This window comes from Euphorbia lathyris, chromosome 5, assembly GCF_963576675.1.
Source record: "Euphorbia lathyris chromosome 5, ddEupLath1.1, whole genome shotgun sequence".
Classification (NCBI taxonomy): domain Eukaryota; kingdom Viridiplantae; phylum Streptophyta; class Magnoliopsida; order Malpighiales; family Euphorbiaceae; genus Euphorbia; species Euphorbia lathyris.
The window spans coordinates 28,347,891-28,408,838 of record NC_088914.1 but is presented as its reverse complement, the minus strand read 5'-3'; the positions used below and the strand labels follow the sequence as shown (position 1 = coordinate 28,408,838).

At 36.6% G+C, this 60,948-nt stretch overlaps 2 protein-coding genes across 4 annotated transcripts; one reads left to right on the top strand and one right to left on the bottom strand.

The window, feature by feature from the left end:
* Positions 1–11,208: 11,208 nt before the first annotated feature.
* Positions 11,209–17,878, top strand: LOC136230722 (uncharacterized). 2 transcript variants are annotated; one of them, XM_066019888.1, is made up of 5 exons: positions 11,209–11,593; positions 11,690–11,826; positions 12,787–12,884; positions 15,698–15,864; positions 17,612–17,878. In XM_066019888.1, exons 1-4 carry the CDS (start codon positions 11,425–11,427, stop codon positions 15,834–15,836), a joined length of 543 nt encoding a protein of 180 aa, XP_065875960.1. In that variant the 5' UTR covers positions 11,209–11,424; the 3' UTR covers positions 15,837–15,864; positions 17,612–17,878. The 2 variants fall into 2 exon arrangements, with proteins under 2 accessions (XP_065875960.1, XP_065875959.1); XM_066019887.1 differs by having other exon boundaries at positions 11,213–11,593; positions 11,684–11,826.
* A 2,498-nt stretch (positions 17,879–20,376) lies between these two features.
* On the bottom strand, positions 20,377–23,326 carry LOC136228633 (cyclin-dependent kinase inhibitor 3). Of its 2 annotated transcripts, none has more exons than XM_066017081.1 (3): positions 22,683–23,326; positions 20,849–21,055; positions 20,377–20,728 (listed from the first exon to the last, which is right to left on the bottom strand). In XM_066017081.1, the coding sequence occupies exons 1-3, from the start codon at positions 23,105–23,107 to the stop codon at positions 20,659–20,661; spliced, it is 702 nt and encodes a 233-aa protein (XP_065873153.1). In that variant the 5' UTR covers positions 23,108–23,326; the 3' UTR covers positions 20,377–20,658. The 2 variants fall into 2 exon arrangements, with proteins under 2 accessions (XP_065873153.1, XP_065873154.1); XM_066017082.1 differs by having other exon boundaries at positions 20,849–21,052; positions 22,683–23,321.
* Between the last annotated feature and the right edge of the window lie 37,622 nt (positions 23,327–60,948).

Genomic DNA, 60,948 nt, shown 5'->3' with positions numbered 1-60,948 from the left:
AAATTTCAGTGGGACATGATAGTACCCTCGCCCTAAAATTAGGACCTCTAATTGATATATTGGCTTTGGGGGTACTATCCCTATCCTCGAATATTTTGTGATCTCTGCCTTTGTCAATTCGGATCTACGTGAGGTTTGAGTATTTTTTATCCTGTTGTCACCCTTAGCCGGGGCTTCTAAAATGTTAGGCCGTAGTTGGAAATGCTAAAAATTTATCCCTAACATTTTTAAACAAGATTTAGTTTTATCCTATATAGTAGAAAATTAGAACGGTTTAAAAGAAGAAGGGAAAGTGATTGGGAGAGGTGGGAAATGTCAATTTAATTAGTAGAGAAATTACTACTTGACTAACCATATTTAAGCTTTTTTATTATCAATTTGTAGATTTTCTAATTTTGATATTATGAATAACAATAATCACCTCTATCAAATTAATTATTGAAAATGTTAGAAAGACACACCATGCATATCCTAATTAATTAATGGTTGGTACCTATAGAAGATCAATATCTTGTCATGTATTATCAGTTTTCAATTGTTGAAAGAAATATATATCCTCTCCTTTTAAATATCAATTTATAGGAAAACTTGAAAAAAATGGAGGTAAAAACTCCATATTTTCTATTGAAAATTCAGTTTATTTCCCCACACATACACCCAAATACACCATAGAGAAAAAATAAATCTAGAGTTTTAATTATTATTTTAAGAGTTTTTTTTTACAAAAATGGATAATTCAAAGACATACAAAAGGAAGGGGTATAGAAACCCAAACCCCATGGTCAGACTCAACCAGACGTCATAACTAACAAATAGGTAACCTGATTCGTAGACCGTTTAGAGAATCGACCCGAAGAAATGTCGAGCTCATTTAGAAGAGCTTTACAATCATCCACAAGAATGCCAAATGGGAGAAACCAACACACTAGTGCTATTAAGTCCCAAAATTAGGAGTTTTGAATCTGATTCCAATTGAATATTGGAGAGTCCAAATGTTTTCATCCAGCTCAACGCTTCTCGTCAGCTAAGCGCTGCTTCCATGAAGGGATCCATAATAGAGCGAATCAAGCCATTTACAGCAGATGCAAACGCACCAAAGGAGTTCCTTAACATCAGTCTAAAACCAGAACAACCTAGTTTGTCGACGGTTGTTGCGTGGATGTTTAACTTCAACATGTTGGACGATGGGGTTTCACTTAATGGATGCAGCCACATGGCTAAAGACCAAAAGCAAAGCTTGAACCTGCTGTCATTTGCTTAGATAAGTTGTCGCATTGATAAAAGAAATACCGGGGAGAGTAGACTTATTTTCCCAAACTTTGGGTTTCAGTCTTGCGAATGGCCTAACAAACTACAACAATTGTCTTAAGAGTTTTTCTGTCAGAATTTTCTTTCACATGTGCCTATAATTCATGGAAATTAGACATGGGTGCACTAATGTCTCTAGTGGGAGAATAATTCCAAATAAGTTCAGCTCTAGGATAAGCGATCACATCATGATAATCATCTTCTCAAACAACATCAGATTGAGGATAGGAGGGAGGCACATCAATATGCCTACAAATCAACGTTGCTCGTGTAAGGAGGCATTTAATAGAAGCTTCTGACTTTTGGCAGGGCTCTAATCTACCAAATGTTATTCCATACCTCTGGAGAATTAGCAACATTGGTTTGTGTAATTTGATTTACAAAATTCTGTCTAAAATAATTGCCAACAGATTGATATGTGTGTTGCCTTTTGCTTATCTTCGACGTGTATAATGCTTTTATTCGTGAAAGACTGATCTCAGATAATGTTATGCTTGCAAACCATTACTTAAATCAAAAAAACCTAAGGTAAAACTGGATATGCCTCACTGAAATTAGATATGGCTAAATCCTATGGCAGAATTGAATAGGTTTGTCTAGAGCATGTGATGTTGAAGGTGGGCTTCAGTAACTAGTGGGTTCAGTTTGTAATACAGTATGTAACCAAGGTGTGGTATCACATTATTAACGGAATCATGTTTTTGGTCCTCTTGTTCTATATACAGGCCTCAGATAGGGAGATCTAATCTCTTTTCTTATTTGTGTTGAAAGGATTTTAGCATCCCTCTCAGCCTTCGAAGCTTGTGGATCCATTCATGGTTGTAGTATAGCTCACCATGCCCCTCTAATCTTACACCTATTTTTATTTTTATTTTTGCTGATGCCAATTATTTGTTCTTCATTATTTATATGAAAAGGCTAATGGACGAAAGATTAATTTTGATAAGTCACATGTCACTTTCAGCATAAATATTTTTCCTGATACGACTGTAATCGAGCCGAGCCAAGCCAAGCCAAGCCTTGGCCTGCTTAGGCTCAGTTCGTCATATTGTTAACGAGTTTGGTTCGAACTCAAATTTGTGTTTGAGCTCAACTCATTTAGAAGCTCATTTGTTCACGAGTCATCTCATTTATCTTATTCATGAGCTTAGCTCATGAGCTGACGAGCTTGTTTACGAGTAGCTTGTATCTTTTGTTCATGAATGAAATAATATCAAATAAAATAAAACATATTTAGCAAATGAAATAATGCAAATTTTACATGCATAAACATTAAAAACCTCCTTTTATTTTTTACTAAAAAAAAAAAACCTTCTTTTAGTCATTAAATAAAAAATACTGCGTGGAGAGGGAGGCGATAATGAAAAGAGGAATGAGAAGAGGAGAATTGAATGCCGTGAAGATATGAAGTGATCAAAGAAAAAACCCTAAATCTCTTTCCTATACTTCTAATCTAATTTATATTGCACTATAATACCAAATAAACGATTTTTGGAATGGGCCATATATCAAATTATAATTATTCACGAGCTTATATCGAAGTTGTTCATGAACATCATAATCGAACTTGTTCACGGGCCTATAACTGAGCCTTCTCACGGGCTTTTGACCCGAGCTTTGTCATGCTTAAACTTGGCTTGTTTACAATTTGAGCCTCTAAATCGTATTATCGAATGGCTTGTTTATGAATTGAGTTGAGTCGAACCGAGCTTTTATCGAGCCGACCATCGAGCCGCTCATGAACGGTTCAACTCATTTACAACCTTACTCCCTGAAGTGCAATCTTCTCTGAGTTTCCATTTTAGGGTGGGCGTGGTCTCGACCCCTGGAAAATATCTAGGCCTTATGTCGCTTATTGGAAGGAAAAACTGAGGTGCTTGGCTATCTAGAATTCAATAGCAGCCCTAGGAGCCGTTGTGCATCCCAAAGAAATTTGGCGGCATGGGTTGTCATCTTCAGTGGTGGCTAGAGTCTTTAAAGTCGGATCAATATTCGATGCGACGATTAAAGTGAAAATTAGTTTCATATGACACGGTATTATGTCAAGTTCCCCTCCTTAAAACTAGAGCTTGTATTCTGATAGGCAACGAGTCGACCTAGTATTTGGAGTGATCTATAGTCGGCGGATGAGTTCAACCCGTTTATGGAGAGTCGTTCCCCTCCAGACTTTGAAGGCGCTACTATTGACATCTTATGTATCAGCTTTAACACTCCCTGAATCAGTCGTGGATAAAGCTTATCTAAACAAGATCCCGTTGAGTAACCATGATGTGTCGGACCGTTGGTGAACGAAATTAAATGCATATATTTAATAGTATTGTGAAAATTAATAACAATGGACAATTGTTTTAATTAATATGGAAAAATAAAATATAATAAAATGAAGTAGAATAGGTAGGTGTGTAAATCCAAGTAAATGGCACATGCGATAAGGACATGATAGAAGGAGAGACACAGAATCATAGTTTTGTAAACATTTAAGGAAGTTGTGTCGCATTTTTTAAGTTTCAATGATGAAAGGAACTTCAATTCAATGCTCAAACCCACTACCATATTTTTTTATATATAAAGCCTATAAATTAGGTTTTACATCCCTCTCTTCCTCATTATTTCTAATTTGACTATTATTTATCCATTGTTTTATATCAATTTTTCATTAATTAATTTCACCTTTGTAAAGGTTAATCCACAGGCAGACGGACATGGGGTTACAAAAAAGACTTATTGATCCTCCAACTTCGAAAGGGAATAAATGAAAATTAGAATTAGTATCATAATTTTCATAGGTAATTTCATTCTACTTATAAACGGATTTGACAAAACTATCGGAATTTGTGACGGAAATGTTTGTCAATATAACTTCTAATATATTTTTATTTATTGAACTTTATCTTTTAATGTATTTTCGTCCATTGATTCCTAATATTTGTTTCTAGTTTCACCAATGTTTACAAACTTTGCAAATATAATTCTTATTTAGCTGTGGATTAGAAAATATGCTTGCTTTTTTTTAATAGAATACGAGTGTGTCAAAAAGTTATATAAAAACTTCCAAATGTAAAAAAACTGACTTCAGACGATTGTTAAAGATTAAAAAGACAAAAAAGCTAAATTCATAAATAAAATCGTAAAGAAAATAAGATGACTTAGTTACGAGAAATGATGCCAATTAGAAATAAAAGTTTAAAGATTTAGAATTGAAATTTTACAAACATAGAAATTGAAAAAATGTAGTTCTTGTGATTGAAATGAAAATAGTAAATTAAAAAAGTTCTTCAAAGAAAATAAGGATACTCTAATTGAAAAAATTAAAAATTAAAATTTGAAGAGATTAAGAAGTTGACATTGTTGTTGAGTTTTGAGTTGAGTTGGTCACCTTAAAGATGTGATTCCTCTTCGTGATCCAAGAAACCAAAATTGAAAATGCCATATTCATCCATTAATAACAATAAAATCTGTCTTAAAAAATGGTTTATACAAACCCAGATCATTCGATTTCAAGTATTTGTTTTCATTAAAGTTATTTTATACACTTTTAATTCCTTTGAATCCGTTCATTTATATTGTTATAATTTCAGAGAGTTTATATACTTACATTTTACTACTTCTATATAGACCTGTTCATGAGTTGGGATGAGTCGGGTCTAACCGGGCTTGTCACATAATTATTTTGTCCAAACCCAACCAAACCCGCACTATATCTACATCGGGCTCGGGCCGGACTGTGCCAAACTAAAAGAACTAATTATCAAGCCTGACCCAACTAATATCTTTGTATTTTTTAAAAATTAAAATTAAACTAAAAAATTATACTATAAATATAAATAATAAAGTACAATAAACTAAAGGATTATTTCAATAAAAATCAATTAATGCAATCCTAAATAAAAAAATAATGTACATGTTCACCAATTCTAAGAAATATATGGTTTGGAAATTTTTATGTTGAAGAAATTTTTATTTTTATTTTTGAAATATAAAATTTATTAAACTATAAAAATTATTAAATTAAAATTATTATTAAAATTGCAGGTCGGGTTGGGCTGAGCCTGAGTTTTGAAACAAATCTCAAATCCAACATATTCTATATGCTGCTGGCCAAAGCAGGTATGTGCCGGACCTATTACGAAACATATACGTCCAAACCCGGTCTTTGAAGAGCGGGTTTGGACGGGCTGGACGGACCAATGGGCTTTTGATGTCTACTTCTATACATCTCTTTATGGTGTTTTTTAGAGTAACAAAATCTAACACTTAGTACATCCCTATAGACTAAAATTTGTTTTTGCCTTGTTCACGTTGTGTTAAACTATGTAAGAAAAGCAAATACTCCCTCTGTTCCATATTATTTGCCTTTTAAGGTTAATGCACAAGGATTAAGAAATGCAATTAATGTTAACTAAAAGTCTTTGTTGCCTTTGCATTAATTGCATGCATTAATTAATTTTTATCTACTTCTAAAATAAAAAGGTAACTTAAATAGGGGTATATTTGGTAAAACATCAATTAATTAATGTGCATTGATTGAATCAAAACGTCAAACATTATGGAACAAAAAAATTTCTCTAGAACGACAAATATTATGGAACGGATGAAGTAGAAAATGTCAAAAAGCACACAAAAATAGAACAATAAATAAAGAGAAGGGAGTGGAGATGAGATGAGATGAGGATACTTTACTTTATAATAATTTGATATGATTATCCTAGCGGGTCCATGACAAAATTATTACATTTATAAAAGAGCCCCCACTCTTTTTATTAGGATATAATGATGCCACCGCCACTAATACCACCTTCATAGATGGATACAAAATAAATTTTCTTAGTTTTCAAGTCAAAGTGTGTGTGTGTCTGGCATGGCATGGCATGCATGGTCAATTACCCATATTAGGCATCACCATTAAAGTTTTGGACCATAAAGCTTTTTGGGGGATTATTTTGTCATATATGGCCTTCATTTTCACGGGCAATCATGTGTTTTTTTAGTCCTTTTAAAGGCCCAAGAGTCAAGATTTGTACAAATTCCATCTTTTACATTTTCAACATTCTTTTGCTTTTGCTTTAACAACATTTTTTTTTTAAATCAACTCAAAAATTACTTGTTTTTAATTCCCAAACCTCTAATTTAGTTCGATAGAAACATGGTGCTCTCGTAAGCAATGGGTGGTTGCTTTGCTCGCTCTCAACTGAGGCTGAATGTCAGATGTTAGTGATTATGTCATTAGACGACGTCTTATGGTACAAGAGCTTCCCAATAAAATTGAATTTGTGGTTCCATCCCCAATTCTAAGATGTGACAATTTGAGTGCTACTATTTTATAATGAATCTCATTCTTTCGCAGTAAGCATTTGGAAATTGAGTTTCATTTTTTTCAGAATTGGCTTCACGTACACTATGTGAATTTTTCCAATCAAATTGTGGATGTCATGACAAATGACAATTTCAAGATTTGTGTTCTAAGTTGACACTGGTTCCTTCTCGTACTCAACTTACGAAGGCATAATAGAGTTGTATATGGTTTAGCATTTCTATATGGTTTGTAGTGGCTTTTGTAATACACCCATGTGATTGTTGTTTGTTTCTTCTACTAGTTAGGACTCCTCCTTCTATTTGTAAATATAACGATGGATTGTATTTGTACTCTTTATATCAATTGATCTTAGATATATATATATATATCCATTCACAGAAATGTCATGTTATCTCATATCTCTTAAATAATTCAAAATCATATTGGTTTCGGACTATTGTAGAATTTTTTATTATTGAACACGTACGTACCCTAATAATGTTTTAACTAGACCGATGGAAACTAAACTTTTGATTTGGCTAAGCCTCGTGACAAATAGAAATATTACTCCATATTTCAGAGCATCACCAATGAAGGGATAATGAATTACTCATTATATCTCTCTTCACTTTACTGCCACGTGTAAGGAAGAGTATAGTGAAGTATAATAAACATCAATCAGTTGGTGTTCATTAAAAGCTGGCAACATCTAGAATTTAATTATTTTTTAAAAAGTAAAAATTCAATGTTTGAGACGTTATGAAATACTCAAATTGTATAAATTTGATTTTTAATTTTTTTTAAATTAACTTTTTTTAACCTATAAATACTCTCTTTAGGAAAAAATCATTCATTTTTTACCCTTTAATGTTTTGTTAGAAAATTAAATAGCTAAATTAATTATTTTGTTAGAAAATATATATTGTTAAAAAATTAAATAAAAAAAATGTGATTTTGATTGTTTCTTTCAAATGATTAAGTGGTTGTAGTGTTTAACTACTGTAAAGGAAATATTCTAATGAAATGGAGTTTATTATATTGATTTTTGGGATAAGTTTATTATATTGATGATAGTATGTCTATTGAGGTAAAGGCTATGGTTACTTTGTTTTTTTACAAAGTAAGCCTTACTTTGTGTGTTTTCACCATTAGATTAATTTTATATGGTGAAAATACATCAAGTAATGGTACTTTGTCAAAAACAAAGTAACATAGAAGGTACCTGTCTATTGAATATGTTTATAACCATTAGAGATTATGGTATTTCATTCCTAAAGAAAAAGTTAATAATTGAAAAGATTCGATTAGAAACATAAAAAAATAAAAGAATGTCAACTCAAAACACAAAAGGTTGAAATACATTTGGGGTTGTGAGAACAAAAATAGGTGTCAGTGTCCCAACCCAACCCCTAAAATCTAAGGTAATACAACAAAAAGAGCACATAAATAGAAAAGACATTGAGTGTCCCAACCCTAAAATCTAATCATAATTATCGATTTTGCAGGCTTATTTACACCATACTCTTACACAAGGCAGGCATCCTATGCTATCCTATAGCAATCTCTTCTTAATACAAAACTTGCCTGCATAATTTATGCTATAATATCTTCTACATATGAATTTCACTTTGAATTAAGTCTCATTTTTTAGATGTTTACATGTATTGGAAAAAGACCTATTAATAAATTGAGCTGAGCTGGATTCTCGACGGATCTAATCGGACATAAATACCTTATTCAAGGTCAGCCCAATTTGGGCTCGAAAAAGCTAGACCACAATAAAAAAACTAATTCTCAAAATGATATATTTATATTAAAATTTGAATACGAATGATAAAAAAAATACATCAACCTTAAAATTTAGTTAATTAATTCAATAAACATATCTTAAATAAAATAAAAATATTTAACAAACTATTAAATTATATATATATAAAAGTGAGCCTGATCGGGTCAATTTGAGATTTTGAGACAAATTTCAAACTCAATGCATTTTATGTATAATCGGGGTTTGGAATAAACCATGTCAAACATCAAATAGACATGTCTAGGGGCGGAGATAGGGGAGCCTAGAGGGGCCCAGACCCCCTCCCCCCACGGGAACCAACTTACCATGGGGTTTCAGCCCCCGGCCACCATAACCACTCATACTATTGATGGTTTAGCCCTCTATTTGCAACAAATTAAGATTATGATGATTAATTAGTTCATTAAGTTTGTATTTAATTGCAAAATCTCACTTGATTAATATAAGATAGGGAATAAATTTCCTTAAATTTGTTTAAAACGACTATATTTTATTTTTATAGTCCAAATCTAGTTTAATTTTAAAAAGTTTTACAATACGAAAAAATTAGTTCAGAACAAAAAAAAATACACAAGTGTAAAATTGATCCCCTCTCAGACCAATCCTATATTCACTATTATGCATATCCAAACTCAATCCATGAAAAAGGGATTTAGACGGGTCAATAAACTCATAAACGGATTTAATTGAAAATTCATCTTAATAATATAAACTTAACCCAACCATTTCGGATTCATAATAACGATTGAGGATGTGAAACTTTTCTTTTTGAGTAAAAGTGCCCCACACCCCCCAAAATATGGACCACTAGCATCTCAGCCCAAGCCCAGTTTATATAGAATATAACTATACTTCTAATATTTACTTACAAGTGGACCTGTTCACGGGCCAGAGTATTCACCCGGCCCGTCGTCCTTTGGAGCAGATTTGGATAGTATGAATTAAGCTTAGGCCCGATCTGGTCCAAATCCGCTAAAACCCGTCTACTTTTTGGGTGGGTTTGGGATTGATTAAAGGGTGAATTAGACATAAGTCATGAATCAAGTATATATTTATAATTTCCTCATACTTAAAGAAAAAAATTTTATTTTGTCATATTTTTCAGTTTTTTTTACTACATCCGTATCCCACTTTCTTTTTTTTCAAAATTATGATTTTTGAATAATGAAAAAATAACTGAATTTTGACAAAATTAGAAATAAAAATAAGCACACAAATATAGGAATTACTTAAATATAAATTAAAATTCAAACATGATTTTTGATGTAATTTCTTCTTGATTAAAATAGCACGGGTCGGCCCAGCTTGGCCCGTCTATTAATATTAACTAATTAATTTATACATTTATATATTAAATATTTAATTTTAAATATAAATTTTGTTTTTTGTAATTAAAAATTATGTGTATATATTTAGGTGGGTTTATATGGGCTAGCTGGGCTTGAGATTTGATTTTTAAGTCCGAGCTCAGTCCGGTTCGAGTCCGCCTAAATTTATAGCGGACTGGGTTGAGCTTGGTTTGAGTACTTTTATATAAAAGCCCGATAGGCCCGGTCCGAGCCCAGTCCATGGCCAGATCTACTTACAAGTTGAGCTAATTGTACCCCAAGCTTCAAAAGTTTGGCTAATTTTCTATCATTATTAACAGAGTTTTTTTTATGTAGTCATGAATCTTATTATCTCCACTCATATGTGCATTATGCTATCACTCATTATTAACAGATTGAAGATATGTATACTTTTTTAAAAAGAAAAGGTTTAAAAAAAAATTATCTCATGTTCGGCACCGAATCAAAAACATGTTTACACAAGATATATTTTGTTGAACTTTTTTATTTTTTATTTCACGTGCATATATGTGTCTTTGACAGTAGTATTCACATATGGATTCTGATCAAATTCACTGTTAGATCTACGCTTATTAAATCTAAATTTTAGGATAGTTTGAATCTCTACCATAGAATTCTAATAAACCTAAATCTAATGGTAAATGTCCAAATTCATTTGATCATTCAGGGTTTAGGTAAGCACTACTATAAATCGGTATAAATCACTTTGTCTTATTTTTACATAAATCACTACTATTTTTCATGTATTACATATTAGTAACCGCTAACAACAACATCAAACAGCAAATAGGAATATATGAACCAAACAGACTCTAAATGTTCCTAAAAACAACTTAAAAAAACGTGATTGAAAAATATAATATGATAGTTAGATAACGAATCAATTAATTATCATGTTGTGTGATTGTATAGGTAAGGACTGTCCATCCAATCCACTAATTAGTAGGAATAACAACCGACAAAGTATCTCTAAGCAATGTCAATCTCAGATTCTTACCTATTTATTTTTTCGTTATCCGTACATATTACGTTACCTTAACGAATACTTCATGAATCTCATCACCGTCTCATTTAAATAGTAGGTACCCTTATCAATTAAGAATCATTACATAAAACAAAAAATATTACAAATTTAAGAAAGCATAAATTTAATAAATCATTCATAAATAATTCATCTACAAACTATTAATACATGGGTTATGGGTTCGATTCTCATTTCCTGCATCTAAAACTATTAATATGTTTTTTATGCAAAAGATTGGGGACGAATAACGGATAATAAGTTACTTGTTACCCATTATCCGTCAATTATATTACGGTACTAGATATCAGATAAGTTGGGAGTTATTCTCATATCCGTCATGGTTAACTTTTTAAACTCATACTTATTCCGTACACTTTTATACGAATACAACCTATAATTACATTATAGTCTGATAGTGCTGGATACCCACGCATTGAATACGGGTTGCTATCCCTACTAACTAGAGCTTGATTGGGGAAGAAGTTAATCTTCCCAGTTTCCCAATTTAAGTAGACTACTGAGATAGTAGTAACAGGCAGAAGGATTACTAATTTAACTAACGAAAAACATAAACGAGGCAAATGATAATACAACGAAAGGAAGAAAGGTGAAAAATTCAAATTTGGGGGTTGCAACAAAATTCATGGACTGGTCTTCGTGGTTTCGACGCAGTAATACAAACCCCCAAACCCCAAATCAATCTATTCAAAAACAACACCAGCACGAAGAAGAAGAACTTGGAATTACCCATCAATTAATCGATCACGTCAAGTCCTTCACACTCGAAACCTTCAAGAATTTCCCACTCAAAGGTCAGTATTTGTATTTGCATTTTACAATTGTGTCATTTTTCTTGCTCTTAACTCTTAATTTAGTTGTGCCTTCTGATTGAATCTTGGTAGCTGAAGAAGAGGGAGTTGCTGGAGATTCTTTTGGCGATGAAATTTTAAGTACCAGTAGTGCTGCAGCAAAATCCGCCAATGTTCAAAAGGATCTCTCTAAATGGCAGGAGCGACATGCTACTCTTGTCCTCTCCAAAGTCAAGGTTTTTGTTTCTACTTTCCTCATAAATTGTCTTGGTTCTGTCTTTTATATATTTGATGGATATGAATTAGCTTGTGGCTTATTTTATTGGAGGAGATCACTCAAGATGAGATGGTAGTAATGGACATAGTTGGTGATTAATCTGGGTGTTTGTGGAAAATAGGTTGGCCTTGGGAATACAGGGAATGAAAAAAAAACCGCATTTGTGAGCAATTTAATTGTTAATGGTTTATTTTATGGGTCATGGTTTTTTAGTGACAGGTAATTTTGATTATTTAAGCTCGACAAAGAGGAAAATCAGTAAAATTTATGATAGTTGGCTGGGCAGTTTGGAAAAGGATTAGTTCAAATGTTGCATTTGGTGTATGAACAGTAAGGAAAATATGATATGAAGAACTAAAGTCCATGAACTGTTGATTTGTGCTTTGCTTTTTGGGGTTTGTTTAGGATTTTTGTCTCATGTCACTGAGCTGAGCAGGGACAGATATAGGGGTTCGGGAGGGGGCTTGAGCACCCACTCGTCGCCGGAAAATTCGATTGAACCTATTTATGGAGCTTTAATTTTTTAGGATGAAGGCACCAAAAAAAATTCAATCAAACACCTATAGGCATTGGAGCACCCCTTCCACTGAATCCTGGATCAGTCACTGAGCTGTGGCCTTTATTAACCAAGGCAGCTTTCTTACCATGATTATACATTAATTTACTTATAGTGGGGTTTTCTGAGTGCATACATTCATTTATTCTCTATGAATAGGAAGGGAAAATTTGTGTATGAAAGGAAGATTAAACTATATATTCAGCAACCCTGCAGTTATGAACTGGGAGTTTGTGCAAGTTGTTTTTAAGTCTGTTGACATGTCAGTTTTTGCACTTCAACTGGCACAAACACAATGAACGATGGCTCTTGCTTTATTATGCATTTCAGTTTCTTTTTCCCATATGCTCCTTTGCTCTTCAGGAACTTTCACAACTTAGATTTAAGCTATGCCCTCGTCACTTGAAGGAACGGGATTTTTGGAGGATTTATTTTATACTTGTCAAGAGCCATGTTGCTGTGTAAGTTTTCAAGTTTCAGTGACTTAATTATACTATGTTGAAATTCTATTGTTCTTGAAGGAATTTCTCTCTATTTGTGAACTGAGTCTTTATGGGTATTTAGGTTTACAGTAATATTACTTTCACATAACTTATAAACTCTATGAATCTATTATATTGGAGAAAATTCACTCATGAAAACTGAAAAGAGTAAACGTTTCAACTTTTTAATTTAATTTTAGATGTTTATAGAGTCATGGCAATGCCTAATTCTTGAAATGAACTGATAGAGAACAAATAGAAAAACAGCTAACCAACTCGAAGATAGGAATGTGATCTTTATGATGATCTTTTGCAAGTACCACTACCGCTAATGAATCTAGAACAAGCAAATGCAAGAATGAAAAGAAAGCAATAACATATATAAGAAACTAATAACAGTTAGTATCTGCTTTGATAGAGAAAACAAAGAAGAAATCAACAGCAGATTGTATCTGTTCTTCCCAGGGAGAACTCAAGTTTCCGGGCCAAAACCAAGAGATTCTCCAAACATATTAAAGATTACCCCTCCTAACATGCTAAAGACTACCCCTCTTGCTAACCCCTTCCCTACCAGTACCTTACACTCACCAATGCAAAGCCTGAAAAAGTTCCGTATAAGAGTGACGTGTCCCCTAATTCCGGTAGGGCAAACATTCATCACCTTTGGGCCATAATATAATTGGTCCAGTAACGATGTTATATTCCTAGTATCCCATTCTCTGTCACTACCCACACCATCAAAAACAGTCTTCTCCTCAAGACTAGTTATGAAATTGACGATTGATAGAAAATTTATCTACCCGTGACATATCTTTCTGTTCCTTAATCTTCCCTTGAGTCAAGCTTTCTCGTGGAACCTCTTATGCATGCTTGAAGTTACCTTTTTACTACAATTATTTTACACAACAGAAAATCTGAAGCTTCCACATCAAAATTGTCCCAAAGGACAGTACATCCTCCTCAGTTACGTTGTAGTCATCAAATTCAATCTTGAATTCACTAGAAATCTTCTGCCGTACCTTGCTCTGGATCTCTACTACATTTCCAGAGTTCCAAATATACATTGCAGAAATGAATCACCTCTACTGATTGAATGTGGAGATACAAGGTTCATTGTATCTCCTTTTAGACCAACCTGATAATGCATCCCAATATTCAGTAATCCAATTGATACAGTAGGTTTTTCCCTAATGTTTTTGTTGGATTGATTTTATCCTCAACTTAAAAACCTAAATCAATTTTACCCTTATTTAACAGAAAAAGTGAGAATAATGTTTAATGTCTATTGCATTTTCCTTTAAATAAAGGTAAAATTTATCAAGGAAAAAAAATTAGGCTAACATATAGCCAGAAAAGAAGATTTAGAGTCACATTGCTTAGCTAAAAAAAGGTTGAAGGAAAAATTGGAGTTTAACCCGGAAAAGGAACAAAATGGTTAAGTCAGTTCTGGATGTCATTCCCATTGATGCTCTCTGGCATACATTTATCTGAATGTCTGATTTTGTTTGCTCAAGTTGTCACTGAGAAGAAGCTTAAACTTTTTTGATGAATATTGGTGGATGTGAATAAATTCTGTTTCCCAAATTAGATTTTATGGTAGGCTGCACGCCGACGTATCAGTTTCTAGCTGACACCTGAAGAAGCATTGAGATTCAGCTAGACTTAGCTACATGGATTATATTGCACCAGTTCACTCAGTGTAAAACTACATTTACAATTGTTGATTTCATATTATATGGATATGCCAAGTTTTTAAATTGCCTGTCACCTGCTGCAATCCTTCTCATAAGCTTGGGACGGACATGTACGGTTGAACCAGGGTACTAGTCAAGCTACGAGTAGACTTCGATAGCAATTTAAACAAAAGGATGAAGTTTTAATTGTAGTCCACTCTTTAATGAAGGACCAACCCTTCACATTTTTAGTGGTAACTTGATATTTTCTCAACTCTACTGGTGGTCTATGTATTAATGCATGAAAGAGAGTGTTGCAGTATGATGTGCATTGCAGACTCAACTCGGTCATTGTTAATTCAGCAGAAACCTAAGCTCTATTACTCATTCCACCGTCCACCACACAAGTAGATAGAGTCCTTTTAAGTGGGCCTCATTATTAGTACTATCTCACTGTGAGAATCTTTTTAGCAATAGTAATAAGAAATTTGGGTTACAAGAACGTGCCTGTTTGAAAAACACAACATTATAGATTTGTAAGTAATAAGTGTATGAAATATAGGATTTCAAATAACATATGATTGTTAAACCAGTTGAGCTTTGATATTTGGTTGGAGACCTGAGTGAAAAATCCTTTATTGCAAGCTAGGTGCTTTGGAAAATCTCCAATGGAAGTAATATATCTCAGGAAAAAGTTTAGGTCTACCACTTGGAATTTTTGGTTCTGAATTTTATTCAAATGTGCTAATTCTGCATTTGGACCTGAGTGAAAATTTCTTTATTGCAAGCTAGATGCTTTAGAAGATCTCCAATGGAAATAATATATCTCAGGAAAAGTCTAGGTCTACCCTTTGGAATTTTTGGTTCTGAATTTTGTTCAAATGTGCTAATTCTGTATTTTGCTTTCGTTCTTGTTACAATTGCTAGATCTGCATTATTCTCCAGACATTTTAATTGCTCACATGGCCATCAACTTAATGATTAACATAGTCAGAATTATTTCCCCTGCTCTTTTCTTGCAATAGCACATGATATAGTAATTTTCTGTCACTCTCACGAACATTTTACGGGTACTTCGATTTTCATGAACAAGAAAAAATGACTTGTATCAATTATTAGATATGAGTTACGGGCTATACAAGTGGCAAAAATTAAAAGGATGGCAATGGAGCAAGATAAATATTCAGAAAGTGGTGCATTTGAAGTTGAAATGTCAGAAACAAAGCAAGCAGCAAGTTCAGAGCCTCCAACTCCATGAGTTTTGAGTGGAAAACCGGTTCAAGCAGGTATTGCTCTTATTTTACCAGGAGAAGAAGTTGATTCTTTCTTATATTCATTTCAATTTGCTGAAATAAGTTTTGTATTAAGGCACTTGACCTGATATTAGGGTAAGGTTTAAATTTGCCCTTAACATTTTGGGAGAAATGCATATATACCTTTAATGTAAAATTGTATTCTTAATGTTTGTAACTTGGAGCAATTTTGGGTCCAGATAACAGTACATGGTACATGGATCAATTTTGGGCCCAGTTAATAGAACTCAATTTACTTTTACCAGGGTTTAGGGGCAAGGGGTGTCGGTGAACTCCCGGCCGTGGGGCCGAATCACTCCTTATAGAGAGGGGGTGGTTTAGGGGTCGTTCTCCCCCTTGTCCACTCCTCCGTCTTCATCTGTGGGGTGCTGATTGCACCCCCTGCAGGAGGGTTGTGTGTCCTTTTTCTTGCTCTAGCCCAGGCAGCGTTGTTTTGGCCTGGATAAGAGGAAATAATAATAATAATAATAAACTCAACACATATGGGTGAGTTTATTTTTTGCAATCCAAGCATTCAAAGGTTATCCTGCCAAAACCTAGGCCTGAAATTGCTTCATTCGGAAACATTGAGTTTTTGACCTGACAACACTATATACAGAGACAACCCTTCAATTTTATTGCATTTATATCATATCATGCATTATGGCTAAATTACATAAGTGGTGTACAACCTTTGTCCACTATCAGATTTTGGTGTACCTTCAATTTGTACAGCCGGTAATTGCGATCAGTCAACACGTCACGTCATCAATTTGACCACTCTAGAAGTCAAAAATTGACCCACCAAATATGAAATTACTAAAATGCCCTTATCTCCTTTCTTGCAACTCCTCTCCCTATCTTTCCCTTTCTCTCTTTTAAGTCCTCTCTCTCTCTCTCTCTGTCTATTTATTAATTCAAATATAATGGAATTAATAATTATAGTCTAGATGGGGATGGAGGATTGAAGGGACTGTTCACAGGAGTAGGTCCTCGTGTTGCTTGAGCCGGTCCTTCTGTTGGGATTGTGGTTTCATTCTACAAGGTTGTCAAATACACACTAAATAGCAGGTATCATATTACTGATTAAAAAGAGATTTATTGCTGCAATCTGATCCTGTTTAACCCAATTGAAAATGAGATTTCCATTTCCAAATTACCGTTGATACCGTTGAAAAATCAACGGTTGAGATTTAAAGTAGTAAATTGGGAATGAGGTTGTCCCATTCACTGAATTGATAAATAGAGAGAGAGGATTTAGAGAGAGAAATGAAAAGATAGAGAGAGGAGTTGCAAGGAAGGATAAGGACATTTTAGTAATTTCATATTTGGTAGGTCAATTTTTTACTTTTATATTGGTCAAATTGCTGATATGGCGTGTTGACTGTTCACGTTTACCAGCACTACACTTTAGTGGGAGGCAGGTTGTACAGTTTTATATGCAAAATTAAAGATTGTACACCAAAGTAGACGAAGGTTGTACATCACGTATGCAATTTACCCCATATATGATCATGTAGAAAATATAAATCACATAACACAATTTTGATACAACCATCCGTTTTGATATTACTATTTCTTACATTAGGGGTATGTCTATACTTCTCCAAAAACGTTAACGGCAAATATGTACAGAATATTATGCTTAATTGCTAATGGCATGCTTCATATTCTGACATTCCTTGAGATAAATCCCTAGCGAATGTACTCTTAATTTACTACACATGTGTGGGATTGACAGGAGTAACTGGAGATTATCAAATATGAAAAGAATTCAGATCTGGCTCTTGAAACTGCTGTGACTTGGCTTCTGGAGAGATGCCATCTCAATCAAACCCTGTGATTGATTAATATTCCTTGTGCTGATTACTGATCCTCCTTGTGGGATTAAATGCCTAAATTGTAGTTTTAGTAGAATATTTGGGAAATAGACAGTGACTAGAGGTAGTAAAAGTACATGTGACACGAAATTGATATGCAATTTTAGTATTTGGATTTAGCTTAATAAGTAATGTGTTATTTTTTTATCGACATAAAATTGGTACGTAAATTTTTGGGTTGGGTTAGGGTTGACAAGTTAACCCGAAAATGACATAAATATTTAAAAAAATATATTATATTCTTTCATGTTTTTATCAATAAAGATGATAAAATTACAATTATTACTTGCAAACACGATTTGAACCTCTTACATTGTTATAAACGTATGTACATAGTAAAATTACATGTCGAAAACACGATATGAAATCGACACTAACCTGATTAGGATTACACGATTATGGCACGGAAATTTGGATTGGGTTAGAATTGACTCATTTTAACACTAATCCGAAATTGACACGACACGAACCTAATAATTGTCACCGCTAATAGCGAAACAAGTCATGTTAGCAAGTGTGATGCTTCCTAGTTTGTGACATGAACACACACATGATATTGTATAGGGTTCTTAGGCATATGATATTATCTTTGAGAGGGATAGAAGTCAGAAAAAGACCCTACAAGTTTCAGACATTTAGGAAGGCGACATCTCTAATCTGCTTTCACTTTTACAATTCACATGTTACATTATCAGATGTGACATTATCTCATTTTCATATTACGCATTTGTATGCAATTTCAACAGAATCTCTATGCTCTCACTCTATTTACCCTACTATCTGCTCAAATATTTAAAATTAATTTCTTACTTATTTAAAATTGCTAATTCTGGATGAAACTGAAAATTGCTAATCTACCAAGCAAGGCAATATTTAATCTTAAGCCTCTATTGAACTTCCACCAACAAAGTGCGATAGAAAATGGATAAAAAAACAAAAAAAAAATGTAGTTGAAAATTTTCATTATTGAATTTAAGGAGGCAGTAGAATAAATTTAAGGGACTTAATATCATAAATACATTAATTAAGTTCACGGACTTAGATAAAAAAAAAATCATAATTAAAAAAACTTAATGGCTTAAAATTAAGTTCTACTATTAATGTAAAGCTTTCGATTTCTTTCTAACGTAATAATATAATTTACAGAGGTAATTTATTTAGTATGTATGTGAAATATATAGATCACATAATATTTGATACTCTACATGAAAAATGAATTAACAACTTTAAGATTTGTATCATACTATTTGATATTGTTGTTAGTTTTTTATTACCGCTTGTTTGGTTCTCATTTTGAAAGTTAAAATTTTTTTTGCTTTTTCACGGTAAACATTAGGAATAAAAAAATAATTGGTTATAACTATTTTGAAAGAAAAAACAGCTAATTTCTGGCAATAGGAAATATGCATTTTACTTGAACTCTTAATGTGGGGGAAGTTAAGAAAAATAAGTAAAAATATATTTAGCGAAGGTTAAACAAATCATCAGCATGCCATAAAAACTCAGTTCAACTGAATTAAAGGATAAAAGTAGTAGACAGACAAATTTCATTAGAGTTGTAAATGACCTGAGCCGCTCTTGAGTATCTCGACGTTCAACTCGATTCATAAACGAGCCGAATTTAAGTACGAAAAACCTCAACTCGAAAGCTCGCGAGCTGCCTCTGTTATAGATTCATAAACAAGCTCATAAGTAAACTTTTACGTAAAATTTCAATTTTGCAAGTTTTAAAACTACATATTTTATGTTAAAAAAATTCAAATAAATATTAATTAGTGAATTGTTCGCAAACAAAATTCACGAACAAAATTAATAAGTTGTTCAAGAGTAAAAGTCATGAACAAATAAATAAACAGTTCACAAAGAAGATGTTGAGTTCGAAATTGTTCGTTTTCTATCGAGTTAAGCATGAACAAACCAAAACTCGGCTGAATTACAAGCCTAACTTTTGTCCTCCAACAACCCAACTCAAATCTACCATGTAAAGAGAGATACAGTACACGCACAGATAAAGAATAGAAGAGTTTGAAAAGGACATCATCAAATCTATACTCAAAAATTTCGTACAACATCCCCATGTGAATGAATGAATACCCAAATTCACCAGTCTCACCATTAATTACTTCAAATTCAATTAATGCCCACTTGACAAATTCACTCACCCACCACCAGTTTTAGAAAAAAGTAAAAATAGCCTCAACTTCTCTAAGTTAAAGATTGATTTCGTCACAAGAATCCAAAACTGCAAAAACTGACCACCACCACCACCACCACCCCTCTACTCCACCGCCATGATAAACCAACCTAGACTTTATAATACAAAAATAAATAAAAAGACAATATTGACTGCAAGATAAGCTTATAAACAGTTCTTCAAAAACACAGTAAAGTAAAAAACTAGTTACCCAGTGTAAAACTAATTAAAGCCTGGTGCATTTGGACAGGCAGTTGAATAGTGTGGTCCTATTCCTATGTTCAACATCAATAAAAAAAAACCACTAAAAGTAGGGAAGTAAACTATCTTATCTTAGATTTACTGGTTTAGAAACATCACTATCAATACTTTAATTCAGGGCAGGTGATTGATTGTCTTGTGTCCTACAAAAATATTGCATGGTACAAAAACAGCAAGAGGAAAGGAGCATATAACAAAGAGAAAATGAGTTACATTTATTACTAAAAAGAGCATTCATGGTCCATTCCTAAGTATAGACAAATGTTAAAATCTAATAACTAACTCTAAATATACCTCCTACAAATTACATTAATCAAACATGTAAATGCTAAGCTATCATTTTCCCCCAAATCATTTTACTCATCTGTGGAGTTATCCCTCTTCCATGTCTCCATTTACCTTCAGCATTTAAAGAATCTAAGGGGTATGAATTTCCTAGAGATGAAATACTGGTTATGGAATCACTTGGGCCCATTCGTAGCGACCCGAGAGCGGCAAATCATTCGCAATATCGAAGTTATACCTGCAAGAAGTCAAGAAAAACATATGAGAAACACTTGTATAACTGCAATCTAGTTGGAATAAAGTTATATCACTTTGCACTTTTCTTGGATCAATGAAACTATGTATGCTAGAATCATACTTCTCAATGAATAGTCTCTGTTGTTCCTGTTCTGCACAGGTAAAAAATTCCTCCATTTCATGGGTTGTGGGGATATTTCTCAGTATGTTATTAGTAACTCTTCGATTAGCCATAGTTGAGCTTGTTTGTCTAGTTGTTGAGCCAGGGGTTCCAATAGTCTCTGAGTCCCTTATGAAGCTGCAAGGAGTGCTTTCCCTGGTGCTCCTGCTTTATCAATCAAGACAAAAGTCACTATATTTGTTTGTAAACTGTCAATCTCAAAGATAAGCATTTCAAAGATAATCAATAATTGAAAATTAGAAACCAAATTATTTTGGGGGAAATGGGATTTATGCTAAGAAAGTAAGTCCACTATTTAGAGGGACAGCGCCAATTTGGGAGTCAGAAGCTATACAAAGAAAGCAAGAAAACTGATATTTTCTGTCATCTAGCTATGGTCCTAAAATCAGAGTATCCCAAATAAATGTCCCACTCTGCAACTAGGTCCCATGAATATGATATATCATTATATATTATCAAGCTAACACTTATTGACTTCACTATTGCAAAGTAATAAATATACAAAGTAAGAATTACAAAGTAAATCCAAGTCCATAACTGCGGTAATTCAGAAGAGGAATCCCATGATAGCACACAGCCTAGTTCTTTATTTTGAGTTCCTCATAGACTCAAATTAAGTCCAAATTATTACTCCAAATACCAAGTAATGGTCTTCATAAAAACACACACACAAAAAGAAAATCTTGAACTCATGGAGTACTAACCAAACATACACTAAGATATGCACACAAGCTAGTGATGTTTGAGATCCAAAATCAGAAAATAATTTTACATCCTTTTCTGGTGTGCCCGTGTGAAAAACGAGGATATAAAAATGAATAAGTTGATTTTCAGAATAGAAAAGAAAAGCAAGTTGCAATATTAATAAATCTGCTTGGTGGGCACACATGTTTCAAATGGAGACCTGTATAATAAATTATAAAGAAACAACTTCCACAAGTCGCAGACATCAATAACCTTTTGTTGAAAGCAATATTATTCATTAGCAATAATATTGATGTATCACAGGAAAACGGAAACTGATCAAACCAAAAGAAACTCCAAAAAAGTTTATTTTTTCTTTTCACTTTTTCTGAGATTGCAGAACAAATACTAAACAGAAACGCCCATTGTTTTCACCAACACAAATTCTAATCCCATGTTTTTATAAAAAAAATTTAAAAAAAAGCTTATGATCTTATCCCATGATTTTATCCAAACGAAAGTGAAGTTGACTGCATAATTAGTAGGACTTTTAAGAACCGAAACAGAAACCCCATTTATTTTAAAAAGAAAGAAAGCAAAATCATCCAGGAAACTCCGGAGAACATAAAAATTACTCAAGCAAAATAGATAGAACCTTGCAAAGAAGAAAGCATTGAAACATGCATGGCTTAACTTGAGTTTGAAAATTTAAAATCTTAGAACCCTCATGTGAAATTATTCCACTGCATGGGAGTTTTCTTCTTCTAATTGAAAACAAACTTGTTAAAGCGCCTTGAAAAGTAAACACAGCAGAAAACTTGCTAAACATTTCTCAAGGATAAACAAAACAGAGGACACCAAGAAACTCAAAAATGCACATAAAAAATCACAAAACAGAATAAAAGAAGCAGCTAGTAATAGCAAGCAGAAACAAAAACCCCAAAACAAAAAAACAAAAGGAAAACTCCAAAACTAAATAATCAGAAAGAAAAACTAAGAGAGGAAGGGGAAAAGAGAGCTAGACTAGAAAAAAAGTCAAGGTAAAATAAACGAAAAGGAAACCTCATAGGAAGAAAGAAAGAAATACTACCTTTCTCTTAGTTCAAAGTCCAAATAGTTCTCTCCAAAAGAAACCTCAACGCCCAAATCCTCTGATTCACACTGCAACCCGAGCATTTCCCGCTTCTCACTGAAACACCCGCTCTCTTCAAAATCACCGCCACCCTTTTTCCTCAACCTTGAAGAGTCTTTGCAGTTCAATTTTTTTCCACAACTAGCATCTGAGTTCTCCGGCGCTTCGAAATCAACACCCCCTTTTTTAGCATCTTTAAGCAACGGAGGCTTCTCAAGGCGGCGGCTCCTGAGCTGAAGATAGGAAGAGGAGGAGGTATCGGGGTTAAGTCGTTGAAGGGCGAGGGTTTTAGCTCTTGTACGGACACCAGAGGTAGTGGATTGAGAGAGCTCCATTAAAGCTACATCTGCAGAGATTTGAGACTTTTTCATGTACTTGCCCATAGTTTCGATTGAATAAGATTGCAGGATGGATGATTTAGGTTTCAGGAGAAAAGGGACATGACAATAGAAAAGGAGGAAGAAGGAGAAGTGAAGGAGAGGAGAGAAGAGAAGAGAAGAGGAGGGAAAGGGAGGGATTTTTCTTTTTTGTATCTGAGAAAGAGAGAGAAAAGTTAGGGTTGGGATTAGGGAAACATTTCTGATTTCTGATTTCTGATTTCTTCCCCCCCTTTTTATTTCTCTCCTTTTTTTAAATTATTGAGTTTTCGTTTTCTTTTATTGCATATTTTGGCTTTTAAAAAAGTAACTCAAATAATATATCTCCAAATTTCCTTTGTTTTCTTTCAATTGGTGGCTTCGTGGCTCCAATTATTGTCATTTACATCAATGTTTTTTAATTCATTTATTTATATTTAAATATTAATTATTGTACATTGATATTATCTTTTACTAGACATATCATTATTGAATATGTAACTATTAGATATATATGTCAAGCAATTTTTATCAAACAAATCAAATATATACAAGGATACAAATTGGAAAGGGCCTTTCTTTTTTTAAAAAAACAAACTTTATTAATGAGACTCGAAAGGTCAAGAATTGTTAAATAAAACCCGAAATATGATTAAAAATACGGAAGAAGTTGTGAAACGAGAAAATTACGCAAAAATGTGAGCCAACTCCTTAATTTGGGCTTTTAATAGCTTAAGAAATAAGATATGTCTCTAAGTTTGATTTTTAATGGATAAAACATTTAGTTGAAAAGAAGTCTTGTGGTATCGCAGAAACAAATTGGTACACGAGAAGTTTTGGATTCCATACGAGGTAGTACAAAGACAGGTACTAGAGATGTTACACGAAGGCATATTTTCTGAGTCAAGGGTTCAGATTATCAAGTCAAGTACTGGAGAGTCTCGGGCACCAAACTTTGCTCTACAAAAGTATGGCGTCCTCCCCCAAACGGTGTTGTCAAAATCAACGGCGATGCCAAATTTGGGGCAAATGGCCTTGTGTGTAGGGTAGGATTGGTTGATAGGGATTGTTCGGGACTTGTTATGGCTTCAGCAGGCCTGCCAATTGAAAATTGCAGTACAATGGAAGAAGCGGAATTGCAAGTAATATTGGAGGGCATTTTTCTGGCAAGAGACTGTTGTTTCAATGACGTTATTATCGAATCTGATGCCAAATCTATTGTTGATGTTTTACAGTCTGGAAGGTTACCCAACTTGCAGTTGTTGTTCCTCTATGAAGATGTAATATCGTGGAGCTCGATTTTTAATACGTGCTCCTTTCCTTTTGTTAATAGGGAAGGAAATAGGGTTGCTCATTCACTTGCAACCTGTGCAATTTCTTTATCTGTTCCTATGGTTTTTATTGAGGATGTTCCTGCTTCTGTTTGGAACTTAGTCTGTAATAATTCAAATTTAATCTTTGATTAATAAAGTATTTTTTCATTAAAAAAAATATGTTGAATAACTTTAAATTTATTAAACGGACTTACTTCCTGATGTCTGATAATTTGAAGTGAGCTTTTTGAATTCTTCTTGAAATAAGAAAGACAAAAGATTATGGAGGGATCGAGAACCGAAGACCCTACTTTAATTCTTAAGTCGGCAAAGTTAAGGGAGAGATAATGAACATTATGTAGCTGAAATATGCAAGGAGAATGTTAACTTTTAGTGTATTGTGTACTTTTACCCCATATGTATAGACCTAATAGTTTTTTTGTAGCCCCATACAACCCTTGGCCCTAGGACGGTGCACTCCTGGCCTAGGCCTAGGACCGGTGCACCTATGGCTTAAGCCTAAGTCGGTCCTGGTGGAAACTGCTCAATGGACGAGGATGGCAATCAGCCTAACACAGTTGCATAAGCTGTAACTGTTGTTCGCAAATCAAGGCCCAAGACGTAGGTTGAATGTGCACGATCTTGAGGTCTTCATTGACTGGTCCATGTAGTGTTTGCGGTTACCATTTTGGAAGGGGTATAATATTAGGCCATGTGTAACGTGATAGTTATGTAATGATATTAGACGTCCATCCCCCCCTTCGAAGTTGATAGGCCAAAGTGCTTTAGAGTTTCGTTGTAATAGATGACCGAGAAGAGATGTGCTAGCTGAAGCTTTGGCTTATACTCGATCGAAGTGAGTCTTTAGTGTTTTTGCAAGATGAAAACATAATTTAGTTAAGTTATTTGTGTTGATGTGTTAGCACATGTTTTTTTTTATCTTTTCGGCAAAGTATATATGACAAATGATTAGGGGTGGGCACGGTTCGGTTAACCGGTCCATTAGGCAAAAAAATTAACTGAACCATTATCAACGATTTTTGAACCATCCAAACCGAAAACCGGTCCATATCAATCGGTTAACCATTAATTTCGGTTAGGTTTTTCGGTTAACGGTTTTTAACCAATTCTCACTAGTTAACCAAAAATTAACGGTTAAATTTTTACCCAAACCTAATTTTTAAAAAAATATTAAAATACACATAATGTCAAAAATTCAAAATTTTGGTAAAGAATCACCCATCTACGTTGATGCCAAGTATAAAAGAGAGAGGGGGAGAAGGAAGAATTGATTTATTTACAGTGTGTCTTATGCTTCGATTCACATGTTAACTCTCCACTAAACTCACTCCCCGAAAACGAGTTTATTTACTTGGTTCGTACCTTAATCGCCGTTGGAACGATTTAGGTACGTTTCAAAACCCCGTTTATTTATGTGGCCTCTACTCGAACCGCCGTTGGAACGACTCGAGCGTTTGAAGACGTGGAATAAAGAATTTTAACCCGAAAACGTGGTTAGGCATACAAGTCAATTTACTTTGTACAAATCATTTAAGAAAACGATTCAAAACTCTATTATTTACGATTAAAAGCTATTTTAATTACAAGGTTCGCTTAATCCGTCGTTGGAATTGATTAAGGTTTCAATACGTGATATTTTGGAAATGCTTTAAAAAATGTCAAGAAGACGTTTTATTTACATTAGAATCCTCTAAAAATCAAGCTTAAATAAACAAATTAAATTCTCATTTTTCGTGGTTTATTTTCCCCTTTTCACTCAATTGAAACAATCTTGAACGTTATCATAATCACAACAACAAATGAACCAATCCCAAATTCATCAATTGGAAACTAATTTAAAACCTATATCCCCAAATGCCCAAAAGGGTAAGAAAATGAGCATATACATATATATACCTATATTTGAAAATAGTGATATACATATAAGTTAAAAAACCAAGTAAAGGATACCACCTAATATAGCTAAATATATACATAATAATGAAAATGGAAGATACTAAATATAATACACTTTTATCATACTTAAAACATGTAAAATAATGAACCAAGTTTATTGTTAATAAGAAAATAAACCTTATATCCCAAAATAACTATCATAATAAATATATGAGAAATAACTCTCCCAAATATACATTAAACATCAAAATAACTCCTAATTATCCTCAAAACACCTTCCAATTAATTACCCAAGATGCCCAAATAAATAATCCTCTAAAAAATAATACCCAATATAGTTTAAATGAATTAAATAGAAAATATATACATATAAACAAACATATGTACTAAGTATTTAAAAATAGTTTTAAAGTATATATTTCATGAATATACATATATATATAAAGGACCAAAAGCCTAAAAGTTGAGAAAAATGGACCAAAATAGCATTTTTTACATTTCAGCAGATTTACCGACGGAAAATCCGTCGGTAAACAGCAATCACTGACAGAAAGAGAAGAATTATAGAAACAGTCCACAACTTTCCAGATTCGTTCAAAAGCTTTAAATTAAGTCTAATTCAATCGTTTTGGATCTCCGAACTACCAAAAATGGATCATAGCCTATAACGGAGTTTCCTAAAACGACGTTTTTATTTTAAAATGTTATTCGGAAATATCTTTTCAAAAAAACTTATAATTATAACGTTTTTAATATCCGAACTACCTTTTAATCGGATCACGGTTCGTATTGGGATATTAAAACAAGGTTTTTTTATTTTAAAACAAAACCGAATTTTATTTAACACGGGATAAAAATAAATAAATACGAAGAATTAAATAAAACGTGATAAATAAATGAATAACTAAATAAATAAAATTATAACATAAAACTAAATAAAGAAAATAAAATAAATAAAACGAGTCTAGTCCTCGGATAATACCTTAAGTTCGGTATTGACGGTTGAAGTCGGTTGATTCCACGAATCGTGCTTTCCCGGTGTTTTTTCTTTTTTGGTCAAATTTTAACTTTTAGGAAATTTGGAATTTTTAAGAAAAAAAATGTTTTTTCCCAAAAAAAGATTTTCTCTCTCTAAAAATGTTTAGAGTGAGAAGCTCCTCCCAAAAGTCCTCCTCTAAATGCATGGGGATCCGTGCCTTATATAGGCAAACGGATCCCCGGAACTTTGGGCGACGCCCGAGTAAAATTGGGCGTCGCCCAAAGGGGGTTGGGCGATCGCCCACCCTGGTTGGGCGAACGCCCAACCTATGTTGGGCGAACGCCCAACCTATGTTGGGCGAACGCCCAACATATGTTGGGTGTTGGGCGAACGCCCAACGTCGTTGGGCGCTCGCCCAACGGCTGTCGGGGGTGCGTGCCCGACGGCCGTCGGGCGTCCCGCGGACGCCGAGCGCACGCCCTGCGCTGCCGGACGTGCGTCCGACTGTCGTCGGACACACGTCGGCTGCCGCTAGGCGCTCGCTCTACGTCGCGGAGCGTCCACGAGCCGTTCACTCAACGATCGCGATTCTCGTTGACTCACTGTTTTATTATTATACGTTTTTCTCTTTCAAAATTTTCCCAGAACCAACCGCTTCGACCGCTTTGTTAAAGGTTTTCGTCACAGGTCCTCCGACTCGGTGTCTACAGCAGTATAATCTATGTTATATATTTATATTAATCTATGTTATTATCTATGTATTTATATTAAGCAGTATAATCTATGTATTTATATTTATATTTGCCTTGCCTTTGTTGTCAAATGGCCTATATCTTTTTTTTTAAAGTTTATATTTATTAACCGGTTCGGTTAACCGTTAACCGCGGTTTTTGAACACTCTAACCCGAAATCGAAACTGAAATCGGTACCTATCTATTTTTTTAACCATTAAGAAAACCACTGGTTCGGTTAACTGTTTTTTTCGGTTCGGATTATCGGTTTTCGGTTCGGTTACCGGTTTGACCGGTTTTTTTGCCCACCCCTACAAATGATGGATGCATTAAAGGGTGGTGTTAATGTCAACATACCATGTGAAGCTGAAATGTGATGTCACCCTACTTATTTTGATGGGTATCATTCTGAACTATTGACATGTATCAAGTCAGCATGCTTTTTCCTTTGATCGATGCCATTAGTAAGTGTAGTTCTGATGTCGTTCTGACCTTTGAGTATCTTTGAAATGGTGCAATGATTCCTAACGCCTTTTTTATTGTATCACATCCACTTTTTAATGGCTCAAAAGCAACCCCGGTTCACAACCGGGGTAAAATGGCTCAAAAGCAATCCTGGTCCACGACCGCAGGTAAGAAAGGCTCAAAAGCGACCCCGGTTCACGAACGGGGTAAAATGGCTCAAAAGCAACCCTAGTCTACGACTGCGGGTAAAAAATGGCTCAAAAGCGGAGGTTCTTTCTAACGATTCTGAATTCTTTTAAAACACTGCTGTCTGTATTTTCTCGCTGAAGCTAGTATCTTGGAGGTTTGAATGGTTCGATAGGAACGTCTTTTTAGTCCGGAATGATTCCAACTAACAATCATTTTTCTGTTGACTGTCGTCTGTATTTTGACTGGTGCCACTGCTCTGTAAAAATTGGCTGTCGTCTGGAGTTTCATCTTGATATTATCGGTCACTGTCTGGCAGAAGCGCAGGCTGAAACGGACTGCAAATCGGAGGTCTGTACACCTGGTAAATGATTATTTACTTTTTACCTTTATGTCACATCGTACCTTTTTCACTATCTACGAAAATGTCATTCCCATTTCCTATATAAGGTGGTGGGGTTTCATTTCAACCTCACACCTTCTCTCTCTTCTCTCTCTCTCTAACTTTTTGATTTGGATTGTTCTCGGGATGGATTTGGACCAATATGATGGCACGAAGGGCATGGAAGCGGGTTTCGTGAACCTTACTACAGTGGACCCTTTTTATGACCCCGCAACGCATCTGAGCCGGACCCACTGTAACCAGGTAAGTACTTTCTTACTTCCTCGTCTCTTGACTAAATTTCTAGGCTTTAGTATCCCTACTTTGAACATGATTTGCATGCTAACCTTTAGGTTGCCTTAGAAGACCTTAGTTAGAAAAGATGAATTTGTTTGCTTGCAAGTAACACTTTATTTGTCTTTTTGGAAGAATGCGAATTATATGCATGTGAATAGTAAAACTACAAACGATGCATGCCAACAGTAAGAACAAACGTGAATAGTGCACGTGAATAGTGAAAACGTGAATAGTACACGTGAATAGTGCACGTGGATAGTAAAAATCTTGACTAATGTACGTGAATAGTAAAAACTTGACTAATGCACATGAATAATAAAAACTTGACTAATGCACGTGAATAGTAAAAACTTGACTAATGTACGCGAATAGGCCAATGAATAATGAATTAATCAAATCCCATGCAGACAACCCCAAGGTAGAGATTTCACACAATGACGGTCTAAATTGACAAGATGTCTCTAGGTTAGATTTGACCGAAAGAACAGCTAGATTAACGTGCTTTCATCAGATGCAAGCCTAGGAACAACCTTTAAACTTACCTGTTCCGTTCTTTCCAGTTTATCGGTATTTCCGGGACTACAGCGGATATTCACACGTGGTACTCTATGCTAGGCGCCGCGGCGAGAGCCCGTGTGCGAGAGCTGGGCTTTGAGCCTTTTATTTTGGCGCTGCCCCGCGCCAACGGGGTGTGCGACCGCTTTGGCCTACGAGCCTTATGCGAGAGATGGGTAGACTCGACCCACACCTTCCACCTTTCCTTCGGGGAGATGACCATCTCGCCTAGAGATTTCTCTTTATTGACTGGGCTGCGGGGGAGTAGCACTCTGGTTCCCCTTTCCTTTGATGCGATGCGCCCGTGGGTTGACCGTGCTAGATTGGCTGCTTTGATTGGGCCGGAAGTTTATCCAGGCGCCAAATCCACCCGGCGAAGTTCATCACTACATCGGGGCTTTTGAGTCGTAGGGACTTTTGCGGGACCGACGACACCGATTTGGCCGTCCGCAGCTTCCTGATATATGCTTTTAGCGAGACGATCTTCCGTACCAAAAGCGGAACGATTCATGCAGGTCTCATTCAGGCTTTCAGCGATATGGATGCGGTGGCGTCCTATGATTGGGCGGGAGCGGGTCTAGCTTTCCTGTACAAGTTTTTAGATTTGACTTGCCGGAAGCGCAAGGATTTCGGCGGCTACACCTTTGCTCTTCTGGTACGTGGTGCATCTTTGACTTGCCCTTTTTATCTTCTTCGCGCTTTCTGTTCGTAACCTTTGTTTTCACGAGCAGGTTTGGGCCTACGAGAGGCGAATTCTTCCTAGCGAGCATCGGCGCAGGCCACGGGTGCCGAAGCCCCCACTCATGGCTCGATGGAGAGAGTTCGATTTAGGTGCCGAGGAGAGGCCGACGGTGGCGCAGCTCCTGGATTGGATTGATTCGCGGACTTTGGGACAGGTAAATATATTCTAGTCGTGCTAGATTCTTGTTTGATCAGACCTGACTTTTCTTTGTGTTTTTAGATTAAATTCAGGTAGGACGACCTTGACTTCGGTCCCGATTACGCGTATGTTACCCTGATCCAGGAGCAGCAGAGTGTGCTTACCGGCCCTTGCGTGCGGGCCTGGTATTTGGGTGACCGGGGCATCACCGGGGTTAGGGCCTCGCACTAGTCTCCAGGCGAGATTCCTGTCTCTATGTTTGCGATGCGGACCATGCCCTTGTCGGTCATTCGTCAGGATTTGACCCGCCGCTTTGTTGGTAGAGATGTGTGGGTTCATACCGGGGGCCGTGCTCCTTACCTATCGACCTTGTTGAGTGCGAGGGATGCCCCAGCGGCGGCGATGGAGGTGAACCCTGTGGCAGACGTGTTTTCACAGGAGGCTGTCGCTGCAGTCTTTGGTCGGGAGGAGGTCCCGGTGAGTGATTCGGCCTATTTACCTTTTATTTAAGAGATAGTTAGTGGTATTTATTGTGTCTCTATTTGCAGGAGGGTTCCTGGAGGAGTGCTCATCTGTCAGACTTCTTCGACGACGCCCGAGCTCAAACGTCTGCGAGTGAGCCGCCATATTACATGGGCGAGTCCTCCAGCGCCGCCCGACCGGAGAGGTCCCCTTTGGGCATACCCGTCCCAGATTTTGGGAGGGATTTCGCGACTATTTGTTATGACGAGTCCGGGGTGGCCTATGCCGGTGTCGAGATGGCTCCTCCGGTCTTTACATCGAGGGTACCGTTTGACCCCTCAGACGCTTCCCAGACCTCGAGAGAGACTTGCACCGATTATGTGGGGCTGTCCGGTTACCTCCGAGATCGACTCAGCTTGCGCTGCGCTGACCATCTGGTATGTATTATTACTTTATTTTAGTGTAGTGGGATGTATGCATATATGTATGTATGATTTTTATTTTTGCTAGTATTTCTTTTTTTTCATATTTCTTTTTTTTTCTTTTCAGAGTGATATTCACACACATGAGCGGAGACGGAGCGAGTCGGTGCAGGAGTCTGATGCCAGGGTTGGCCAAGTTTATCGGGAGAGGAACGACCACTGGTCAGAGGTGATGCGGAGAGAGACTGCGGGACACCTTGCTATTGAGGAGAGGGTGCGGGAGGAGACTACCGGACGCCTTGCTGCTGAGGAGAGGGCGCGCATTGCCGAGGAGAGACTTCGAGCCGCCGAGGAGGCCCTATCTGCGGAGCGGGTGTCACATTTGAGGGATTTTGAGGCCTACTGGGATATCCCTCCTTATTAGGCTCATCATGTATAGCTTTGTAGATTATCCCGATGTATAGCTGATGTATAGGGAGTGGGGTGGATAGTATGTAGGCTTTTTATTGTGAAAAGTAAAGTAGGAAATGTATAACTCATGATTCGTATTGTCATGCATTCAGTAGATTATGACGATTCCAATCATTCTCTTCAAATATATTCATGCCTTTATTTATTTACAAACAACAGAAATACTTAGCCTCTTATACATTATTTTTGTAATTGCTCAAGATATAACTACCGTTACCAGGACCTGCCTTTTTTCGGTTTTCAGGTCCCAGCGATTTTTCGTCTCTCCTTTTTCTATCCCGGAATTTTCAAATGAGTGCCCTTTCGGGTTTTCACCCATTGGGATGTCCCTCATTGTTGCATAGGCCGCCCTTTGCGGGTTTTCGACCTATCGGGAATTTTCTTTCGTTTTTTTTTTCACGAAAAGTATTTCTTAAGCCTATCCAGATTGGTAGGTTCGGAGAACTCCATGCCGTCCATAGTAGTTAACTTCACCGCTCTTTTGCTTAGTATCTTCTTCACGAAGAACGGCCCTTCCCAGTTTGGCCTAAACTTGCCCCTCGGGTCGGTGTGCGTCACACGGATCTGTTTTAGCACCATATCCCCTTCTTTGATAGGGCTGGCCTTGACCTTTTTGTTGAAGGCCCGGGCCATCCTTCGCTGATATAACTGCACGTGGTAAAGGGCCTCCATCCTTTTCTCGTCCACCAATGCTAACTGTTCATACCGCTTCTTCACCCATTCCGTCTCGGGAATCTCTGCTTCTACTGCGATTCTCAATGATCGTTTTTCAACCTCAATCGGGAGAACGGCTTCTGCACCGTATACCAAGGAGAATGGCGTTGCCCCAGTTGACGTTCTAACTGTCGTGCGATAAGCCCATAAAGCGAGCAGAAGCTGTTCGTGCCAGTTCCGATGCGATTCTACTGTCTTTACGAGAATCCTTTTAAGGTTCTTATTAGCTGCCTCTACTGCGCCATTAGCTTGCGGACGATACGGAGAAGACCTATGATGTTCAATACCGTACTCTTGGAATAGACTTTTCACTTCTCCTTGAAACTGGACCCCATTATCCGAGATCATATGATGGGGCACCCCGAACCTGGTGATCAAGTGCTTTTCAATGAACTTCCTCATCTGTTTAGACCCCAACTTGCTAAATGATTCTGCCTCCACCCACTTGGTGAAATAATCAATAGCGACTGCAATGAATTTGTGCCCGTTCGAAGCATTAGGCCTCACCTCTTCGATAATATCAATGCCCCAAGCCGCAAACGGCCAAATGGGTGCTAACACGTGCAGTTCCATAGCTGGTAAATGATTATAATCTCCGTGGATTTGACAATCATGGCATTTCTTCGCATATTCGTTACAATCTCTTTCCATGGTGAGCCAATAGAAGCCTTGCCTTATGATTTTCTTTGCCAATACCGCCCCTCCCATATGGGCTCCACAAATTCCTGAGTGTACTGACTCCATTGCCTCACGGGCTTCTCCCGCATCCAAGCACCTCAGTTGTAAACCATCGGTGTGCCTTTTGTAAAGCAAGTCGTTGTGGATGACGAACTGCTGTGCTAACCTTCTAATCACGGCCTGATCCCTAGGTTCCGATTCTGCCGGGTATGTTCCACTCTTCATGAAGTTTACGATATCGAAATACCACGGCTTTTCATCTGTCCCTAATAGCATTACGTCTTCGTAGCACGGTTTGTGAGACCTCTCCAATACCAAAGGCTTCGAGGCAAGGTTCCGAGGGTTGTCCCAAACTGACACCAAAGTGGCCAAAGCATCCGCTGCCTGGTTCTGTGCTCGAGGAATGTGATAAAAACGACATTCGCTGAATCTTAGTGCCAACCCTTCTAGCTGGTCTAGGTATGGATGTAATCTTTCTTCCCTCACTTCCTAGTTTCCTTATGCCTGCTCGATGACTCCAAACCGTAGATGCACGCTTTATATTCGGCCATATTATTGGTGAGAGGGAAGGATGGCTTCTTTGCCATTGGGATCCTTTCTCCTTCTGGTGAGATAAGTAGCACCCCTACTCCGGCTCCATTCGAATTAACTGCTCCATCGAAGAACATTTTCCATGGTATGACTTCTATTGCGTTCAAGTGCTCATCGGGGAAATCATAGTTTATCTCTTTCTCTTCTGCGTTCAAAGGTTGGTTGGCCAGAAATTCTGCTACGGCCCTCCCCTTGATAACCTTCTTCGTTATATATTCAATATCAAACTCGGACAAAAGCAATAACCATCGGGCTAGCTTCCCTGTTAGAGATGAAGTTCGGTACAGATACTTCACGGGATCCATCCGGGAGATAATGATCACTTTATACGATTGAAAATAGTGCCGTAGTTTCTTTGTTAGCCATACTACTGCCACACACGTCTTTTTGATCATGTTATACTTAAGTTCGTACTCCAGGAACTTCTTACTCAGATAATATACCGCGTGCTCCACACCGGTGTCTCATTCTTGGGCCAACATTGCCCCAATAGATCGCTCCTCGATCGCCACATAGAGGAGAAGCGGTTTTCCCAGTTTAGGCGGTCTCAGAACTGGCGGATCAGACAAATAGTTCCGAACACTCTCTAATGCTTGCTGGCACTTATCATTCCAAACCGTGGGTTGATCTTTCCGTAGTAGCTTAAAGATCGGCTCACAGATCGCAGTGAGTCGTGCTATGAACCGACTGATATACTGAATCTGTCCCAGAAATCCTCTCACTTCTTTCTCATTCTTTGGTGCCGGAATTTCCCGTATGGCCTTCACTTTATCGGGATCTACCTCGATTCCCTTGTTACTGATCACGTAGCCTAAGATTTTCCCCGATGAAACACTAAAGAAGCACTTCTTCGGGTTCAACCTCAGCTTGAATTCGGTAATTCGGGCCAAAAACTTCTCGAGTGCAGCGAAATGCCCCTCTCTTGTCTCCGACTTGACGATCATGTCATCCACATAAACTTCTACTTCCTTGTGTATCATATCATGGAACAGTGCTGTAGCCATTCGCTGGTAAGTTGCCCCGACATTTTTCAAACCAAACGGCATCACCCTATAGCAGTACGTTCCCCACTCCGTTGTGAACGAGGTTTTGGCTTTGTGCTTTTCGGCCATCTGAACTTGCATGTAGCCCATGAAACCGTCTACATTCGTGTGTAAGACGCTCGATGTTGCACTGTCGATCAACACGTCAATATGAGGCAACGCGAATTCATCTTTGGGGCACGCCTTGTTAAGATCTCTATAATCGACGCACATTCTCACTTTGCCGTCCTTCTTTGCGATGGGCACTATTTGCGACCCAAGGGGGATAGTCGATTACTTCGATGAACCCTGCTTCTAACTGCTTCTTTACTTCCTCTCTGATCTTATCTGCCCATTCCGGTCTCATGCGTCGGAGTTTCTGCTTCACGGGCTTCGCGTCGGGGTATGTTGGAATACGGTGGGTTACGATTGATTGATCAATTCCTGGCATGTCTTCGTATGTCCAAGCAAACACTATTTCGTATTTTTTAATTATTCCCTCAAATTCTTTCCTCTCTTCAATAGTTAATTCTTGAGCAATTTGTATAAGTTTAGGATTTTCATCCGTGCTAAGATTGAAAGTTGACATTTCTATTGCATTGATTTCAAATGTAGGCATGTTATATGAATGAGAATGCATGGAATGATCATGATCAACATCAAGCAAGTAAGCAAAATCAGAATTCATTTCATTGATAGTGTTGGCGAGTACATCGTCAGATTCAAATAAAGCAGTAATACAATTTTCATCATCGGGGTTCTCGGGTTTCTCATAAGCTTTGGAGGTACTGGGCTTGTCCACCGCTCCCGCAGTTGCTTCAATAGTAACGACCTGCTCTTCGGCATTCAAATCTAACATCATAATCTCCTCGACAAAGCAGCTTGCCTTTCCTTTGCCCCAGTCGACAACATCATTGAAGATCTCAAAACCTGGCAGAATCTTTCCTTCGGTGCTAGTCCATGACTCGGGAGTCCCTGAATAAGCCTTTTCGTGCCCCTCATTCACAAAATACTTCTTTAGGCCCACTTTTCCTTCACCCCCTGTGTTGGACGGACCTCCCAGCTCATATCCTAAACCCCTCCGGGTTTTCTGGCTCTTGAAATCCGGAAATTCTGGCAACCCTTGATGGTGTGCTCCCAAGCCCATACCGGGGATGAAACCCCCCTTCATCATCTTCACCACATCGGTGGTCATGCTAGACTCGTAAATCCCAGAAACTTGGAATCCGTAGAAAAGCTGAGGCTCAATTCCCAATGCCGCCACCGAGCTCAATTTTTCTGCTCTGATCGTCACTATCTCCTCCCCGAAGGGGAATTTGATCATCTGATGGAGCGTGGAAGGCACACCTCCTAACTTGTGGAACCATGGGCGTCCCAACAATACAGCAAAGGTTACCGGGATATCCAGCACCGTGAACTCTGTTTCTTCTTCATGCGGCCCCACTTTCAGCTTGGCCTTTAAAACTCATTCGATGTGCCTATGGCTATCATCATAAGCCCTGATCACAGTTTCCGAGGCCGTCAGGTCTCCTCTTTCTACTCCCAATTTAGACAAGAGTTTCAGCGGGCAAACATTAATGGCCGATCCATCATCGACCATCACACAACTAGTCTTCTTCCCATTAATCTCAGCTCGGATGTACAAAGGCTTGTTGTGAGTCTTCCCCTCTTCTGGGAGATCCTCGTCAGTAAACGTGATTTCGGTTTTCTTTCGAGCCATAATTGCCCCCACTAACGCTGCCAGCTCAGTATCGGTAGAAATAACCAAATTCTGCAGTTCTTTCATCAGATTTTCACGGTGGTACTTGGAATGGCATAGGACTTCCCACACCGTGGACTTAGCTTGTGTTTTCTTCAACTGCTCGAGGACTTGGTCATCTGGCTTGGGAGCCGATCCTTCTCCTATCTCAGTGTCCACCATAGGTGCCTTTCCCTCGGCCACTCGACCTGATCTTGTCATGATGGCGATTTCCGGCTCATCATCAGATTCATCCCAGATATTGATAGAAATCCTCCGATTAGCATCCTCCTCGTCCGAAGAACTTTCCCAAATGTCTACAATCATTAGATCCATTACGTGAGGGACGTTCGGATTCAAATAGAAGGGATCCGCTGATCCATACAAAGCCCAGCCTATCAAATCATCGTAATCCCGGAGGGACACTCTACTCATCCTTCTTGCCGCCAACGGAATAGCGCCTCTCTGTATGCACATAAGTTGCACCTTATCACTCATTGTTTCATGACATTGCTCATAGCGGTGCCTCCACCTCCTAACATAATCCACGAATGGTTCCTCGGGGAATTGCCTGATCCTATCCAGATCCTCCAGGGATCCCGTCCATGGAACATACATCTCATATCTCGCCACAAAGGCATCCCTAAGCGGTATCCAATGACCCATTTCCTCCTCTGATAGGCCTTGGTGCCACAACAAGGCTTCTCCCATGAGGGTTCCCGGGAAATGTTCATGTAATTCACATTGAGGGAACCCGGCGTCGTACATATGGTTGCGGAATATCCTCGCATGCTCAATAGGATCATGGTATCCCCCATACCTAGGCATTGCTAACACTGCCTCGGGTGTTTCATAAGAGGGTGAGTCCGGGGTTTGCTCTGCCAGCATCCATACCGTATACTCTTTGATAAACCTCTTTGTCATTGCCGCCCAATCGGTCTTGACATGCATCGGAAGTGACATATACCACATCAACGGCTCACCCATCAATGAATTACAGAACAAACTGGTGATCTCTTCTTCCTTAAAGCCCAAAGGCCCCATGGCCGACAAGTAGAAGTGAAAGTGTTCCATGGGATCTTTGTTGCCATTGTACTTACTGACCCTCGGTAGCGGACGCTTGATAGGTCCAATCTGCATCGCGAAGCGCTCTGCAGTCATGTCTTCAGCTCTTTGGTACTTTTCTAGAAATAAATCTGACAATCGATCCCAATCATGCTTGCAAGAGTCGGGTAATGAGTGGAACCACCCCAAAGGCTCGCCTATCAGCGAATGATGGAACCACTGAGCAATCTCGTCCACCCCGAAGGATTCAACAAACATATCACGCATATATTCACGCAAGTGCACATCGGGATTCTCCCCGCCACTAAACAGACCCAATTCTGGCACAATAGTTCGAGACGACCCTTCTCCGGTCTCTTCGGCACTATCTTCATCATACGGTGCTCCACCATCCAAACCTTCATCCATCGGTTCACCTTCCTGTTCCTCGCCAAGGAAGGACACATATAGACCATTTCCTACATTGCTCTTTTCGTCGGAGTCCAACAACTCCTCTTCGTTTTCCTCGAAGGATTCCATCACTACACTTTCTTCCAGACCGACTCCGATCATGCTCACCCTATGATTAGGCAATGGATTACGCCTAGTGGAAGGGTTTGCTGAAAAGGATCAGCTATCTTCTTCTCAATCAAATCTTGGATCTCGTGCTTCAACCTCTCACAGTTCTCAATAGTATGCCCATAACTGCTGTGGAATTCGCAGTATCCCCTAGTTTGTATCTGTGGAGAAGGTGGAGCTTTGTTATAAGGAGTAAGAGTTTTCAGCAACCCCTTTTTCTGCAATCGTTTGAAGACTTTTGCGTAGGTCTGATCAAATTTGGTGAACTGCCTCTTTTCGATAGCATTAAGATCAAACACTTTCACTGCTGCAGATTCTACACTCGCACTTGGCCCTCCGGCACTATATCCCGACTTCGTCCACTTGGTATACGCCTTTTTCGGTTCTCCATCCCCCTCAACTGTCAAGGCACAGCTATACATTTGGTTGAAATCGGTAAAAGGCATGTACCGCAGCTCATTCTTAATATATGGCAATGTGTTGCCTACTACCATTCGGATCTGGTCCTGCTCAAGCGGCTTCTGTTTCATGACCGCGACCTTGGCCTTCCACCTCCTTACAAAATCGGAAAAGGATTCCCCAGTCTGCTGCTTAGTGCTCTCTAGCTCCTTCAAAGTGACCTCAAGCATGGTGTTGAAGCTATACTGAGCGATGAATGACTTCGCTAACTCTTTCCAATCCCTCTTCGTCACCATTGGCAACGCGTGAAACCATGTGAGGGCAGCCCACTCCAGATAAGTGTTAAACAGCCCCAGGACTTGATCCTCAGTCAGGATCGTGTGCTTCATCACAGCAACATATTGATTCATGTGGGCAGTGGGATCCCCAGTTCCGTCGAACTTTTTCATGTCAGGGAGCCGGAATTTCAAAGGCAAAGCAGTTGCCGATAAACAATTCTTCAAGTTATAAAAGTCCTGACTCCCGGAACTTCCCCCACGTAGGTCCTGCACCTCCTGAGTGATGTGTTGCTTCCACTCCTCTTCCTTAGCTTTCTCTTTCTCCAGCTGCTTTCGGATGTAATCCTGATAGTCATCCTCATTCCCAAAGCGAGGACCATCGTTCACCTCATTCTCAGCGTGCTTACTGCCACTCTTATCGTCCTTCATGGCCAGCTTAGCTATCTAGGCCACTATAGCAGCTAACTGCTCATTAATGTTGTTCACAGAGTTTTCCAATCCGGCCACCTTTTCGTCGGTCACAGACATGCTGACGGAAGAATGAGTATACCCGGATGAAGACGAATCAGAAGCCACAATTGCCGATTCAGAACTGTCAATCTGTAGCTCATCAAACTGCCTGACTAGCCGACTGCTCTCTCGGTACCACAACCGCTTAATGATGACGTATGCGTGAACGGTATCCATTAGTATGCATGCATGATTTTATATGCATGATTCGTGGTGTGTGCGTTTATTATTTATGGATATATAAGATAAGAAGAACAAACGTTAGTCTAATTACACGTATCACAACATCTCTCTTCCACCCTTATTCCTCCACCCACTCGGTGGTCCAAGTCTCTTTCCTAGGATTTTGGTTTGGGGCTCACATTGCGGTCCAGAGGACGCGTGATGCCGTCGATTATTGCGGAAAAGTAAATCACCCATCAGACAATACAGTTCGTTTTTGACGTATCAACGTTCAGTGACTAAGATATCGACCAAGTTGGATTGTCCTTTCGGAATAACTCGTCTTTTGTCCTTTTGCGAGATGCATTAGTTCGGGTTTTGACCCCCTTTGAGCGCATCTCGGTTTTTAGACGTGATACGAGCTATTCTTTTGGTTCAACCGTTCGTTATTGACAATGACTCGTTCCCTTTTATTCGCGTGAGTTCGTGTCTCGATTTTTGGATTACAACGGGATCTTTTGGATCTATCGATAGACGTAACCACGTGTTTATTTAGTGATGGAATCACTTTTGAATTTAAGGAACGGACTCATCGCGTAACGTGTTTGTTTTTAGCGTTAAGAATCCGTTTGCTCGTTTTGGATACGTGAAAAGACGGCGAGTCTTATTCGAGCGCACGATGATCTTTCGGCTATCAACAACTCTCTATTTATTCCAATTTACGAGATATACCATCCCAGTGTGGTTATAGAAAATCAACGTTTCGTTGAATCGCATGCTTATTCGAAGCAGGGATATCACCGTTTGTTTTCATTTAGGCACGAGTTAAGCAAACACGCACATCGGGCCATATTTCTTGTAGTTTTGGTAACGGTCGAAATGATCGAATCGTTAGTCAAACCCACAGTCTCGTCCATATAGCGCAATTATGCGGTTTAGCTTAATTCGGCTTCGTGATTTTAAACGGGGTATACACTCGTTCGAGGCACGTATTCAATGGTATTGGTTTATTTTCTTTAACTACTCTCGGGATTGACATATATCGTAGATAAAGAATGATTTTGGTCGTTCAGTTCATCTTTCTTTATTTTTCTTAGCCCCTTTTGCGGACACATCCATTTCTCTTAAGAACAACACAGGGCATAACGTAAGAGCTCGTCTTTTATTCGGAAGGGACGGGCCACGTTTGCGAAACTCTTTACGTTACAACGGGGTCATTCGAAACATAAATGTTCTTTGTTTTTGTTTTGTCATAATCTCGCTTAATCCCAACCTATATAAAGAATGTGAATAACGGCTACTGTTAATATAATCTTTTGAATCGAGATATAACTATCCTTAATACCGAACCGATTCGTACTAATACGTGCTTACGTCATAACGCATTTCCTGAACATGTGCCTTCTTCGGGACACGGAAAGGGACCAGGCGGGTCGCACAAGTTCATTCATACGAGATGACTAAGTCATCTTTAGTTCGAATCGTTTCGATGTTTTGGGGTAGTTTGTATATCGGTTTAAGAGTATATATTAACGCATCGTTTCTTTTTCTTTGCATATTTTAGGATTAGACACGTATCATGGCAATTTGAAAACACGAACTGATTCATTCATCACATCAAAAATGGTAACGGGTAATCCTATGGCAACTTCTAAGGCTACTATATGCTGACATGGCTGATCGCAGGACCTCACAGGACCGCATAAATTCGCCCCTAACGAATGGATGGGGACCCTTTAGCGCCTTACTGTAAGGGGGAACTTACACTAGCCTCTTTCGAGCGACGAATGGACTCTCGCTAGAGGTTTCGTGGAAATTACCCAAAAGGTTTGTAATAATGCACATGAATGCATACGAAAAGAAATAATACGATCCATCCCCGTTAAGGGCTTAATACACGCCTTTCGGAATCAAATTTCTCGCTTCCCCAGCAGAGTCGCCACTTGTTAGACGAGGTGCCGCGGCCTAATCTCCCGGGCGGACCGGGGGGTGGACACCTCATGGCGACGTAAGCAGTGATTGGCGCCGAAAGCAACCAATCGTGGAATCAAGCTGCTCGACAGGACCGGAGCTCGGAGTATGGAAGAGTCGCCACCCACGAATGGGAAAATGAACACCGATCCCTTGCTGGAGACCGGTGAGGGTTCGGGAAACTTAGGTACGAGCCGAGAAGGCTAGCTCCTTTCCGGAGAAAGGCTACTAGGCACCCCGACATCGCCCGGTTATGAACCACCGGCCTCCTACTCAGCGTGTTAGGCGATAACGGACTAATCGCATATTTCTTTAAGTTTAAAATTCATTTGAAACCTTTTCTTTCTCGTTTTGAAAACCGTTTTGAGCATATATTATTGAAAGCCATTTTGGTAAAGAATCACCCATTTACGTTGATGCTAAGTATAAAAGAGAGAGGGGGAGAAGGAAGAATTGATTTATTTACAGTGTGTCTTATGCTTCGATTCACATGTTAACTCTCCACTAAACTCACTTCCCGAAAACGAGTTTATTTACTTGGTTCGTACCTTAATCGCCGTTGGAACGATTTAGGTACGTTTCAAAACCCCGTTTATTTATGTGGCCTTTACTCGAACCGCCGTTGGAACGACTCGAGCGTTTGAAGACGTGGAATAAAGAATTTTAACCCGAAAACGTGGTTAGGCATACAAGTCAATTTACTTTGTACAAATCATTTAAGAAAACGATTCAAAACTCTATTATTTACGATTAAAAGCTATTTTAATTACAAGGTTCGCTTAATCCGTCGTTGGAATTGATTAAGGTTTCAACACGTGATATTTTGGAAATGCTTTAAAAAATGTCAAGAAGACGTTTTATTTACATTAGAATCCTCTAAAAATCAAGCTTAAATAAACAAATTAAATTCTCATTTTTCGTGGTTTATTTTCCCCTTTTCACTCAATTGAAACAATCTTGAACGTTATCATAATCACAACAACAAATGAACCAATCCCAAATTCATCAATTGGAAACTAATTTAAAACCTATATCCCCAAATGCCCAAAAGGGTAAGAAAATGAGCATATACATATATATACCTATATTTGAAAATAGTGATATACATATAAGTTAAAAAACCAAGTAAAGGATACCACCTAATATAGCTAAATATATACATAATAATGAAAATGGAAGATACTAAATATAATACACTTTTATCATACTTAAAACATGTAAAAGAGAGAGTTGCTAATTGTTCCTTCCTCTAGAAAGGACTTAGTGCTGTGTTTGATGAGTTCTGCTTGGGAGTTGGCCTGGAGGTGGGGAATGGTAAGTCCATTAGTTTCTGGTTTGATAACTGGATTGGGGATAAACCGTTAATTGAGGTGTGTTCTTCCCCCCCGCCTAGTGATATACGCAACTGGAGGATTGCCGATATGGTTGACTCGGAAGGGGACTGGATCTGGTCAAAGTTTGATACTTTCTTTAGCCTTGAGACTCTCCTTAGAATGCGGGGAGTGAAGGTGAGTAATCAAGAGGAAGACTTGGATAGGCACTGTTGGGCGCTGACTAACAATGGAGTTTATTCTTGCAAATCGGCCTTTGAAGCTTTCTCTCTCTTTAGATCTGATCCTCCCTCGGATGTGTGGAAGTCGATTTGGACCCTTAAAGTTCCTTTCCGTATTAGGAGTTTCCTGTGGCTGGGCGTTAAGGACAGGCTTCTTACTAATTCGGATAGGCACAGAAGGCACTTGGCTGATTCTGGAGCTTGCAGTAGATGCAGAGGCCATGTTGAGACTTTGTGCCATGCTCTTAGAGATTGCTCTAATAGTAAAGAGGTTTGGAGGAAAATTCTCCCACACCATATTTTCTCTTCCTTCATGGCACATTCTGAGGTCGACTGGTTCTCTGATGGTGTTAGAGGAAAGTTGCTTCCATACATGGAGCATGGTGACATTTTCTTTGCTATTATCTGTCACCAAGTTTGGAAATGGAGAAACGAGGAGATTTTTGGAGATAAAACTGTTTTTATGACAAACTTAGCTGATTTCTTCTCGAAAAAACTTTTCTCTATTATCGATAGTTTCAAAGGAGAGTCCCTTGCCAGAGCCTCTCAGTGTTGTGATGTCCATCTCGTGGGATGGAGCAGGCCAAGAGAGGGGGTTGTGAAGCTGAATACTGATGGTTCCTGCCTCAGTAACGGTAAGATTGCGGCTGGAGGTGTGCTTAGAGATGTAGGGGGCGTCTGGCTTTCTGGGTTCTCCCAGAATTTAGGGTTGGGTTCTTCCTTTTCTGCGGAGCTCTGGGCTATTCTTACTGGAATCAATCTTGCTAAAAGGCTGGGTGTTAAGAGGCTCTCTGTGGAGTCTGATAATTTGGAAGCAATCAAAATGATTTCTGAGAATCATTCTATGGGTCTTAACAGTCGCAACCTCATCAAAGCTATTATAAGGCTTTGCTCCTCCTTTGAGTTCGTAGAGTTCAGACACATTTTTAGAGAGCAGAATCGTGTTGCTGATCGCTTGGCGGCGGCGGGCCATGAAGGGACGTTAGGCGTTACTACCCTTCCTGTTTCCCCTAGTTTCATCTCTCATCTTCTCTTAGAAGATAGGATTGGGGTTAGCTTCCCTAGGCTAATTCCTGGGTAGTTTGTTGTTTTTCGTTTTTCTTTTCCTTTTCTACCAAAAAAAAAAAAACATGTAAAATAATGAACCAAGTTTATTGTTAATAAGAAAATAAACCTTATATCCCAAAATAACTATCATAATAAATATATGAGAAATAACTCTCCCAAATATTCATTAAACATCAAAATAACTCCTAATTATCCTCAAAACACCTTCCAATTAATTACCCAAGATGCCCAAATAAATAATCCTCTAAAAAATAATACCCAATATAGTTTAAATGAATTAAATAGAAAATATATACATATAAACAAACATATGTACTAAGTATTTAAAAATAGTTTTAAAGTATATATTTCATGAATATACATATATATATAAAGGACCAAAAGCCTAAAAGTTGAGAAAAAGGGACCAAAATAGCATTTTTTTACATTTCAGCAGATTTACCGACGGAAATCCGTCGGTAAACAGCAATCAGTGACAGAAAGAGAAGAATTACAGAAACAGTCCACAACTTTCCAGATTCGTTCAAAAGCTTTAAATTAAGTCTAATTCAATCGTTTTGGATCTCCGAACTACCAAAAATGGATCATAGCCTATAACGGAGTTTCCTAAAACGACGTTTTTATTTTAAAACGTTATTCGGAAATATCTTTTCAAAAAAACTTATAATTACAACGTTTTTAATATCCGAACTACCTTTTAATCGGATCACGGTTCGTATTGGGATATTAAAACGAGGTTTTTTTATTTTAAAAAAAATCGAATTTTATTTAACACGGGATAAAAATAAATAAATACGAAGAATTAAATAAAACGTGATAAATAAATGAATAACTAAATAAATAAAATTATAACATAAAAATAAATAAAGAAAATAAAATAAATGAAATAAATAAAACGAGTCTAGTCCTCGGATAATACCTTAAGTTCGGTATTGATGGTTGAAGTCGGTTGATTCCACGAATCGTGCTTTCCCGGTGTTTTTTCGTTTTTGGTAAAATTTTAACTTTTAGAAAATTTGGAATTTTTAAGAAAAAAAATGTTTTTTCCCAAAAAAAGATTTTCTCTCTCTAAAAATGTTTAGAGTGAGAAGCTCCTCCCAAAAGTCCTCCTCTAAATGCATGGGGATCCGTGCCTTATATAGGCAAACGGATCCCCGAAACTTTGGGCGATGCCCGAGTAAAATTGGGCGTTGCCCAAAGGGGGTTGGACGATCGCCCACCCTGGTTGGGCGAACGCCCAACAATCGTTGGGCGTACGCCCAACTGATGTTGGGCGTTCGCCCAACCATCGTTGGGCGCCTGCCCAGCGGCTGTCGGGTGCTCGCCCAACGGCTGTCGGGGGTGCGTGCCCGACGGCCGTCGGGCGTCCCGCGGACGCCGAGCGCACGCCATGCGCTGCCGGACGTGCGTCCGACTGTCGTCGGACACACGTCGGCTGCCGCTAGGCGCTCGCTCTACGTCGCGGAGCGTCCACGAGCCGTTCACTCAACGATCGCGATTCTCGTTGACTCACCGTTTTATTATTATACGTTTTTCTCTTTCAAAATTTTTCCGGAACCAACCGCTTCGACCGCTTTGTTAAAGGTTTTCATCACAGGTCCTCCGACTCGGTGTCTACAGCAGTATAATCTATGTTATATATTTATATTAATCTATGTTATTATCTATGTATTTATATTAAGCAGTATAATCTATGTATTTATATTTATATTTGCCTTGCCTTTGTTGTCAAATGGCTTATATCTTTTTTTTAAAATTTATATTTATTAACCGGTTCGGTTAACCGTTAACCGCGGTTTTGAACACTCTAACCCGAAATCGGTACCTATCTATTTTTTTAACCATTAAGAAAACCACTGGTTCGGTTAACCGTTTTTTTCGGTTCGGATTATCGGTTTTCGGTTCGGTTACCGGTTTGACCGGTTTTTTTGCCCACCCCTACAAATGATGGAGGCATTAAAGGGTGGTGTTAATGTCAACATACCATGTGAAGCTGAAATGTGATGTCACCCTACTTATTTTGATGGGTATCATTCTGAACTATTGACATGTATCAAGTCAGCATGCTTTTTCCTTTGATCGATGCCATTAGTAAGTGTATTTCTGATGTCGTTCTGACCTTTGAGTGTCTTTGAAATGGTGCAATGATTCCTAACGCCTTTTTTATTGTATCACATCCACTTTTTAATTCTGAAATCTATAAAAGGGGAAAGTTTGACTTGTTGGGATTTTTTTGTCGCTCTCTACTTTTTTCAATCTTTCTTTAAGTTTTTCTTCAAAACCCAGTAAGTATTTGTTTCCCTATTCTTCCTCTTTCCAGTTGTTTTCCTTTGCTATGTAGAAAGATTGCGCAAAAAAGAAAAAAGAAAAAAACTCTAAGAAAATTCCTACAATTGAAATTCTTGAATAATCTACCCCTTTTGTAAACATCAAAACAACAACTATAGCACCCAAAATATCAAATCCAGCAAGGATGGTGGGAAGTCGAAAGATGCTGAGAAAGTTGTTTATACCAAACAAATTAATCCTCAAGTTTAGAAGCACCTTTAAACCTTAACTGCCGAAGAACTCATAGACACGGTGGATGTATATAGTGAGCATAATAAGTCATTCATACCTTTATAAAGGGTGCTTTTACATTAGACCAAGCCTAGAATACATCTTTTACATTAGCATCCTTTACCAAATATCCCGTTGTAAAGGAAAGATACATATAAAGTAAGCTTGCATCTCCTTCTATATTAGCTTAAGGCTAAAAAGATGCCATCCATATTAGCTTCCTTATATGAAAGATCTCATCTAAACTAGCTTGAAGTAAAGATACTTATGATATAAGCACGTGTCATGCACTATATTACACAGCACGCTAAAAGACAAAAGTTAAAGGATGAAGGAAAGTTGTAATTCTATGGATTATATTATGAAGCTAAACATATGTCATAAATGTCATGATGATCATACTATATAGAGTAATATATATATATATATATATACACACACACACGCATTCAACTTTAAGAATGAAAGATATACTGAGATGATTTAATATGCTATATTATGAAACATCATTATTAAAGGATAAAAAGTTCAAATTAAAAATAAAACCTTATGGAATCAAGACAATATAGATCACCATCCATAAACTATGTATGACATATGATGAGAGAGTTTAAGGATTCAACTTGTTGGACAAATTGTTCCAATGGTCACCTTGATGATAGGCTGATATATTAGTTAAAGCTTTATAAGATGAAGTATAAAGGAAAAAACTGGATGAAATTGTGGAAACTTGATTCACCATAAAGTCATTAAGCCAATTATGAGGTTTAGCCACACGATTTGATTGTCTACGATGAGCAATAGATGTTGTGGGTAAAGAAAATGTAGCAATTGTCAATTCAGGAGTAGGAATTTGTGATGAAGCTGAATTATCAACTAGTAAATCTGTAGAAATGTATGGGAATGAGGTAGGTGAAGGAATAGAATCAAGAGGAATAAAAATGTATGGTAAGTGATCTGAATCTCCAACAGATGGAAATAATACATCATTAGACTCAAGAGAAGTAGATGAAATGATAAGATTTTTTCATGTTTGAAAGGGAACGTGTTCTCTTGAAAAATCACATCTCTAGATATATTAATCTTTTTGGTTTCAAGATTATGGACTTTAAAACCATTATGACCAGAAGATTGACCAAGATAGACACAAGAAAAAGACCTTATATCAAACTTTCCTTTGTGTGGATTTGTGTTTGCTATATCGCAGGCACAACCAAATACTCTCAACCCATCATAATCAGGTTGTTTATGATGTAATATGTAGAAATGAGTGTCCCAGTCTAAGACCTTTGTGGGCATAATATTGATAAGAATGGTGATATTAAGTAAGGTTTCTCCTTAAAATTTATGAAAAAACAATGCTGGCCACTTCAACTAAATGCCTATGTTTTCGCTCAACAATCCCATTCTGTTGTGAGGTATAGGCATAAGGCCGTTGATGTAGGATTCCAAATTTATGAAAAACTTGTTGACAAGAGCTGCCAATAAATTCATTGCCATTATATGATCTCACAGCATTGACAGTGATAGAAAATTAGTTTCGTATCATGATAATAAAGTATTGTCATGTTTCCTAAAACCATTTGATAGCCTAATTTTAATTAATCATTTTTAAATGTATGAGTAGCACCATTACCCGTCTTGTCATACTAAGATAACTTAATATATCATACATAGGACTGCAAATGAGACGAGCCGCTCATAAGCGACTCAGTGTTCGGCTCGATAAAAGCTCATTTGTGTTCGGCTCGATTTATAAATGAGGCGAGCGTGAGCACGACAAAGTTCGGCTCAAAAGCTCGTGAGCAGACTCGATTATAATATTCATGAACATGCTCGTGAGCAAGCTTGATTCAATTGTTTTTTTAATAATAACATTTTTCTAAAGAGAAAATGTAAAATAACGTAATTTTGTGTAAAATTTAGTTTTATATGTTTCAAAACTATGTAGTTTTGTATTAAAGAAAGTTTAAATCAATATAATTAGTGAACATAATTAACGAGTTGTTCGTAAGTGAAGTTCATGAACTGAATTAATAAACTATTCACGAGCAAAGCTCGCAACTTGCTCATAAACAAAAGGGTAAATTCCAAAAACAACCCCTGTGGTTTAGTGTTGTTCAAAAAAAACCCTTGTGGTTTGTTATTACAAAAAAAAAGATTGTGGTTTGCGCCGTTACCCGAAAAACGGAAATGGGCTTAACACCGTTAATTTGCTGACATGGCACAGGGGTAAAACGGGAAAATCATTTTTTATTTATTTTATTTATTTTTTTCTCTCTCCTCTCTCCTCCTTCTTCTTCTCTCTCATCCCTCTTCTTCTTCCTTCTCCTTCATCATCTCTTCTCTCCTCCTCCTCCTTCTTCTTCTTCTTCTTCTTTTTTCTTCTTCTTCCTCTCTCTCTCTTCTTTTTTTCTTCATATTTTTTTCTTTTTTTTAATTTCCAGAATTCTGGAAAATTCTAGAATTCCGGAATTTTCCAGAAATTCTGGAAAATTTCCAGAACTGGAAAAATTCCAGAATTCTGTAAATTTTCCAGAATTTCTGGAAAATTCCAGAATTCTGGAAATTTTCCAGAATTTTCCAGAATTTTCCCTACGTTCTTCTGTCACCATACCTCACCCACCCACTCACTTCTTCTTCTTCTCTACTTTTTTTTCTATTTTTTCATTTCCGCCTTTTCTTTTACTTCTTTCCACTATTATATTCGATTTTATTTCCCCATTTCTCATTTTTCATTGTCTTCCTAATTTGTTTGCTTATTGCAATATTTAACTTTGTTTTTTTGATTCTGGATTCCCCACTTGTTTAGTTCTGGGATTTTTAAAAAAAAAAATATGAAGAATCCCAGAACTAAGAGATTGGTGGCGACGAAGAAGGGAATGGTGGCGACGAAGAAGGGAATCGGCATGGATGGACGGAATCTGGGAATTTCCAGAAATCTGGAAAATTTCCAGAAATCTGGAAATTTCCCGATTCTGTCCATGAAGAAGAAAAAGATAGAAGAAGAAGAAGAAGAAGAAGAAGAAAATGGTGGAAGAAGAAGAAAAAGAAGAAAAGAGAAGAAGAAGAAGAAGAAGAAAACGGTGGAAGAAGAAGAAGAAAATGGTGGAAGAAGAAGAAGAAGAAGAAGAAAAAGAAGAAAAGAGAAGAAGAAGAAGAAGAAGAAAATGGTGGAAGAAGAAGGAGAAGAAGAAGATGGTGGAAGAATCCCAGAACTAAATAAAAAAAATAAAAAAAAATGATTTTCCCGTTTTATCCCTGTGCCATGTCAGCAAATTAACGGTGTTAAGCCCATTTCCGTTTTTCGGGTAACGGCGCAAACCACAATCCTTTTTTTTTGTAATAACAAACCACGAGGGTTTTTTTTGAACAACACTAAACTACATGGGTTGTTTTTGGAATTTACCCTAAACAAAATGTTAAGCTCGAGTTCAAACTCGTCAATTTTCTAAAGAGTTGAGCTTGAACAGATCATAGTTCGACTCAGTTTGGCTCAACTTGATTACAATCCTAATCATACATGAGCATAACTACAGTTTAGAGATCAAAGTATTGACAATGAGGGTTTAGTTATTTATGATTTCTATTCAATTAATAAATGTCATTATTAAATTATTTTTATACATGAAATCGCATGCATGTATTATAAGCATATCAATGACATTTCAAACTCAAATATATATGCATAAAGCAAATGTGTCATAACATTGTTCTAAATCTAAATCTAGTTCCATCTGTATAAGCCAATATAACAATATATATATATATATATATATATATATATATATATATATATCAAAGTGCAATCCTAGGTGGATATCCATCTTTATGAGGGTAAATTACACCAATGGCCACTCAACTTTACCCATTTTAACATTGTGGCTACTGAACTTCAATTCTTAATAGTATAACCACTGAACTTTATACTTTTTAACATTGGTGGCCACTCAGTTTTAACTAACTCCTCAAAGTGTCAGTTAACGACATCAAAATGAAAATATTAAACAATTAAAATTGTTCAGAACGACATTTACCATGAAACCACATTTTTTATTTTCCAAAATCACATTGTTTGGAACTTTCTCTATCTAAAAATTCACTATATCTCTTCTAACAAAACAACACCTAAATGACTTCAAAACGAAAATTTTCAAGAATTAAAGTTACTTAGAATATCATTACGCTTTGGATTTTTTATTTTTAGACCGTCAATGGTCATTTTGAGGCGTTGAGTGACCATCGGTGTTAAAAAGTGCAAAGTTCAGTGACTATACTATTAAAAATTGAAGTTTAATGGCTATAATATTAAATGGATAAAACTCAGTGGCCATAGGTGGAATTTACCCATCTTTATGATTTAGACTTTGTCACTTAATTCTCCACCTTAGTCTAAAAAATTTCGATATCTAAGAAACTAATTCAACCAATAAACATGTTATAGTTTCTACTCACAATCACCTTTCTATCAACTAATTCCTTCTTCTTTGAATTTTTTTTTTTTTTGTCTCCTTCTCATTAATTAAGAAAAAGAGTCACTTAATATATAAAAAAAATGGTAGATAAATATAATTTTCTGATGTTACAATTTTCGGATATTAAATATGCATGGTCCACATCATTTAACTAAAATTCATAACACCTTCATCTCCTTATAAACTTTGATTATTTAATTATTTAATTATATCTATTGATAATTCTTTATGATTACAACTATCGCTTTTACATCTAAATACATAGTCACCATGTTTGTATCATTTATTTTTTTTAAGAGATTGAGGAAAAAATATTAATTTCCATGCAAGAATGGTATTGTACTGGGTATAATTAGAGACGGATACATGATAAAGTCTCGCGGAGCTAAGTTTTTAAAGATTTTTTTATCACAAATAATAAAGAGATAAAAGAAATATTATATTTAATATTTAAAATAGAGATCATCACTTTTTTAAGTCACGAAAATCATTTACAATTAAATTTATACTAAAATTACCGATGTTTTTTTTTTCTAAACCAATATGGTTTCTTTCTTAATATACAATATTCATCTTAAATTCTGTTTGGAATATTATTTTTCATTATACTTATAGTTGAAAGCGATCGTTTTGTGCTTACTGTAGCAAATATGAAGAAAGAGAATAAGAGTTACCACTATGTACATAATCATATAATTATTTGATAATCTAACATTAAATTTTAGTACCGTCATATATATATATATATTTTTGAAAGGTCTTGAGTATAATTTTTAATGGTTTAATGTAATATTAAATAAACAAAATATTAAGAAAAAAGGTGAAAATGATTGAAGAATAAAATATACTATCATAAAATAGTGAAAAGGGTTTTATTTTATGAGTACGACATTGGCGGCAAAAATAAATCATGAATAATGATAAAATAATACTACTTTTTTCACAAAATTAGGGCATTAATTAATTAATTAAAGAATGGAGGGAAAACTATCAGCGTCATTACAATTTCCAAAAACAGTTGGATATTTCAAATGGAATCTTTTATTTTCTATACAATGTTTCCCGCCAAAAATTTATCACGCCATTGGCTATCCTACGTCACACTCTTCCACATTTTTTTTTTACAGATTCCATTATTTTATTCCAAATCAGTCTTTCTACAATGATAACAAAAATAAGGTTCAAAGGTGAGGTGAATATAACTTACTTTATGGCAGGGGTTGGGGAGAGCCGGTCGGATAAAAATGAATAAAATTATATAATAAATTTAAATATCAATAAATACCTCTCATTTTGAATAGTTGTGTTCATATGAACAATCATATTAATTCGTGAACCGTCATGTTTGTTTATGAATAGTCGTGTTCATTCGTAAAATGTTATCTCGAGTTCTATTTATACAAAATAAAACGGTCAAATTCACAAACTGTTGAAAAAAAGATTCTCTTAAATTTTATACTCTCTATCTGTTTGTTTTCCTATTCGAATTTACACATGATAAGAGTTTGTTTGCGTAATATGTTATATCTTGTGAGACGATCATCAATAGTGACGAAATCTATCTTAAGGAGACTCTTAATACATGCCTCATATTTGTCTAAGCTATTTTCTTTGATTTTCTGTTATTAATGATCATCTATTTTCTGTGTTCGTTTTGTTTTTGTTTGAATCAGATCTAACAAAATCTAGTTATAATTTTTATAAATTAAAATTTTCAAAATTCAAGCCTTTTAAGTAAAAAAAAAAATTAATTTTGAAAAATAAACAAAAGTATACTGAAAGTAACTAATAAGAGATAAGGTATCAAAATAGACCTATGGTTTTTGGAGAAGTATTAATTTAGGTCACATGTACAAAATAACACCAATGTAGTCTTAACGTTTAAAAAATAGTACCAATTTAAACCTCAATAACAGAATATGACACATCATTCATATTATTCTGTTAAATTTTATCAATTGAACATGGAGAGAAAAATCAGAAGTTAACGGAGTAATAATGACGTGTCATATTTTGTTATCAAGACCTAAATTTTTTTTTAACGTTAAGCCTACATTACTGCTATTTTGTAAGTGGAGGCTAAATTGGTATTTCTCCAAAAACCATAGACATATTTTGATACCTTATCCTAATTAATAATGATAACGTAGACATTTAGAAAACAAATTCAAATAAATAAAATCTTTATTAAAAAAAGTGTTTCATGAGATTTGAATCCATAACCATTTACACTAAAACATATACATCTTAACCATTTTAAAATATTAAAATAACACTACAATGAACCAATATAAACCAAAATTAAGGAGGCTACAAAGGTGCAACACTACTGCTACTCAGGGGTGGAGCCGACGGCATAGTGATACTTCTCAATATCTCGTTTTTGGATACGGATGGCAACGGGGTGGGGGTTGGGATGCATTCCCTGTTCCGCCACCAGATTAAGCCAATTAAGTTTTAGGTCTTTGATATACAGAATCTATGAGAAATTTTGCAGGAAGTAATACATCTGATCAATGAAAATCGTTTTGAATATCACTATATGAGCATGATTGGTGGAAAGAAAAAAATATATATATATATATATATGTGTCATTAAATTGATTGGTTAGAAATATTACTCCGAAAATACCCTAAAAGTACCTATCTTAGACAAGGATTAATCAAAAAGTGCTTCAAAAATGACATCATTGAAAATAAATTGTTTTGCACAAGAGAAAAAGGGAACTTAGAGAAGTTGAGCTTGAATATTTAGGTATTAGGATATGAATCTGCTCAAAGATATAGATAATCTCTAATATGGTCAAATCTGAAATATTCTAGCAATTATCCATCTTCAGCATAGTCCAATAAATGAATCAAAACAAATGAAGTAAACCACACTTTGAATTAAAAACTCCACTAATAAATAATAATATCATCTCATATCACATTTTGAAGATCTTTGACTATTTTTTCTGTAGAAAATCAAAGAATTCCTTTTTATTGTACACCATAATATATAGTTTTGAGAATTTTTTAGGATCTCCACGGTTTGGGGTTAGTAATTCCCACTCCCATCCAAATTTAGTTATCGGGGTAAAATTTCTTCTACCATCAGATAATTCAGTAATTTCTCGCCCCCGTCGGTTCAGATTCCCGCGGATTTGGGGAACCTATACCCTTTTGCCACCCTTATTTTTGAATTTGCATATTAACTCCGCTAATAACATGTTTGATTCGTGTAACATGTTTATAAGTCACATGTAATTTTATTATCTTTATTAGGGATCACATGTAAAAAATCAAAATTTTGATCCGTGTTTGTAAGTAATAATTGGAATTTTAATACATTTATTAATAAAGCTGACAAGTAAAAAAATGAGAGAATATGATAATAATTTTCAATATTTGTGATATTTTCGAGTTAGCAGTAGTGGCGGAGCCAGGAATTTAAACTTAGGGGGGCTAATTTTAGCCGAGCGGTTGAGGGTAAATTTTCAAAGTCCAGCCTGTTAGGGCTAGGCAAAATTTTTTTAGCCTCCAACGCGTTAAAATTGTAAAAATGTTATCAATTTTTAAAAACTAGATTGAACTAATAGAAAATTAAATATGTTTACTTTTTTTAATAGAAAAGACATAATAAAAATGAATTCAAAAGTGTTATCAAAATAAGAATAAAGAGTCTATTTAAATTAATTAATAATGGTAACATGCTTTGATAACTATTTAAAAATAAAGTTAAAATAAATAAAAACGAGATTGGAGGGACTTGAACATAGAATCTCTCAAATAGGAGCATGCATTCTTAACCATCACATCTACCTTTAAACATCAAAATAATACTACATAGAGTCAATATATACTAATTTTTGAGGGGGCTACATGGAAAAAATCAATCCGTACTCAAGGGCAGAGCCGGTGGCTGGGGGGGGGGGGGGGGGGGGGGGGGCTCCGGCCCCCCTGAGCCCTGGGTTGGCTCCGCCCCTGGTTAGCAGGTCAATCCTCATCCATCTCAAAAATTTGCGTCAATGTCGTGTCAACTCGAAAAATGACCCATTACCTATTAAGCTAAACTCAAACACTATAACAATGTATTGATTTTAGTTCGTGTAACCGGTCGTGTGTAGTTTTTCCATTCCTATGATGATGTCGGTAAAAGGTAAAGGAAGAATAAGTAGATTTAGGATTTGAAGATCAAATTAAATGATGGAGTTTTAATAATACTATTTTTAAAAGCGAATCGTTGATGAAGCGATATCATTTCATTAAGTTGAGCATTGGCTCATCTAGCATCCTGGTCTTGCCACTACATCAACGTAAAATTTGAGGTCAATGTGTTCTTGGAACATCTTGGCGACTACCGTTGATAAGTGGCACTTGTATTTTGGAGTCCGAAGCACATAATTGTGTAATAGAAAGTACCCCCATGGGTTACAAATGTTGTTTTTCAGCGTCAAAAGAATTAGTTGGTTTTGTGATATCCCATAGCGTAATCAAATACAGATAAAATTTGATGGCAGACAATCTGATCTACTAATTTATCTATGTTATGCAAGGGGTATCAAGATCCATTTGAGTTATTGATCAGTACAACGTTAGCTAACTATTATGGGTAATATACATGTTTAGTGAACTCAACTTCGATGAGCTTGTTCACTTCTTTATGGATGGTCGTCTATTTATCTTGGGCGTGGATATGCTTTTTTTTTTGGGACTAAAGAGTGGCTAGACTCAGCGTCTAGGTTGTGCATCATATGCTCTGCGAAAACTCCAATGATGTCACTATTGTTCCAAGAAAAGATGTCGTCTAAAAAATGGCAGGTGTCTTTGATGGAAGCTTTCAACTGTTCGCCTAGCGGCGAGCCTAACTCCAGAGTTTTTTCTTCTAACTATGAGAATGATAAGATAGGTATGAGAGGTTCAAGGATGTATCCTTTTAACTCATCAATCCCTTATAGGCTCTCTATCACTAGGGTGTTAGTTGTGGGAGCCATGAAAGCCCAATGAATCTCTATTGCCACTTTTTTTATCTCCTTGTATGACAATATGTGCCTCATCTAGTGGTACAGTAAGAGTGAGGCTATGAAAACTGATTTAGGCATCGATATTGGCTAGTAATGATCTTCCCAAAATGGCATCATAAGTTAGAGGAATGTCTATGATGACAAAGTTACTTGATTGGATATGCCGGTCTCCCTCGAATAAAGTAAGTGCCAAATTCATCACCATTAACACCATGATTTCAATGTGTGATAACCCCACCAGAGGAAAATTACCCTTGCAGATACGTTTATTTGATACTTGCATTTTCTCCAAAGTTGTCCATGATTGAGATTGATTGAACTACTTGTGTCCACGAGGATCCACCAAAATCAGGATTTCTTGATAACAAAGGAAACAATACGAGTCTTATTATGAGATATGAATAATAGAGGTAGCATGTGGAATGCTTCTTTCATGATTCCTTTTCTCATCTTCTGAACCGAGGACTCCGTATTGTAGGATGGCTTCCCCTCTTTAATAACATAGACCTCACCTTGGTATATTTCCCATTTAGGGTCTTCAACCATTTCTTGTTGTTGGGTTGCCGATGAGTTTTCTACCTTTGTTTTTCCTATCAACAAAAATCCTTGTCTTGTGTCCCATCTTTCTGTGCCACCTGCCATATTTTTCTTTTGACGACAACTTTGTCTACTGCCAAAAGGTATTAGATTGCTTGTGATATTATAATGGAACCCCCAGGAGTACCCTTGAGGGATACCATGATACACTAGAATAATGGTCTTCTTTGATCTATACATTCTCCCCTTAATGACTATCAAAAGGGGTTTAGTAACGGTCATCTCTTCAATTTGGGACTAGCAGGGGTTCCTCGTTTCTTTTACTGATGTACCATTGGTTTCTCACCATGATGCTTATCCTTATATCATGTGGTGGGTTCTCGATATTGCTTGTCTTTACCCTCTACATAATCGTCAATCCTCTTATTATCATCATATCAGACATAGCTCTAACTGAAGGTTATAAGTTTTCAAAGGTTCATGGGGGTCGATGTAGCACTTCTCCATATCTTTCATATCAAATATCGAGTTTAACATGTTAGTACTTTTACCATATTGTCTTTACTCCCATAGTGAGTATGTCATCAATATACAAACATAAAATGATATATCCTTCGTTTGTAGTTTTGACATATACACATTTGTCACACTCGTTTATCTTATAGTAATTTTTCACCATGACATCATCAAACTTTTTGTGCCATTGTTTTGGTGTTTACTTTAATCCATACAAAGACTTCACCATTTTACAAACTTTTCTTTTCTAACCTGGAGCTACACAATCTTGAAGTTGTTCCATGTAGATCTCTTCATGAAGGTCTCCATTCAGGAAAGTTATATTAACATCCATTTGATGTACTTCAAGCTTCTGTAGAGTGGTGATTGCAAATATCATCCTAATAAAAGTTATCCTTGATACATTAAAGCATGTATCAAAGTAATCAAAGTCTTATTTTTGTCTATAACCTTTTCTAACCAATCTTTCCTTATACTTATCAATTGTTTTGTCTCTCTTCATTTTCCATTTGAAAATCCATTTACAAACTTAGTGGTTTCAATCCTAAAAGAAGATATTGGATTTTCATACATGTTTTAAAGGCGGAAAACAAAATATAAAACATAGAAGCATCTGATTCCCGCAGACCACATATCTAGAATAAAGTTAAAGGATTAATCACCTTATACCATAGAGTGAGTGACGTTCCTTTTGATTGATGTCTTTAAATCGATATTAGGAGGTGAAAATTGAGCTCCCTCTATAATCACACTTGCGAAATAAGAATTAGACGTAACTTGCAATCACCATAATAAATTCCTTGTACCAAAAAATAATCCTTGACCAAATACATTGTAGGGGGAGGCTAGCTCTCTCTTATTCTTGTTTGGTTAGATAAATTTATGGCATGGAATGAGAATGAGAAGGTTCATTACTTTTCTTAATGTGTGGTTTTACCAATTTAATTTAGGAATGAGGATCACATTCCCCTATTTGTAGAATTATTGATTCCCTTCCCACTTTCCATTAATCAAATTACATTCTCATTCCCTTTGAAATTTAACTAAAATGAACGGATCCCAGGTTTGATTTATTTATCCCTTTTTAACCAAGCCACGTTTTGTTTACAATTTCTACTAATTACCACATGCACATATTAATCCAATTTAATCCTATATGTGATTTTCTTCAAACAAATATTATATAAAATATGATTCATTAATATATGTAATATTTTATTATATTATTTAATATAAATAAATAAATTTTAATTTTTTGTATTCTGATTTTGATTCCAATTCCGAATTTTGAAATAAACAACTCTATACTTATTAGAAATAATTAATTTAATTAAAAAAAATCCCAAACGTAGTTTAGGACTGGGAGGCACATTGGGTTTAAGGGATAAAAAATAGTTTTTCACTTAACTAAAAACTCTCCCTAAAATCTTACTTTAATTAAACTCTAATTTAATTAAATGTGTGATTGTATCTCAATTAAAAATTTATTAATAATATCTAATATTATTTTCTATACATATATATATAAGTTTATATTTCTAATTTAATCTAATTAAAAGAAAATGATTACCCAACTCTAATAGTAATCTCATGTGTAACTTTCGACAACTTAATTAATGGTAACCTCTAAAGTAATCCATTGTTATGCTATATCATGTCCAACACGAGGCGCGGTTAAGTCACCCTCATCTGTTTCTCGGACGTTTCCTTGATCTTTAGTGAACTAATAAGATCAAATAAGAAATTACACATTACCTCATTTAGGTGGGTCACACGCTTCTCAGTCCCACTAGCCAAATGACCGCTGATATCTAATCTCTATAAGAGATTCAACAATCCCTTGCTTCACTTATGCTTTCTAATCATGACGCTGAACCCATACTTTCCTTATTACATGCCCATTACGCGATCAATCAAAGTACACTACAAGCCATCTAGGTCCCATAGTGGACTTGACGTAAGGATTCAACCTAAAGTGTTACATGAAAACCGCCTATGACTATTCTAACCATGTGGTGTTCTCATAGCGGATCAATCTAGAGTTTACTACTTCATAAACATTACTGCCCCAGATTTGACATCCAATGTCTGTAATCGGTGAAACACTATTACAATCAAGGCACACAATAATCTTTAGTTAGTTATCGTTCCCACATAATAACAAACTAGGGATATTTACTTTAGTATCTTGTTGCCTCACGACTTCACTTGACCAGGTCATCAACCTGACAAACATGAGCAGCTTACTAATCTTGGATACTTTGTTAATCAGCTTATACAAGTAAGCTGACTTAACAGATTATAGCCTTATAGTTAATAGTTTCGTCAAATATAATGTCTCGAGACTAGGGCATACTTCAACAATCTCCCACTTGCACTAGTACCAACTAAATAAGATCTTATCCCTATTGACTTGACATGACCATCATGCAACAGTCAACCTGGCTTGCAGTCAACCCCTCGATATTGTTATCTACCCCAAATTTATCGATCTTTACATTTCAATCAAGTTTCATTGAGATGTAATTCCCCAAGTGTGTGTATGGGTTTTAAAATGACCGGGGCTCTTAGAGCTCGTGCATCAGTCCTGTTTCCATCACGTGAAGATATTTACTGGCACTATGATAAAGGGTACGAATTGTCGATTTTACAAATCCTAACCTAGTAATGTTTTTCGATATCCCAGATATCGCATTCAATGTTTCCACATACTCTATATTCTAGATAGACACCTTAGGCGATCTTTTCGACGTTCAGGGCTGGAGTGACATGAATGTGCCCTTCAAGAATACATTCCTTCTTTTGTTGAACAAGGAATATCCTTAAATCCCGGGCCAAATCAATCAAATTGTTCTCATTCAATTTGTCCTACTTGAAGATGGTCTTTAGAATAAAAGAGGTTGTTGAACTAGCCATATTAAAGTGTACATGGAAAAATTAAAGTTGGTTAAAATTGTAAGGTCTTTTATTTCTTCTCACTCAAATTAACTAATATCCTTATAACTTAATTCATGTTTTAGTATGCTTTTACTTAGTGAGTCGAGATCCCAATTTAGTCTCGACTTAGTTTGTAAACTAACCCTTGGTTATTTAGCTAGGACTATTTAATAATATCATGTGTAACTTTCAGTTTGGAGGGAATAGTCTTTAGGACTTGGCACTTCCCAATATATGCTTAGAGCCAAGGTTTGTCGGAGATCCACGTTAAGTCAAACCACCAACCTAACGTTAGGTGTATCCCATACCAAAACCATTGCCTCACAAAAATGATCCAATGCACCCGACTTTGGCACAACCTTTGTTAGATAATCGATGTTTTGACAAGGCTCGTTTGTGAATATCGAGTGATTTTATTTATTGATTTTAAAGCGACTTTTAAAACAGCTTTAAACGACTCGTGGATTTCAGC

Bases quoted from the DNA above. Each gene is read 5' to 3' on its own strand.
- LOC136230722 (XM_066019887.1), top strand. From the start codon at position 11,425: ATGGACTGGTCTTCGTGGTTTCGACGCAGTAATACAAACCCCCAAACC. The intron at 11,827-12,786 runs GTTTTTGTTTCT...TTTGCTCTTCAG, and splicing joins TTGTCCTCTCCAAAGTCAAG to GAACTTTCACAACTTAGATT. The intron at 12,885-15,697 runs GTAAGTTTTCAA...ATCAATTATTAG, and splicing joins GTCAAGAGCCATGTTGCTGT to ATATGAGTTACGGGCTATAC.
- LOC136228633 (XM_066017081.1), bottom strand. From the start codon at position 23,107: ATGGGCAAGTACATGAAAAAGTCTCAAATCTCTGCAGATGTAGCTTTA. The intron at 21,056-22,682 runs GTAGTATTTCTT...TGATTGATAAAG, and splicing joins GACTTTGAACTAAGAGAAAG to CAGGAGCACCAGGGAAAGCA. The intron at 20,729-20,848 runs GTATGATTCTAG...GACTTCTTGCAG, and splicing joins CAGAGACTATTCATTGAGAA to GTATAACTTCGATATTGCGA.